Source organism: Gekko japonicus, unplaced genomic scaffold, assembly GCF_001447785.1.
Source record: "Gekko japonicus isolate JY-2015 unplaced genomic scaffold, Gekko_japonicus_V1.1 scaffold25, whole genome shotgun sequence".
In the NCBI taxonomy this organism is placed as follows: Eukaryota; Metazoa; Chordata; class Lepidosauria; order Squamata; family Gekkonidae; genus Gekko; species Gekko japonicus.
The window spans coordinates 2,327,349-2,398,490 of NW_015171502.1; the positions used below are offsets into that span (position 1 = coordinate 2,327,349).

Here is a 71,142-nt window from a genome sequence, read left to right on the forward strand (position 1 = left end):
AAATCACGCATCCACAGATTCGTGGCACCACAACAGCGCAAAAACATGATTCCAAAGCACGGATCCTCATGAATTCATATGATTTTTATGCTGAAATGAAATAAAACCAACATCATATTGTAGACCATGTCTTAGACTATAGGCAGCACTCCAAAAATCATGCCTGCAAGGGGCACCACAAAAATCACATATCCACAAATTCGTGGCACCACAAAACTGCAAAAACATGGTTCCAAAGCATGGATCCTCAGGCTTTTTCAATTGAGTAACCTGAAACACACCTCAAATCAGATAACATGTCCACGGCCACAGCTTGCACCAAAAAAATCACGGATCCACGGCTTCGTGGTGAATCCATTCTGCAAAAACGTGATTCTGAAGCACGGATCCTCATGGATGTTAGGGTTTTTTGTATTGGGACACCCCAAACATACCATGAAATCCCATATCATGTCCATGGCCACAGCCTGCACCACAGAAATCACAGTGCAACGGCTCTGTGGCAACACCATGCTGCAAAAATATGGTTCTTTTTTTCAGGGGTCATTTTGTAGAAAAAGAGCTAGGGGAACTCATTAGCATAACTCATTAGCATATGCCACACCCCCTGACATCAGGGGCCTGGCGGTGGACCTGCAAGGCCAGCGGGAGTGTGAGGAAGCCCCGCCAAGGCCCTCCCTGGCCCCAGGCAGGCAGGGGTGGGGAGAGGCGGGGAGGAAGCAACTTACCCTCCCTCTTCTCCTGCCTCCTCCTGGCTGAATGAGGGCTGGAAGCGGGGCGGCCAGAAGCAGGGGGCGGGGCTTCATCGTGTGCCCCCACACACACACCCCACCCGGGGGAACTGTGTTCCCCCGCGTTCCCCCCCCCGAAATGACCTCTGGGTTTGAATGAGGTAAATTTTCCATTGTCCATTTGTGCCTGTCCCTCCATCCCAATGCTATTACAGCCATCCCGGCTAGAACCATAATTTTATATAACTCCCGCTTATTTCTTTCCACTTTTTTGTTTCCCAATATTCCAGAAATGAGCAAATCCCTGTTGATCTCTACATTAACTTGAAATAGATCAAAGATAACCCTTACAATCTTTTGCCAAAATTCCTTAACCACTTTACATTCCCACCACATATGGGCGTATATACCCACTTCTTGGCCACAGTGCCAACACTTTGGATTCATTCCTTTAATCATGTACGCTATCTGAGCCGGAGTTCTATACCATTTCCACATAAATTTCCTCACCAATTCTTTATATCTATCTATTTTAATTTGATTTATACCGTTCATTATTTCTTGAATCACTTCCTGATGCATTAACCCTTCTCCCTCCCATTTATTCTGTATAATCCGTATCATTCTCTCCTTATCTCTTACCATCAATTTATATAATGCCCCCGCTATCCCTTTTTCTTTTACTTGTCTTCTGCTTAATATTTCATCAATTTCTGTTCTCTCCCTGCTTATCCCCTCTAATCTTTCAGATTTAACTAAATTGTATAGTCCTTGCACCTCTAACCAGTACTGCTTTCCGACTTTCTCTGAAAAATTGTTTTTTGCAATTAAAGTTCCTCCTTCAACAAACATATCTTTTAGCCAGTAAAAACCGCATTCTTGTAATTTCTTCCACCACCCCATATCGGTAAATTCCTTATTTATATATTTTAATGGCATCCATTTTGAATAGCCTGGCAACCATTTCCTTTTCCAACTTTTCCAGATACCTAGAGCTATTTTCCTTGGTCCAATCGCCTTCTTATACGCCATCTGCACCTCGCCACAAAAAATCCCCTCTCTTCCTATTCTATTATTTATCTCATTTTCCAGCCTCACCCATTTAACTCTATCACTATATCCAATCTCTATTAAATATTTCAATTGAAATGCCTCATAATACAGTTCCAAATTTGGTATCGCCCATCCCATCTCTTCTTTTGGTGCATAATTTACTATGTCTGGAGTTCTAGGCCTTTTACTTCCAAAAACCCAGTTTTTGAATACCTTATTCCATGTTTTAAACCACTTCCTCCTTATCGGGAGCGCAATTACTTGAAATAGATATAATAATTTTGGAATTAAAAACATCTTGACTGCCCTAACCTTACTTAGGATAGACAAGTTCTTATTTTTCCAAGCTCTCATATCTTTCTTAATCTTCCTCCATACCTCCTTATAATTCACATCTGGTATCTTATCCACATTTTTAATAATCTTCACCCCCAAGTATTTGATTTGTTTTCTCTTAGGGTCCATCCTTGTCATTTCCACTATTTCTTTCTTTTCCTCTCCACTTATGTTCCAGAACAAAATTTCCGACTTGTCCATATTAACTCCCAATCCAGATTCCTCTCTAAAGTCTCTCAAAATAATTGAAAGTTCTCTTACTCCCTCCAATGGTTCTACTAATACTAACAGAATGTCATCTGCATACATATTTATTTTAATTTCTTCCTTACCCTTTTTATATCCTTGTATCCTGACAGAGTTTCTTATCCTATCTGCCAAGTATTCCATTCCCAACACAAATAATAATGGTGATATTGGGCACCCTTGAAAACATGGTTCTGAAGCATGGATCCTCATGGATCCTTATGATTTTTGCATTGTGTCACCCCAACATCACCATCAAATAATACGCCTTGTCCATGGCCACAGAATGCACCACAGAAGTCATATGTCCACAGCTCCGTGGCGACACCATTCTACAAAAACATGGTCCCACCAGAAAAAAATTTGTCCCACAAGCCACAAAATCCTGGCTACGGACCAGCTCTCAAGGCATGCTCAAAAGGCAAAAATCAGACAAGAAGAGGGATATTTTAAAAAATTGTGCCATACTATTAGTTATAGTAGGACCAACTTGAATACTGCATTTGAAATGTGGTGTTGGATGAGAGTTTTATGGTTACCATGGACAGCCAGAAAGGCAAATCAATCAGTGGGTTCTAGATCAAATCAAGCCTGAATGCTCCCTCATAGGAGGCTATCGTACTTTGTTCACATCATGAGAAGACGAGAGTTGCTGAAAAAGACAATAATGCGAGGGAAAGTAGAACAAAGAGTCCAGTGGCACCCTTAAGACCAACAAAGTTTAATTTTGGGTATAAGCTTTCGGGTTCTATTGCTTTGTTCTAACTTTGTTCTGTTGCTTTAGGCCAGTGGTGGCGAACCTATGGCATGGGTGCCAGAGGTGGCACTCAGAGCCCTCTCTGTGGGCACGTGTGCCATCACCCCAGCCAGGCCCAGACCATCATTAAAGTGTCGAATTCTCTGCCAAACAATGGCCCCGGTCACACGGGCCGGATATCGCGGGAGGGAGGCGTGGCTGTTTGCCCCACAGTGAAAAAACGCGCGACTGCGCGATCAGGCGTCCCCTCACAGTCCCAGCGAGGTCCCGTGGTTAAGGGGGAGGTGCCAATCACACAGCGCGCCAAAGTAGCGGTGTGGCACGGCGAACAGGGTTGTGTTTTGTTTCTTTTAACCTAAAGTATGCGCATGCCCCATTGGGTGCTTGTGCGCATACCTGGAGAACTCGAAAAAAAACAAACCTTTTCGCAATGGGGCATGGGCGGGCGCCGGATGCCACCGGAAACACGATCAGACGCCCGCCCTTGCCCCGCGGTTTCCGGAATCTAGTACCTCCGAGGTACTAGTTTTTTGCCGCGCATCTTCTGCGGGAAGCCTCGGTTGAGCCACGGGAGCTCTACGCTTCCCAGATGCGGCGGTGAGATTGCGCCAGGAAAATCCGCCTATCTTCCATTGCAGTAGTGTGGCTACTGCTCCGTGTGACCGCAGCCAATTTTAAGTAAATGAAAGCATTTGGGATTGGTTTCCTTACTTTGTTTGGATCATCTTAAGTTAATGTATGAGTTGTTTTTTCTAAAGCAAATACCTCAGTATTCAGGTTAAATTGCCGTGTTGGGACTTTGCGATAAATAAGTGGGTTTTGGGTCACAGTTTGGGCACTCAGTCTCTAAAAGGTTCGCCATCACTGCTTTAGACCAATGCAGCTACCCACCTGAATCTGAAGAAGTGTGCATGCACACAAAAGCTTAAAGGTGCCACTGGACTCTAACCAACTCGGATCAACATGGCTACCCACCTGAATCTATGCTACAAAGAAGGAGGAGGAGGAGATTGGATTTATACCCCGCCCTTCTCTCAGAGTGGCTTACAATCTCCTTCCCTTCCTCTCCCCACAACAGACACCCTGTGAGGCAGGTGGGGCTGAGAGAGCTCTGAGACATCTGCTCTTGAGAGAACAGCTCTGAGAGAACTTGTGACTGACCCAAGGTCACCCAGCAGCTGCAGGTGGAGGTGTGGGAAATCGAACCCAGTTCTCCCAGATCAGAGTCCCCGTGCTCTTAACCACTACACCAAACTGGCTCCTTCCAAAAGTGGAAGGCAGCAGGAAAAGAGGAAGACCCAACATGAGATGGACTGACTCTGTGAAGAAAGCCCACAAAGGCCCTCGGTTTGCAAGACGTGAGCAAAGACTGTTCAATGGAGGTTTCGGAGGACACGGATTCATAGGGTTGCCATATTGTCGGAAGCCACTTGATGGCACTTAAAACACACACACAATCCGGCCTGTGTTTGCACCAGGCAAAAGGAGCGTCTCTTGCTGATTTTGCACTGCAGGCCTCAGGGTGTGGGACAGCAACGGGACAGGTCAGAATTTCCCCAGCCAGACAGGAACCTTCTTTTATCAACAGCCCACATAGTTCAGACTCCAAAGCCCCATTTCTATGTACCGGGGACAGCTGCTATCCCCTGCACCCTGGTCAGTTTGTAGGGCTGCCAACCTCCAGGTGGGAGCTGCAGCTCTCCTGGGATTACAACTGATCTCCAGGCGATAAAGATCTGTTCACCTTAAGGCTGCCAGGTCTTACTTCAATCCCAGCAGGGGGCTCCAGTTGAGGGGCACGTCCTTCAGGGGACGCTCTAGCATTCGGGTCAACACTCTATGATCACCATAGAGTTTTTACCTAAACGATAGAGCGTCCCCTGCACAACATGCCCAGGACGATGATGTCAGCTCTGGATGTTGTCATCATGGTGGGTATGTCGAGTGTGCCGGGACTCTTTGGGGGCGGAGCTCCCCCACCGGCCAGCCAGCTGGTGCAGATTTTGGGGCCCGAAATCAGGGGAAACGGGGGTGGGAAGTCTAGTTCACCTGGACAAAATGGCTGCCTTGGAAGGTGGCCTCCCTGAGGGGCCGCCTTCAAGGACAGTTGCCCTTAACATTTGCGTCTTGGTTTTTCAGTCTAAGTAAGGAGGATCAGTGGAACGGAGCAGGTTTCCCTTCTTAAGGAATAGCTGTCACTCAAGAAGAGCCAGCAATATGTACTTTTTGGATGAAGAAGCCGTTCTGAATGAGACGAGGGGATTTTGGGGTGAACGCACAGAGATGGCACCTCCTAGATGACCTGGATTTAACTTCTTTGTGGCCCGGGGAATGAGATGAAATATCACCGTTTGGGCTCGTAATAATCCTTCCTCCTTTGACGGGGCTGCCCCATTTCTGGGTGAGGTTGAAAGGAATGGAAAACCAGCTATTTCCTTACGGGGGGGGGGGGGGGGGGGGAGGCCAAATGCTTCTGTGTGTTTTAGACTGCGGGGTTGCTGGAACGTTTTGAATTCCAGAGACTTTTACCCACTTCGTAAGGAACACCCCTCTTCAATCAACAAGAATGTCCTTGCAAGTTAGTTGCAAGTTTACCCCCCCAAAAAAGAACACTTTCTGCCATGATCCTGGCCATAAGCAGGGTTGCCAGCCTCCAGGTGGGACCTGGAGAGCTTCCAGAATTACAACTGGATTCCAGGCAACAGAGATCAGTTCCTTTGGGGGAAATGGCTGCTTCGGAGGGTGGGCTCTATGGCATTGTATCCTGATGAAGTCCCTCCCCTCCGCAAACCCCGCCCTCCCCAAGGCTCCACCCACAAAATCTCCAGGTATTCCCAGCCCAGAGCTGTCAACCCCAAGGGTGGCAGCAATTTGGGAAAATCTGCCCAGAGCAAGGAAGAAGAGCGGAGCAGAGCTGGGTGGATTGAGTGGGTGGAGCCTGGCGCATTTCTGCTGGAATGGGGAGCCACCAGATCAGGGCCCTGCGGGCTCTTGTGCGGTTCCTCAGGGCCTGCAAGACAGAGCTCTTCCACCAAGCCTTCCACTAGGAGCCGCCCACCACTACCATCAGTGGCCACTATTAATATCTGTGGCGTAGGCCGGCCGCAGTTGAGATCGAGCCATTCCACCTTGAAGAACCAGAGACTGCTGAGTGGAGTGCTTTGAGCCCTGTACTATATGGCACGCCATCTTGTCTTAATAATTACTGTGTGCACTTTAATTGAAATTTGTTGATTGCTTTAAATGGTTTTAAATGTTTTATATGAATCTTGGGATCCCAGATCACCGCAGACTGTGACAGCAGCCATGGAATTAAAAGACGCCTGCTCCTTGGGAGGAAAGCGATGGCGAACCTAAACAGCATGATACAAAGTAGAGACATCACCCTGCCAACAAAAGTCCGCATGGTCAAAGCGATGGTATTCCCAGTAGTCATGTATGGCTGTGAGAGATGGACTATAAGGAAGGCTGAGCGCCGAAGAATAGATTCTTTTGAACTATGGTGCCGGAGAAGACTCTTGAGAGCCCCTTGGACTGCAAGAAGAACAAATCAATCAATCCTAAAAGAAATCGACCCTGACTGTTCCCTGGAAGGCCAGATAATGAAACTGAAGCTCAAATACTTTGGCCACCCAATGAGAAGGGAGCACTCACTGGAGAAGACCCTGATGCTGGGAAAGACTGAAGGTCAAAGAAGACGGGGACGGCAAAGGATGAAATTGAGCCAACTTCAGAGGACGGCGGAAGACAGGAGGACCTGGCGGTAGCTGGTCCATGGGGTCGCGAAGAGTCGGACTCGATTGTGCGACTGAACAACATCGACAACAAATGAATCTTGGCACATTGGGCCAAGCAATGTGAGCTGCCTTGAGCCCGCTCGCGGGGAGGGCGGGTTATAAATGTAACAAATAAATAAATAGCTTTTTAAAGAAGACATTTGGCTAAAAAACAGATCTAAGGAGGATTGCTGGACTCCAGGTGGGGCAAACGTAGAAAAACACCGTGTTAGAACAAAACACACAATACTATTATGTGACTATATCTTCAGATATTGATATAAATTATATACTTGAATACAATAGAGACCCTAGTGTATGTTACTCATTATAGTCCAAAAGCCTAAAAAAACATTATATATCTAGCAGAAAAGTCCACAGCTACGGAGACAGTAGACTATCTTACTCCTGATGGGAGACTGATGAGAGACGCAGCAGTCGTCGATGATGAAAGATGCGGCAGGCCTCTATAGAAATGCTGACTTGTGCATTGTAACGTTGTGAGCGTTGGTTTCAGGAAAAATAATTTTGCCTGAAGAAGACTCTCTCGAAACACGCCATTTTTGCCTGGGAGGCGTGTCACTTTGATGCTTGCTGTATCACTTTTTGGAAGGCGTAACAGCCCCCCCCCCCCGAGCACCAAGAATACAGTGCATCACTTGCCCCCAACGGAGAGTTCCTATCTATACCTTGTGGCTTATAGCCACTGATGGACCTCTGCTCCAACTGTTCATCTAATTCCCTCTTGAAGCCGTCCATGCTTCTAGCTGCCACCACCTCCTGTGGCAGTGAATTCCATGTGTGAATCACTCTTTGGGTGAAGAAGGACTTCCTTTCATCCGTTCTAACCCGACCGCTCAGCAATTTCATGGAGTGCCCACGAGTTCTTGTATTGTGAGAAAGGGAGAAAAGTACCTCTTTCTCTACCTTCTCTATCCCATGCATAATCTTATAAACCTTGATCATGTCACCCCTCAGCCATCGTTTCTCCAAGCTAAAGAGCCCCAAGTGCTTTAACCTTTCCTCATAGGGAAAGTGTTCCAACGGGTGAATTCTGTCGCTTTATATTCTGCTGGGGTCCCTTCTGTCTGGAAAAACCTGCCCTCCCCATGCTTATGGATGCCAACCTCCAGGTGGGGCCTGGAAATATCCTGGTGTTACAGCTGATCTCCAGACTCCAGACAATAGAGCTGGCTCACAGAGCTGGCTCACATTAACTCAGCTTAGAGGGAACACTGGCCGGTTGAAACGAATTTGTATTCCGGAAAACTTTGTCAACCTGCACCTTTTTGGACCTCCTTTCCTTCTCTGTATCACTGTCATTTACACATGGTTTGACATTAACACTATAAAGTTTCTTCCATGTGTTTTGAGCATGGATTCTGTATAGCGCTTGCACAGTTTGTTTTTCCTTTTGCATTTGGACCCTCCTGGACACCAGCAGGGGACAGGGTGGTAGGGTGGCCACATCCAGATTGGGAAGCTCCTGGAGGTTTGGGGATGGAGCCTGGGGAGTGGAGGGGTCTCAGCAGGGTACAATGCCATAGAGCCCACCCTCCAAAGCACCCATTTTCTCCCGAGGAACTGATCTTGGTCGTCCGGGGTTCAGCTGTAATAGCGGGATATCTCCAGGTGCCACCTGGAGGGTGGTAACCCCAATTGTATGTGTAGGGTGCCCCCAGTAGCACCACCCTGGTGATGGCCCTAAGGCCTCGTTTGTCTTGACACCCAAGGAAACATATTTGCATTTTCCTTTTGTGCAAGACGTGGTTACCCGAAACGGAGGTCCCTGCCCAGTAAATAGAGACTGCCGGAGCGTATCGGTAGGATTTAATTCTTAGCCGCTCTCCTTTTTTTCAGAGTCATTGCTCTGCTCCACCCTGATTTCCACCGTTCCCATTATAGCTCATCTTGCCTGGATGCCCATGACTTCAATTTGGCCATGTCAAGACTCTTGACGTTTCCTGCTTCACATACCTGGCCTGCAATCAATTCCACTGAGAACTAGAACGGGACACCAGTGGAGGGTGAATGAAAAGGGAGACGGGGCACCAACTCACTCAGGAATCTGGATTTGCAAGTGGCGGAAGGCTTTAGAGCAGGGGTGTCAAACATGCGGCCCCGGGGCCCGGATCGGGCCCCCGGAGGGCTTCTGTCAGGCCCGCAGTGGAACTGGCTGTCTTCTGCTTCTTCTTCCAGTTCTGCTGCTACTGCTGCGTCATCGTAGGTTTGCAGCTTACAGATACACACCTGAACTGCAGATTCAAGATTGCAACAGCACAGACATTTAGATGTAATAAATCAGAGCAAGAGGTGTCAGTTATCAGACATGGTTAAATAAACAAAATATTGCAAGAGTGCTAATGTTTTAAGCATGTTTTTATTTTAAGTAAAAAAACACACCTTGTCTGTGTCTTTTATAAAGTTTATATCTCCGCTACCTGGCATTAGATTTTGTGACACATGTGGCCCGGCCCGACAAGGTCTCATTTATGTCAGATCCGGCCCTTGTAACAAATGAGTCTGACACCCCTGCTTTAGAGTCATCTTGGGGCAGTGCTTGGCTCTAGAGAAAGTGAGAATAATAGCGATTCACGCTACGGTTGCCAGGTCCCCCTGGATACTGGAGGAGAATGGGGGGTAGGGGTACCACCAAGTGTTTTTAGAAAGTGGGCTGGGCTGGGTGGGGGTTTTTCCCAGCAAGGATTCTGATTGGCCAATGGAGTTTTGATTGGCTGTGCAGATTTTTTAAAATGTTGCTTTGGCAGCAGCTGCCAACACAGCACCAAGGATCCACACTGTACAGATGTGGCTTTCCCAGGAGGCACAGGCTGGGGTCCAGCAGGGCCGGTCACAGGGAAGGTTGCAGAGAGTCACCAAAGTCCAGTCCAAGACCAGGGGTTTCAGAAAAGCCAGTTGTCGGGTCCAGTTCAAGGTTGCAGAGGTCCAGTAGCAGCAAGGTTTGATGGCTCAGTAGCAAAAGTGGACTTCTTGCATCCACAAACTGCTGCTTCTCCCCAGCTGAATTTATAGCCAAGTCTTAATGAGCTTGAAATGTACTGGGTTCTAGATGCGTTAGTGATCAGCTCATGCTTTATTCAGTCATTTAACTCAACTATAAGACAAACCAAGCAGGACCGAAGCCCTGCTTAAATGCGTGCTCCACACCACACCCAACACACACACACTCCCCGTGGCTGGCTATTTACAAAAGAACTCATGTACAATAGGTTCCTTCTAGGATCTTGGTCCCCTATTGTTCTGTGAACCAAGCTAAGTCCTAGTTCAGGCGAACTACGAAATCAATACATAACAGAGCTAACCTCCCAGCTAATTCCTTGGTAGTCATCCTGAATCTACTCATACATCTCTTCCATTGACAGCTGACAACAGGCCATAAGTCTCGCACTTCTTCTCCTTTCTTGTAGCTCTAAGCGTCTCTGACAGCATCGGTGCTGCAAGGCTGTGGGTGAGCTAGGTGGGCTGGGAGTGGCTACTGAAGACTTGTTTACTGCTTCAGAGCTACGAGGCATTGGCTCGGTTTCAGCTGCAGGCTGTGACTCCAGATCAGCCAGTAGCTTCATGTTCTCCTTCTGGCTCAGAGCCAGCTGCAGCCAGATGTTCAATTACCAGCTCAGGGTTAGCAGGTGGCTCTTCGTCTGAGAAATCTGAGCCATCACTCAGCACAGACTGACTTCCGACATGCCCTGTGTTACTGCAGTTAAGCTGTGGCAATCACTTTGTGGCTGGCTCCGCCTCCTGTGGCAGCCATTTTGTGGCAGCTATTTTGTTGCTGCATCCAACATGTCATGTCAGACTTCCAAATGTGCCCACAGACGCAAATTGTTGGGGACCCTTGGGTTACCATCTCCAAGTTAGGTGGAGCCCGGGGAGGACAGGGACCTCATTGGGGCACAATGCTGTAGAATCCACCCTCCAAAGCATCCATTTTATCAAGGGAAACTGATCTTTGTCATCTGGAGGTGAGCTGGAATTCTAGGAGATTCCCAGGCCCCACCTGGAGGTTGGCATCCCTACCATGCTGCTAGTTGCCCCAGACAACAGTCTGGAGAAGTCTCCCATTTATATGGTCGGTTTTCTGGGACAGGGTGCTGGAGGCAAACAGAGGCTTCTTTTGTGGTGACCTCAGGAAGGCAGTGCAGGTCTGGAAAGCAGAAAGCAATCTCTCCAGAAACCAATATCATGTCTTCAGACACCCCCTGCCAGCTGGCTCCCCCCCCTTGCCAGCCTGGTGCCCAGGTTCAGTGGCTACATTCAAAGGCTCTCTTTCAGAGAAGCGCACCCACACACACAAACTAACGCACCTTCAATCCACTTCCAGTCCGCTTTGCAACTGGATCTTCCTGTGTGAAACTGGATCTTCACTTACAAATGGTTGCTGAACTGGGGCTCCAAACTCTGGGTTGGGAAATACTTGGAGATTTGGGGGGTGGAGTCCGCAGAAGGCAGGGTTTGGGGAGGGGAAAGGCAGTTTGGTGTAGTGATTAGGAGCGTAGACTCTGATCTGGGAGAACCGGGTTCGATTTCCCCACTCCTCCACATGCAGCTGCTGGTGTGACCTTGAGCCAGTCATAAGTTCTTTCAGAGCTGTTCTCTCAAGGTCAGTTCTCGGAAAGCTCTCTCAGCCCCACCTACCTCCCAGGGTGTCTTTTGTGGGGATGGGGAGGGAAAGGAGATTGTAAGCCACTCTGAGACTCCTTCAGGTAGTGGAGGGTGGGGTATACATCCAATCTCCTCCTCCTTTTTATAATGCCATTGAGCCCAGCCTGCCAAATCAGCCATTTTCTCCAGGGGAACTGATCTTGGTCGTCTGGAGATCAAGGCCCATTCTGCAGCTAGCATTCGCTCTGTTGTTTTACCAAACCCCAGGGGTCATTTCCTGCAGGAGCGCACAGGAGCGGAGCTCCGGCAGTAAGGAGCACAGGGGGCGGGCACATGCAACAAGCCCCACCCCCTGCTCCCAGCAGCCCTCAGTCAGAGCAAGAAGCAGCCACGCAAATTGCAGAGCCCACCCCTGGCCCCCTGATCCAAAACAGTCCAGTGGCACCTTTAAGACCAAGTTTTATTCAGGTACAAGCTCTCCCTCCTCTGCAAGGACAGATCTGCACATTCCTCCCCCCCTCCAATAGCTAGCAATCCAAAACAGTCCAGTGGAGCCTGAGTGCTGGGTGTTGCCTTCTGACACGCTTCCGGTGATGTCAGAGGGTGTGGCATTACGCTAATGAGTTATGTTAATGAGCTCCTGAACCTCTTTTTCTACGAAATGACCCCTGCCAAACCCACATTGGAACAGAAAAAGATGCGGCTCAAAACCACACTCAGAGTCACCCCTGAGCGGCCATGAAATGGACGGCCACCATAAAACCGAGAGATCAAAGGAAGTGAAACCAGCACGCAGTGTGGAGGTTAGCATAAAATCCGACAATCAAAGAAAGCGAAAGCGGCATGCAATGTTGTGGTGGCGAATTTATGTTCCAACGTGGGTTTGGTAGAACAGCGAAGCGAATGCTAGATGCAGAAGGGACCAAATTGTAATAGGGGGAGATCCCCAGCTGCTACTTGGAGGTTGGCAACCCTACAATGATTTCTGTTCCCATTTTGGTAGCTGCCAGCCATCAAAGCAAGCAACGCAGGTACACAAAAGCCACCTCCCTTTGTCTGGCAAGGTCATGATTAGGAAATCATAACATTGCATGCCACCAATGTTTACCCGACAAAAATTGGATTTGTAGCCAGCGATTAATTAACAAAACAAAACAATGTTAGTTCTTAGGCCTCTCTGGAAGTCCTTTCACTGTTGCTACCTGGCAGTTTGTGACAGTCCCTCTGAGCATGATCCAGAGACACCTTTGTGGTTATTTAGGGTTACCATATTTTGAAAAGCAGAAAAGAGGACATATCTCCCCACTGACGAACTTCAAACAAGTGATCACCATGACGACAGATCTAATTTTAAATACCCCGACTATTTAAGCGGTGATAATTGCTACGAATTGGGAGTCTCCCTAACCGATGCTCCCTCTAAGCTGTGGAGTCCTCTGAGCAAAAATTCTACTTTGTGAGCTCGTGGTATTCAAGTTGTGAGCGAGCGATTTGGCTACTGCATCAATGAGTTTGCTCTGGAGTCGTCCTTCCCGAGCTGAGAAAAAAATGTGTGAGCCACACATTTCGTCTCCCTCCTCCTCCTCCTCCTCCTCCTCCTCTTCTTCTAGGACAAGGCAGTTGTTGTTGTTCAGTCGCACAGTCGAGTCTGACTCTTCGCGACCCCGTGGACAAGCTCCTGCCAGGCCCTCCTGTCTTCCGCCGTCCTCTGAAGTTTGCTTAATTTCATGTTCGTTGCATCTATGACACTGTCTAACCACCTCATCCTTTGCCGTCCCCGTCTTCTTTGACCTTCAATCTTTCCCAGCATCAGGGTCTTCTCCAGTGAGTGCTCCCTTCTCATTGGGTGGCCAAAGTATTTGAGCTTCAGTTTCATTATCTGGCCACCGGAGCGAGGGGGAGCCTCAATTCCCCGGCATTCCGCCATGGAAGAGGCTACCCCCTCCAAGCTCCTTGGCCAGGTGCCCTCCCCCGGGCTCCTGGGGGGGCTTTTGAGCCTGCTCACCCCCTCCGTCTGCTGGAGCACGGAAACACCCCCGGGACACCCGGGAGGTGCGTCCGTGTTCGTGCCGCCATCAACCGGAAATCACCGTATTTGAGCTTCAGTTTCATTATCTGGCCTTCCAGGGAACAGTCAGGGTTGATTTCTTTTAGGACTGACTGGTTTGTGATGTGAAAGACCTGCATTCAGACCTTGGACAGCTGCTGCCAATCTGAGAAGATAATGCTGAGTTCCATGGAGCCCTGGTTTGATTCAGTATAAAGCAACTTCATGTGTAACTGCTGCAGAGCAAACCGCTGTTGAGGGCGCAGCTAAAGGGATCTGTTGAGAAGTTGGCAACTGTAACGGGAGACTGGGGAAATCGAAACTTTGAGATGCTGAAGGTTGCTAACCACATCTCACCCCCCTGCTAGGGTTGCCAGGTCTGGGCTGGAAAAGACCTGGAGACTTTGGGGGTGGATCCAGGAGAGGGCGGGGTTTGGGGAGGGGAGGAGCCTCAGCATGGCACAAGGCCACAGAGTCTGTCCTCCAAAGCAGCCATTTTCTCCAGGGGAGCTGGTCTCTGTCAGCTGGAGATCAGTCGTAAAAGCGGGAGCTCTCCAGGCCCCACCTGGAGGCTGGCAACCCTACAGGCCCTCTTTTTTACCTCAGGGTTTGCAGCTGTTTTCTCCAGTGGCCATATTTGGCCCTGGGGTGTGTGTGTATGTCTGAAGTAGTGTCATCAAGTTGCAGCTAGGGTTGCCAGGTCTGGGTTAGAAAACACCTGGAGACTTTAGGGGTGGATCCAGGAGAGGGTGGGGTTTGGGGAGGGGAGGAGCCTCAGCATGGTACAATGCCACAGAGTTCGTCCTCCAAAGCAGCCATTTTCTCCAGGGGAGCTGATCTCTGTCAGCTGGAGATCAGTCGTAAAAGCGGGAGCTCTCCAGGCCCCACCTGGAGGCTGGCAACCCTACAGGCCCTCTTTTTTACCTCAGGGTTTGCAGCTGTTTTCTCCAGTGGCCATATTTGGCCCTGGTGTGTGTGTGTGTGTGTGTCTGAAGTAGTGTCAATAAGGTGCAGCTAGGGTTGCCAGGTCTGGGTTAGAAAAGACCTGGAGACTTTGGGGGTGGATCCAGGAGAGGGCAGGGTTTGGGGAGGGGAGGGGGCCTCAGCAGGGTACAAGGACACAGAGCCCACCCTTCAAAGCAGCCATTTTCTCCGGGGGAGCTGATCCCTGCCAGCTGGAGATCAGTTGCAAAAGCGGGAGCTCTCCAGGCCCCACCTGGAGGCTGCCAGCCCTGCCCCCTGCTCTTTCACCAGCTCTCTTTGAGGGCGGAAGGGCACGTCACCTCTGTTCCCTTTTCGAAATGTCATCCCTTGCTTTTCTTGGGCTGTTCAAATATTCAGAATTGTTTCCTTGTCTTGGGTTCAGTGTTTATCCAACACGGTCTGGAGAGCTCTGCCGGGAAGAGTCGGGGCATGGCAGCCCCGCCTTGGCTTCAAGAAAAGAGCTCTTGAAACCATTTGCCAAAAAAAAAACCACAACAAAATATTTATGAAGTGTTTTCAGTCAGACCCCGTTGGCATAGATAGAGTTCCCAACCGGCTCCCGTACCCACCTGCCTGCCCCACCTGGCTCAAACGGAGGTTTGAGCTTCGAAATCAGCAGGTGAAGCATTTTGTGGCAAGCTACCAGACCGACTTTGTCTGCCGTAGATACACTGTCATTTTTTATGAAGTGGAAGACCCTCTGCTTTGCACGCACAGGGTCCCAGGTTCAATCCCCGGCATCTCCAGCTAAAAAGACCAGGCAGTAGGAGTTGTGAGGGCCTCTGCCTGAGACCCTGGAGAGGGGCCTTAGCTCAGTGGTAGAGCATCTGCTTTGCATGCAGGAGGTCCCAGGTTCAATCCCCGGCATCTCCAGCTAAAAGGACCAGGCAGTAGGTGATGTGGAAGACTTCCTCTGGAGACCCTGGAGAGGGGCCTTAGCTCAGTGGCAGAGCATCTGCTTGGCATGCAGAAGGTCCCAGGTTCAATCCCCGGCATCTCCAGCTAAAAGGACCAGGCAGTAGGTGATGTGGAAGACTTCCTCTGGAGACCCTGGAGAGGGGCCTCCTCTGGAGACCCTGGAAGACCTCCTCTGGAGACCCTTAGCTCAGTGGCAGAACATCTTGCTTTGCATGCAGGAGGTCCCAGGTTCAATGCCCGGCATCTCCAGCTAAAAGGACTAGGCAGTAGGTGATGTGGAAGACTTCCTCTGGAGACCCTGGAGAGGGGCCTTAGCTCAGTGGCAGAGCATCTGCTTGGCATGCAGAAGGTCCCAGGTTCAATCCCCGGCATCTCCAGCTAAAAGGACCAGGCAGTAGGTGATGTGGAAGACTTCCTCTGGAGACCCTGGAGAGGGGCCTCCTCTGGAGACCCTGGAAGACCTCCTCTGGAGACCCTTAGCTCAGTGGCAGAACATCTTGCTTTGCATGCAGGAGGTCCCAGGTTCAATCCCCAGCATCTCCAGCTAAAAGGACTAGGCAGTAGGTGATGTGGAAGACCTCTTCTGGAGAACCTGGAGGGGGGTCTTAGCTCAGTGGCAGAGCCTCTGCTTTGCATGCAGGAGGTCCCAGGTTCAATCCCCAGCATCTCCAGCTAAAAGGACTAGGCAGTAGGTGATGTGGAAGACCTCTTCTGGAGAACCTGGAGGGGGGTCTTAGCTCAGTGGCAGAGCCTCTGCTTTGCATGCAGGAGGTCCCAGGTTCAATCCCCAGCATCTCCAGCTAAAAGGACTAGGCAGTAGGTGATGTGGAAGACCTCTTCTGGAGAACCTGGAGGGGGGTCTTAGCTCAGTGGCAGAGCCTCTGCTTTGCATGCAGGAGGTCCCAGGTTCAATCCCCAGCATCTCCAGCTAAAAGGACTAGGCAGTAGGTGATGTGGAAGACCTCTTCTGGAGAACCTGGAGGGGGGTCTTAGCTCAGTGGCAGAGCCTCTGCTTTGCATGCAGGAGGTCCCAGGTTCAATCCCCAGCATCTCCAGCTAAAAGGACTAGGCAGTAGGTGATGTGGAAGACCTCTTCTGGAGAACCTGGAGGGGGGTCTTAGCTCAGTGGCAGAGCCTCTGCTTTGCATGCAGGAGGTCCCAGGTTCAATCCCCAGCATCTCCAGCTAAAAGGACTAGGCAGTAGGTGATGTGGAAGACCTCTTCTGGAGAACCTGGAGGGGGGTCTTAGCTCAGTGGCAGAGCCTCTGCTTTGCATGCAGGAGGTCCCAGGTTCAATCCCCAGCATCTCCAGCTAAAAGGACTAGGCAGTAGGTGATGTGGAAGACCTCTTCTGGAGAACCTGGAGGGGGGTCTTAGCTCAGTGGCAGAGCCTCTGCTTTGCATGCAGGAGGTCCCAGGTTCAATCCCCAGCATCTCCAGCTAAAAGGACTAGGCAGTAGGTGATGTGGAAGACCTCTTCTGGAGAACCTGGAGGGGGGTCTTAGCTCAGTGGTAGAGCATCTGCTTTGCATGCAGGAGGTCCCAGGTTCAATCCCCGGCATCTCCAGCTAAAAGGACCAGGCAGTAGGTGATGTGGAAGACTCCCTCTGTTGCGTGCAGGAGGTCCCAGGTTCAATCCCCGGCATCTCCAGCTAAAAGGACTAGGCAGTAGGTGAAGTGGAAGACTCCCTCTGGAGACCCTGGAGAAAGGCCTTAGCTCAGTGGTAGAGCATCTGCTTTGCATGCAGGAGGTCCCAGGTTCAATCCCCGGCATCTCCAGCTAAAAGGACTAGGCAGTAGGTGAAGTGGAAGACTCCCTCTGGAGACCCTGGAGAGGGGCCTTAGCTCAGTGGCAGAGCATCTGCTTTGCGTGCAGGAGGTCCCAGGTTCAATCCCCGGCATCTCCAGCTAAAAGGACCAGGCAGTAGGTGATGTGGAAGACCTCTTCTGGAGAACCTGGAGAGGGGTCTTAGCTCAGTGGTAGAGCATCTGCTTTGCATGCAGGAGGTCCCAGGTTCAATCCCCGGCATCTCCAGCTAAAAGGACCAGGCAGTAGGTGATGTGGAAGACCTTCCATACAAACATAAATACAACTTAAAATCATACAATTATTTAAAATGCAACAGATAAAACAGATACAAATACAAAGTGCTGGCGGCAATTAAAATTAACTTAGACGGCCCATTTCCAAGATGGATTTTCGCTTCCCAGATGTTCACAGATGTTCTTCCGCTCGTAAGTTCTTGTGGCATCAGCTTGATGTTAAAACCGCGGGCCAGGGCTCGATGGCTGGCATCCCTAAAGTCCACCCATGACACGGGAGATCTGAGATCAGGCCTCTGTCTGACTTTATTCTTATAACTGGGGGGGGGGGGGGAATCACCTGGGGGTTTTTGGTTTGGAAATTTAAACCCAGGTCCTCCCAGTTTTCTTGGAGCTGTTGAGAGCCAGTTTGGTGTAGTGGTTAAGTGTGGAGACTCTAATCTGGGAGAACCGGGTTTGTTCCCCCATTCCTCCACTTGCAGCTGCTGGATGACCTTGGGCAAGCCATAGTTCTGTCAGAGCTGTTCTTAAAAGGGCAGTCCTCGAAAGAGCTCTCTCAGCCTCACCTACCTCACAAGTTGTCTGTTGTGGGGAGAGGAAGGGAAAGGAGATTGTAAGCGCTCTGGGAAGGGCGGGGTATAAATCCAATCTCTTCTTCTTTTCTTCTAACTGTGACACAATCACTGAACTCCACCTGACCTGCTTCCCCACCCTGTTTGCACTGGGCGAGGGGGGACTGGTTGGGGGAAGTGGATACAGGTGTGTGTTCTTAAGGAAGGAAAAGAGGGCGGATGGGAAAGGAGCCGAAGGGTCTCTCGGTCATGCCCGCTGAAGAGCCTCTAGAAGGCAGTGCTGTGCAAGAGAAGCCAGTTTCTGAAAGCATTTTTTTAAAAAGAGGAAGAAAGACATGTTAAAAGGCAGACAGCTGGCAGGACCTAAGCTGTGTACTTATTTATTTATTACTATTTTCTCTATTTATTATGACACACAGGCGGCTTTTTCTCCCTTTCCCAAGATACTAGAACTTGAGGGCCTCCAAAGAAGGCTCAGGACGGACAAAAGAACACAAGAGCACCAGAAGAACCCTGCTGGATGAGACCAGGGGTCCATTTATTTCAGTATCCTGTCTCACACAGGGGGCGTTCAGACGGGAAGCTAATCCCGCCATTATTCCGGCTCAAATTTGATTCCGATCTTTTTAATCCGTCCTCGCACGACCAGACATCCCCTGGGGGAATCGCCGTACCGCACGCTGCTTCCGCTGTGGATTGTCTAGATGGCGTCCTTTGAAGGAGGCGCACGCAGTGGGTTTTTAAAAAACTTTTTGCACATGCACATAGGCATGATCACATGCCCTTGTAGATCTGCGCATGCGCGGAATCAAACGTTCAAAGCACCGCGTGAAGGACGCGTAGCCATAATTCCGACCAACAGGACAGCCCAAGCATGACCAAATTCTTCTTTCGTCTTTCGTTTTCCATTCTGACGTACGCTTGCAGGGCTGGACTAAACAAGTCCCAGCCATCCCCCTTGCCATTGAGATCATGCTCACTGGAGGGACTATTTTGCATGTCGAAAAACCCAGCCCCCCTCCAGCTCCCATCCCATTAACCGATCATCCTTAAACTCATGGGTCATTCAAAACATTGAAGTGTTCGTGGCGCTAGATCGGGGTTCCGCAGCCTTGTTTTTAAATGCGTTTAAACCCATATTGAGTAGTGATTTTTTAAAAATCGCGCCCGCTCGGGATGGTCTGACATCAGACCACCCCGATGGGAGGATTCCACGGTGGTGGAATGATTAGACAGGTGAAAGTCTGCGGTTGTCCCGTCTGGACCTGAAAACTCTAGATTTAAAGTGGTATCTTTTAAGTACGGCTCTGAAGCACGGCAAAACGGGATGCCCACGGAACAGGGACGTTTCCCAGATGTTTGTGTCTGGACATTACCGTTAAATCCGCCAGGCACTCGTGCCTGGTGCGGATCTAAAGAGCCATCTGAACGGACCCACAGTGGCCTCAACCAGTTCCTCTGAAGGGCTAACAACAGGGCAGAGAGGCCGAGGCCTTCCCCGCATAAGAATGTCAGAAGAGCCCTGCTGGGTCAGACCAGTGAGGGTCCCTCTAGCCCAGCATCCTGTCTCACACAGCGGACTCAACCAGTTCCTCCGGAGGGCCAACAACAGGGCAGAGAGGCCGAGGCCTTCCCCTCATAAGAACGTCAGAAGAGCCCTGCTGGATCAGACCAGTGAGGGTCCATCTAGTCCAGCATCCCGTCTCACACAGGGGCCTCAACCAGTTCCTCTGGAGGGCCAACAACAGGGCAGAGAGGCTGAGGCCTTCCCCACATAAGAACGCCAGAAGAGCCCTGCTGGGTCAGACCAGCCTCTCAGCCCTGTTGTTGGCTCTCCAGATGTGGTGTATTCAATCTGACATGTATGTGAACTCACTCATTGAATCACCATGTGAAGCTTTCATCCTGGGCTAGGATCCTTATCCTTCAAATGTAATTGGTAGCCCAGGAAGAGCCCACCAATCACCAACAGCCAGTTCCAAGAGCGGGAACTATTGTGATTGGACCTTATCTCTACAACCTCATTGGTTGGTATTTGTACAGTGGGCGTGGCTACATTAGCCGGGAGAGTTTAAAAGCAGAACAGCTGCAATGTAAAAGCTGTTCTGGCTATTCATGTTGATCTGTTTGGGGTTGAGTTACGAGTTGCTGAATAAAGCTGATCTTTTGCTGAAATCACTCTCTGACTCTTTGTTAAGTAACCGACTTAACATCAGAGGAACTGGCTGAGGCCACTGTATGAGACAGGATGCTGGACTAGATGGACCAGTGGTCTGATCCAGCATGCTCATCTTATGTTCTTATCAGGGGAAGGCCTCGGCCTCTCTGCCCTGTGGTTGTCTATCCAGAGGAACTGGTTGAGGCCACTGAGTGAGACAGGATGCTGGACTAGATGGACCCTCACTGGTCTGATCCAGCAGGGCTCTTCATGTGTTCTTATGAGGGGAAGGCCTCGGCCTCTCTGCCCTGTTGTTGGCCCTCCAGAGGAACTGGTTGAGGCCACTGTGGGTCCGTTCAGATGGCTCTTTAGATCCACACCAGGCACGAGTGGAATCCTCCCATCGGGGTGGTCTGATGTCAGACCATCCCGAGCGGGCGCAATATCTCTCCTTATTATAAAAGGGATTTGGGGTGGCCACCGGCCTAGAGGAAATGCGCTCCCTCAGCCATTGGCCTGCTGGCTGCCACTTGGGGCAACTGGCGTGCCATTGGCTGGGGGGGTGAGGGGGAGGGACGAGGCTAGCCGGCTTGGAAGTGACATCATCTGGCTGGAACTGACATCATTCATCTGGAAGTCATATTCATCCGGAAGTGACATCATCATGCTGGGCATGTTGTGCAGGGGATGCTCTAGCATTTGGGGAAAAAACTCTATGGTCACCATAGAGCTTTAACCCAAATGCCAGACCGTCCCTTGCACAATGTTTTCAGCGTGATGACGTAACCTTTGGGTGACGTCATCGCACCAGGCACGTTGGGTGTGATGGGGCTCTTCGAGGATGGGGCTCTCCCAACCAGCCAGCTGGCCGTCAGCAGATTGGGGCCTCCAAGAATGGGGGAACCTCCGCCCCCATCAGGGGGATGGCAACCCTATTGAGAAGTGAGGTTAATTAGTGTTTAAACAGGGTCTCCCGTTCATCTTCTCCATCTCTCTGTGTCAGGCTGCTGGGCCAGGGACGTTTGCGCCCAGAGACAAAGAGGGGCGAGGTCCTGTGTTCAAGATGTCACGGCCGTCCTCTGTCCTCCCACAAAGCAGAGCTGACGCACCTGGATACTAACACGGTTTTCTTTTATTGCGAAAGGGGATAAATACATCCTTTGTCAAGGCAAGTGTTATTCTCTCTCCTCACCCTTTCCTGTACTCCCCCCACCCTCCAAAAACATTAGCCCAATAATGTCCTGCTGATCAATAAATATGAGAGCCCCCCAGTTGCACAAAACTTCCCCCCATCTCCCAAACATTGGAAATACACTGGAAGATCCAACCCCAGCAGAAGGGGGAACAGACAGAGCGGATCGTGGTGGGCTGTGGGCTGGACTGCCAGCTAGCCTGAAGAGAAGTGGCCAGTTCCCATTGAGTTGCAGCTGACTTAACGGAGACCCTGTGGGGTGTTCAAGGCAGGAGACGTTCAGAGGTGGTTTGCCATTGCCTGTCTAGGCATACCTCCTCAGTGGGCTCCCATCCAATTACCAACCAGGGCTGACCCTGCCCAGCTTCTGTGATTGGGTCATACATGGGGCCAGAGGTCATTTCGGGGCAGGTCCCCCGGGTGAGGTACGGGGGCAGGGCACATGACAAAGCCCCGCCCCCTGCTTCCGGCTGCCCCGCTTCCGGCCCTCATTCAGCCAGGAGGAGGCAGGAGAAGAGGGAGGGTAAGTTGCTTCCTCCCTGCCTCTCCCCACCCCTGCCTGCCTGGGGCCAGGGAGGGCCTTCGCGGGGCTTCCTTGCACTCCCGCCGGCCTTGCAGGTCCACCGCTGGGCCCCTCATGGGGCTCGGCAGTGGAGCTGCAAGGCTGGCGGCGGCGGCTGGGACCGTTGCGGGCGGGTTGTGTGGCCTTATGCCACACTTCCGGTGATGTCAGGGGGTGTGGCCTTATGACACACTTCCGGTGATGTCAGGGGTGTGGCATAGGCTAATGAGTTATGCTAATGAGTTCCCCTAGCTCTTTTTCTACGAAACGACCCCTGCGTGGGGCCAAAGTGCCATCAAATCACATACTTGTGGCGACCCCGTAGGGTTTTCAAGGCAACAGACAGTGATTTGCCTGTTGCCTCCCTCTGCATAATGACCCCGGGGCTCCTTGGTAGCCTCCCGTACGAATACTAACCAGATCCGACCCTCCTTAGCTTCTGTTGAAATCAGGCCAGCCTGGGACATCCCGGATAGGACAAAACCGACAAGTCACAGCTGAAATATGGCAACCAATGTGCCCTCTAAGCTGTGGAGTCTTGTGAGCAAAAATTCTACTTTGTGAGCTACTGGCATTAAAGTGGTGAGCAAGCAATTTGGCTACTGCATCAATTAGTTTCCTCTGGATCTATCCTTCCGGAGCTAAGACAAAAAGGTGGGAGCTGGAGGCTAAAAAACTGTGAGGTAGCTCACACTAACTCAGCTTAGAGGGAACATGGATGGCAACCCATAGGGTTTTCAAGGCAGGAACTGAACAGAGGTAGTTTGCCCTCGCTTGCCTCTCTGTAGAGACCCCGGACTTCCTTGGTGGTCTCCCACCCAAGGGCTAACCAAGGCCGGCCCTGCTTAGCTTCTGAAATCCGATGAGATTGGCTCACCTGGGCTATCCAGGTTGAGGCAAGATCTGGCTAGCCTGGGTTATTACAAATACCTAGGGGAACAGCAATACAAAACTGTACTATAAACCCAAAGATTGCTGCAAGTGTGCACAAACAATAGATGAATTTACACAAAAGTAAGTCAATCTTATTAGTCCATTGGAGAGTTTTGTATGTTGCTGCATAGCTCATGGAAAAAACAGTTTGATTTAAAGACTTCATCGTCATCTTCAGTATATTTGGATGCGAAATTATTGAGAAAGACACTTCGAAACGGGCATTTACTCGAGAAGTTCGTCTGTCTTCTGTCCACCTGTTCATCGACTATAAAAGACACATCATGAATATCATCTTCAGTGAAGATTGACTTACTTTTGTGTAAATTCATTTATTGTTTGTGCACACTTGCAGCAATCTTTGGGTTTATAGTATAGCCTGGGTTATTAACAAAAAGTGTGGGAATGAGCAGCTGAAATTCTTAGGGGATGGAGGTAAAGGGCATTGCCTGGTCTTGGCTGCAGCTCACGCTGATATTAAAGGGACAGTGAAAGGGGCCCGGTTCCAAAGCTGGCCACTTGGGGCTGGGAGCCTGAGCTGCGGGTGGAGTCAGAGAGAGGTATGGGAGGAGCCTGGCCCAGACAGGAGTCCAGATCTCAGCTGCTTCTGTAGCACGGAGAAAGGGGCCTAAGCCCAAGCACAGACCACCAGATCAACAGAAGGAGAAGAACTTTATTGGCGCCGGTTCAGTCAGCGAAGCACGCTTTAAACAGACTGAACCCAGAGCAACGCAGGCTCCAGGCTTTTATACTGCAACAAGGCCACACGTCATCACCCACATCACCAGAGTGGAACCCTCCATTGACTAGGCCCACCCCTCCCGCCCAAACCAAACAAGCTCACTTCTGCCCCCTTATGACTGGAACATGAACAGCAACTATCCCCTTATATGGGCAAGGAATAATAAATGCCTACTTCACTTCATTGGTGGGCCAGTAAAGCGCTGCTTTAATTGACACCATCTGCCTTGGAAGTTTTGGACGTAGGTAAACAGGGCCGGGGCTAGTTTGCAAAGAGGGAAGTATTTGCCTCCATTCCACTTCCTCGTACATTGGATTGTTTTAATGATCATTCGGTTCCTTCATGCGTCCGACTTGGACTCTTCCAGAACTTCTGCTTCGTGTGGGGGCAGGCAACAGGCACCTTTTTTTGGTCTAGAACAGTGGTGGCGAACCTATGGCACGGGTGCCAGAGGTGGCACTCAGAGCCCTCTCTCTGGGCACGCGTGCCATCGCCCCAGCCAGGCCCAGACCATCATTAAAGTGTCGAATTCTCTGCCAAATAATTTTAAGTAAATGAAAGCATTTGGGATTGCTTTCCTTACTTTGTTTGGATCATCTTGAGTTAATGTATGAGTTGTTTTTTCTAAAGTAAAACCTCAGTATTCAGGTTAAATTGCCGTGTTGGGACTTTGCGATAAATAAGTGGGCTTTGGGTCTCAGTTTGGGCACTCGGTCTCTAAAAGGTTCGCCATCACTGGTCTAGAAGGAGCTTCCTTGTTGCAGGTGTGGAAAGGGGGGGGGGGGGGGGGGGGAGAAGAGCCATCTGCTGGCGATGCTCGAACTCTGGGTTTGCTGTATTGAGCTTGCAGCTGATGTTCCCGGAGGCCCCTCTGATCTCCGCAACTCTATGATCCTGACGCTCGGGAAGAATTTAAGCCACAGGGCACTCTCCTAGAGGATCAGGTCTGTGGACTAAGAACGTTCCTGTGCACAGTGAGGCTGTTGTGAAGAGAAAAGGATTTGAGCATTGCCGTCTTGAAGGGGGCATGTCTCCTTAAGTCACATAATATGTACATTTTATATTTTATGTTTAACATTAATAAGCATTGTTGATAGAAAATATCGGCTGTAACCAGTGTTCACGGGGAAAGTCCATGTTTGTGTTCGTGGCAGTGATGAGTGGCAGGGAAAAGTCCATGCTTGTGTTTGTGGCAGTGATGGGGGGAACTGTTCCAGACTCTTAAATATTAGAACTTCCTCATCCAGGGAAGTCACTCCAACGTTATGTCTCTCTCTTTTGCTTCTTCCTGGTTCAATCATTCTGTGCTGCAAATTTCCTTTTCGACCTTTTAGAAGCCAGTGAGGTAATCATCAGTGAATCCCACTCTCCAGTCACGTCCAAGCAACAAAGCCAGCCTCCCCAAAGTTACTAGTCCTCATAACTTTTGATTAGCTTGGCTGACCTCGACGTACAAATGTGAATCGCTGGCGAGGCATCGATAGCGCACAAAGAAAGAAACCAGTTCTTCCCACTGAGAACAACTTCGGTGTTTGCTCACCTGGAGGCCATTCTTTACTCGCTCTAGGCGAGCGGCCGTTTTGAAGCCTGGATGCAGCCGTTTTAAAGACAGGTCTTTTCTCATTGGAGCGCAGCAATTCCCCCATCAGTGCTTTCCCATTGGATCAGCCTAGCCCAGCCAGGTTCAGTTCGTCACCCCCAATCCCCCCAGAGTCCAACTGTTGAAAGTGCACCCCCTAAAGGTTGTCATTGGCCATTGCAGGGTTGGTGTAGGAGAAAGGGCTGGTGCCATTGGTAGGTTGTTTCTGTAGAATAACAGAGGAGATACAAATAGTTAGGGCAAGACTTAGAATAACAGAATCATAGAGTTGGAAGGGAACACCAGGGTCATCTAGTCCAACCACCTGCACGTTATTGGAAATTCACAACTACCTCCCCACCCAGTGACCCCTGCTCCATGCCCAGAAGATAAACAAAAATATATATCACTGTGTACAATAAATATATGCTTATGGTACAATAAATATATGTTCATGGCTTCAAGATGGGGAGTGTGGCTATCAGTTCTCCTGGAGAAAATGGCTGCTTTGGAGGGTGAGCTGTATGGCATTATACCTAGGGTTGGGAACTTCCAAGTGGGGCCTGGAGATCTCCTGGAATTACAGCTACTGGATTGCAACTGATAATGAAGCTCAAGACAATGCATCCACCAGGACTGAATCAAGACCTAGGTTTCCTGTCTCATTACCAGTGCTGATTTCTCCTCCCCCCCCCACTGCATATCACACCTCATCCAGTCACACCTGCTATTGTCATTGGCCTGCTAATGTCGTTCGGCCTCTGAAATCACTCCACTTTCCAAGATACAGGACAGATGGACTCACATTCTAGCTGTATCTGAAGAAGTGAGTAGTGACTCACGAAAGCTCCTCTCCTGCCACAAATTGTATTAGTTTTAAAGGCGCTGTGGACTCTTGCTCTTTTTTACTATGACAAACAGACTAACACAGCTGAGCTACCCATCTTGATCTCCAGACAACAGAGATCAGTTCTCCTGTAGAAAATAGCTGCTTTGGAGGATGGACTCTATGGCACTGTACCCCACTGAGGTCTCTCCCCTCCCCAAACCCTGCTCTCCCCAAGAATCCACCCTCCAAATCTCCAGGAATTTCCCAACCCACTTAGGCTGCGGTCACACACACTAAAGAATCCACTTTCAATCCACTTTCAGTGCACTTCCCAACTGGATTCTTACTGTGTGAACTGGCAGGATCCAGTTGGAAGGTGCACTGAAAGTGCATCGAAAGTGGATTCTTTAGTGTGCGTGACTGCAGACCGTATTTTCTCCCCCATACAATTTTTATTCTTTTTCAAAACGAATACAGAATTCAACATTATAATACACAAATATAGGTTGCTTCACTTAGAGAAGGGGGAAAAAAAGAATGCTATAAGATTTCTATCTCATAACAGCTTACATTCTTTCGGAATACAGAATACAGAGTGATAAACGTATAACTTGTCAACTGTAAATCATTAGTTTATATCTAGCTTTATTGATGCTTTCTCAATTAAAGTGATCAAAGGTTATATTTTCTATCACGGGGAACCATTTTCCTAAGGGATTATATATTTCGCATTCATTCTGGTCATTTGAGTTATATATAGATATCGTTTCAAGCATGAAAAAGTCCCATTTCTTGTGAAACCAAAATTCTATGCCAGGAGAATGATTGTCTTTCCAGCATTTGGCTATAGTAACCTTGGCAGCTGTTATCAATATGTTGATCAATTGTTTTCTAGTATTAGGTATATCATCATCTGGCCAGAGATTTAAAAGCCACTTTACCACCCAGCCAAGGTCCAAACTCTGTCTTCCACAGGTACCCCTCCCCCGATCTCCAGGTATTTCCCAACCTGGAGTTGGTAACCTTAATTATAACCCACTGAGGTCCCTCCACAGACTCTGCCCCCCAAATCTCCAGGAATTTCCCAACCCAGAGTTGGCAACCCCAGGCACTGCCTACAAGCATCCTGAGAACCCTGTTGACTTGTGGTAGGGTGAACCTCAAAAGCAGAGGTCCCTTCTAGGGGATAGGGGAAGCTCAACTTTAAGACGTTAACTGTTTTCAGCATTTTTTTACAGGGCGTGCCGGCACTGTAAAGGAGTTTTATGCCTCTTGTTCCCAAGGAAGCTGCTTGGTCATTAAAAGCAGGACTGTGTGTCTTCCCAGGCGGCAGCTGTTGTGTCTATTTCTCTTTGTTTTCCTCCTGGGGAGAGAAGGCGGTTGGGTGGGGGCTGTCTACTGGGAAACTGGAATTTGGAGGCACCCGGAGATCTCTTGCTCTTGGTCTCCAGAGGACCGAGACCAGTTTCCCTGGAGAAAATGGCTGCTTTGGAGTGTGGACTCCATGGCATTGTATTCTGCTGAGGTCCCTCCCTTCTTTAAACCCCCAGCCCATCCCCCAAATCTCTAGGAATTTCCCAATCTGGAATCTGGTAAATAGTGTGGGGGCAAAAGATGGCTCACTAAGGATTGCCTCTGGTTAAATGTGCCAACTCCCAGGTTCAGCTCGGAGGTCTGCCAGAATCACAACTGATCTCCGGACTGCAGAGATCAGTTCCCCTGGCAAAAATGGCTGCTAGGGATGGTGGACTCTATGGCACTGCGCCCTACTGAAGTATCCTCTCCCCAAACCATGCCCTAAGAACATAAGAACATAAGAGATGCCAATGTTGGATCAGGCCAAAGGCCCATCCAGTCCAACACTCTGTATCACACAGTGGCCAGAAATACCAGGTGCCATCACGAGGTCCACCAGTGGGGCCAGGACATTAGAAGCCCTCCCACTGTTGGCCCCCCCAAGCACCAAGAAGACAGAGCATCACTTGCCCCAGAGTCCCTATCTATACCTTGTGGCTAATAGCCACTGATGGACCTCTGCTCCATATGCTTATCTACGTAATTCCCTTTTGAAGCCGTCCATGCTTGTAGCCGCCACCACTTCCTGTGGCAGTGAATTCCATGTGTTAATCACTCTTTGGGTGAAGAAGTACTTCCTTTTATCCGTTCTAACCCGACCGCTCAGCAATTTCATGGAGTGCCCACGAGTTCTTGTATTGTGAGAAAGGGAGAAAAGTACCTCTTTCTCTACCTTCCCTGGGCTCCACCTGCAAAATCTCCAGGAATTTCCCAATCTGGAATTTGGCAAAATGTGTGTGTGTGTGTGGGGGGAAAGGTAGCTCCGACAAGATTTCCAGGGTATAAGCTTTTAAGAGAAGGATCCCAAGTGAGCTTTGATTCTGGAAAGCGTACACCCTGTTGGTGTCAAGGCACCACTGGACGCCTGTGTGGGCTAACGTTCAGCAGGTGCTCCGCCAATTGCACTGAGTTTTGGATCTGCTTCAAGGTGTCGGTAATAACATTTAAAGCCTTACATGGCCTGGGACCAATATACCAAGGGACCGCCGCTTCCCGTATACGCCCCAAAGAGCGTTACACTCCATGGATTAGCATCTCCTGGTAGTCCCTGATGCGAAAGACGCCTGTCTTGCCTCAACCAGGGCCAGGGCTTTTTCTGCATGGGCCCCTGCCTGGAGGAACATGCTCCCCATTGAGCTCAGGGCCCTGCGGTATCTTCTTCAATTCCACAGGGCCTGTAAGTTGGAGCTGTTTTGTCAGACCTTTGGCTGAGGCAGCAGACGTCCATGTATGGCCTCCCTGAGGTCCTTGTCACCAGGGGTCATTTCACAGAAAAAGAGGTGCAGGAGCTCATTAGCATCACTCATTAGCACATCTTATTTGCATATGCCACACCCCCTGACATCACCGGAAGTGTGTCAGAAGGCAATACCCACTGCTCAGGCTCCACTGGACTGTTTTGGATTGCTAGCTATGGGAGGGACGCGCAGATCCTCGTGGCCCGGGGCTGCTGGGAGCAGGGGGCGGGGCTTGTTGCATGTCCCCGTCCCTTGGGCTCTTTACTGCCGGAGCTCCGCTCCTGTGCGCTCCTGCAGGAAACGGCCCCTGCTTGTCACCCATCTAACAACTGTTGGCCATTATAAGTCACCAGCGGGCCAGGGAACCTCTCGCAACTGATAATTTTCTGCTCTCGGGTTGTGACCACCATTTTAATGCATGGGACGGTGTTTTAATATTTTAGCTATTTATTGTACTGCCAAAATGTTGTTACCCGCTCTAAGCAGGCTATAAATATGAATGGATGAATTAACTAAAAGTAAGTAGATGGAGAGTCACAAAGGACTGGCAGGGTTTCCAAATTCCCACTTGCAACAATGAGGGCTAGAAACTTGTTTCTTTCCTTTTTTGTGTTTTCCCTCAAGGCAAAGATGAGAGAGAGAGAGAGAGAGAGAGAGAGAGAGAGAGCGAGAGGAGACACTAAAGAGAGAGAGAGAGAGAGAGAGAGCAGACAATCACAGCATTCTGGATTTTGCACCAGCTAACCCGACGGCGCTGGTTGCACAGCTCACCCGCGGAGCGCCCAGATCTCGTGGGTGAAATGCTAGGAACAGCCAGCTGCTCTCTGCAGACGCCTGGGCGCTTGCCAGCCAGATCACAAGCTGTTCAATGTCATGTGTAAACACTGCCTGGTCATGAGGGAGGGAGCGGCCAGAAAGCGGCCCCCACGAAGGGCAAACGAGTTCGACCCCCAAACGGGGAACCCCCGGTCTGCTGCAGGGACGCAAGGACTTCTTTGGCAAGAAGAGGAAAGGATGCCGCAAAGCAGGGGTTCGCGATGCCAGTCCGAAGCCCCCTTCCTTTCTCCTTTCCCCCAGATTTCTGAATCCCACAGGTGGTTGAGAAGATGTCTATTTGCTCAAGGGGCCGTGGTGTTTGCTCAGCAGTAACGCGTCCCCAATGGGAGGGATGAGGCCAGAGCGCCTACGTGACATTTACGGGGCCTCGCCCTGCTGTGAGCCCAGCATGGAATGAGACCCCCCCCTCCCCTCCCCACAACACAAACACACACAAATATAGAACAGGCCTCAAGCAGGGCTGGGCCCCAGGTTGCCTAGGCAACCGGCCTGGTCAGCCATAACTGTAACCCTGACCCCGTGTCAGCTCGGAGACCTGGGAGGACCCATTCCTTTGCCATGAAGTATAATGGGGAGGGGAAACCAGCATTTTAAGAGCTTGGGCGGGGGCAGAGGGCCCAAACTGACATGGCCCCCAAACCTAGGGCTGCCAGCCTCCAGGTGGACATACAAAAATATATATCACTGTGTACAATAAATGTATGTTTATGGCAAACCAATTTTATGCTTTATTTTTTTTATATTTTTTCAATGTTGTTCTCTAAATATTGCTATCAACTATTATCAAAAATATATTATTATTATTATTATTATTAATAATAATAATAATAATAATATACTTTATTGTCATTGTACATAGTACAACGAAATTAAGGTGCAATCATTCGGTGATCTACAAGCATACTCATATACACTCACACAACCATACTCATATACACTCACACAACCATACTCATATACACTCACACAACCATTAGGGTTCACATTGCAACTTAACCACCAATGTCACCCAAATTCCAATTCATACAGCATTTAAAGCAATAATAGCTCTCGAATAAAAACTGTTTTTTAATCTGTTTGTCCTTGTTTTGATTGTCCTATATCTTCTACCCGAAGGCAGCAGTTCAAACAGGGAGTGTTCAGGGTGTGACAAATCCTGCAAAATGTTCTTTGCTTTTTTCAAGCATCGAGAACTATACAATTCCTCCATGAGTGGGAGAGGACAGCCAATAATCTTCTGGGCTGTGATGATAACTCCCTGTGATGATATTCCACCCAATAGGGATCCTAAGTCCCCCCGGGGGGCGGGAAAAACCCCGCCCCAGAGGCCCGTTCCCCGGCGCCGCCGGATCGGGCCCTGGGGGGAACTCCACCCCGATGTGCGCATCACCCGGAAGTGACACGGGCACGCCGGGCACGCTGGGGGCGGGACCATGGCCATACAAGGGAAAACTCTATGGTTTTCCCTTGTATGGCTGTGGTCCGGCCCCCAGCATGCCTGGCGTCCTCCCGTCACTTCCGGGTGACGTGCGTGCGATGTGCGCGCGCATAAGACACCGGCCGGGAGCCCCCCGCTCCCGGCGAAGATAGCCTTGGCAACCCTACCACCCAAACAATACATAGAGAAAAATATGTTTCACCCAAACAATACATCGAGTGCAGGTTTACATTCAGATAGCACCTTGTCAGTAATTGTCAATAACACTATCACTATTTCCACGGGACTCTAGTAATTTACCCGTTTCGAATGAATGGGACCCTAGACAATGCTGATATCTTAAGAGCTTTTGTGCTCACAAAGAAAAGTTATTGCGCCTTATCTCCTTTATATAAACATCACGGTCCTTGAAAAAGATTCATTCCAAACCAGTAAATTACTAGAGTCCCGTGGGACTAGTGATAGTGTTACTGACAATTACTGACAAGGTGCTATCTGAATGTAAACCTGCTCCCGATGTATTGTTTGGGTGAAACATATTTTTCTCTTTGTATTGCTTGGGTGGAATACATTTTTTATAATATTTGATAGCAGTATTTTGACAACGGTATTGAAAAAGATAGAAAAAGAATAAAGCGTAAAGTTGTTTTACTATAAACATATCCTTATTGTACACAGTGATATATATTTTTGTATGTCTTCCTAACACTGTGACCCTCAGTTTTTGTATTAGTCTCGCAGGGCTCTTTTTGTAGCAGGAACTCCTTTGCATATTAGGCGACACACCCCTAATGTAGCCAATCCTCCAAGAGCTTACAGAGCTCTTCTTACAGGGGCTACTGTAAGCTCTTGGAGGATTGGCTACATTAGGGGTGTGTCGCCTAATATGCAAAGGAGTTCCTGCTACAAAAAGAGCCCTGGGTGGACTCTGTGGCCTTGTACCCTGCTGAGGCCCCCTCCCCTCCCCATACCCTGCCCTCTCCCGGATCGACTCCCAAAGTCTCCGGGTATTTTCCAACCCGGACTTGGCAACCCTACTCAAACCAGAAAGAGGCAGCTGGTCTTAGCGGCAGTTTTCACTCCTGGTTACAGATTAACTCTGTGGTGGGGAAGGAACTGGCGAGGTCAAGGGCACAGGCCGTGTGGGCCTAATGAAACTATCGGCACATGGGGGGGTGGGGGATGGGGACGTCAGAGACTGCAGCTTTGTGCTTTCTGCTGCCCGGGAAAGCAGCTTGGCTGGCAGGGACTTAGTTAGGTCCCCCCTGTCCACCAGCGGGCGACGGGGAGGCCCCACAGGGTTTTAATTTATTTAATTTTCTTATTTATATGACTTCTGAGATTTTTATTCCGCCCTCCCCAAAGCGGGCTCAGGGCGGATCACACGAAAATGAGCCCGAGACGTGTTACAATAAAAATCACACTGACATCAGGTTAAACAATAAAAATGCATACGGGCAGCAAGAATCTCATATCTGCTAGGGCCACAGGTGGAATCAGATGGGCCCTTTGAGCAGATTGGGAACCAGAGGAGGGAGCCCAAGTAGGAATAGATGCCGGCCGCGGAACAGCTCTGTTTTGCAGGCCCTGCGGAACGATTGAAGGTCCCAGAGGGTTGCCAGCTCCAGGTTGGAAAACTCCTGGAGATTTGGGAGTTTCGGAGTGGAGCCTGGTGAGGACAGGGAGCCAGGGATGCCAGCCTCCAGGTGGGACCTGGGGGTCCCCTGGAATTACAGTTCATCTCCAGAGATCAGTTTCCCTGCAGAAAATGGATGTTTTGGAGGGTGGACTCTATGGCATTATACCCTCTGAGGTCCCTGTAAACCCCCCCCCCCCAGGTTCCATCCCCACAGCTCCAAGAGTTTCCCAGTCTGGAGCTGGCAACCCTACTCCCCCATCCCCCCCCAGTGGACGGGGAGGGGGGCCCTGGCAACCCTACGAGGGAACTCAGTGGGATAAAGAGAGCCAGTTTGGTGTAGTGTTTAAGTGCGCGGACTCTAATCTGGGAGAACCGGGTTTGATTCCCCACTCCTCCACCTGCAGCTGCTGGATGACCTTGGGCAAGCCATAGTTCTGATAAGAGCTGTTCTGTCAGAGCTCTCTCAGCCCCACCTACCTCACAGGGTGTCTGTCGTGGGGAGGGGAAGGGAAAGGAGTTTGTAAGCCACTCTGAGACTCCAAGTGAAGGGCGGGGTATAAATCCAATCCCCACCCCCTCCTCCTCCTTCTACAATGCCATAAAACCCACCCTCCAAAGCTGCCACTTCCTCCAGGGGGAACTGATCTCTGTAGTCTGGAGATGAGCAGTAATACTGGGAGATCTCCAGGCTCCACCTGGAAGCTGGCATCCCTAACTTAGGTCCAGGAAAATCTCTTACCCTCAAAATGTAGTTTAGTGTAGGGTTGTTTAGGGTCGCCAGCCTCCAGGTGGGGCCTGGAGATCTCCCGGAACTTACAAATGATCTCCAGAAAACAGAGATCCCAATGGAGAAAATGGCGTCTTTGGAAGGTGGACTCTATGGCATTCTATCCCCCTGAGGTATCCCCCCTCCAATGCTCCCCCTAAGCTGTGGAGTCTTGTGAACAAAAATTCTACTTTGTGAGCTACTGGCATTGAAGTTGTGAGCAAGCAATTTGGCTGCTGCATCCATTAGTTCGCTCTGGAGCCGTCCTTCCTGAGCGGAGACAAAAATCTGTGAGCCGGAGGCTAAAAAATGGTGAGCTATCTCACACTAAACTCAGCTTAGAGGGAACACTGCCTCCACTCCCCAAACCGTGACCTCGCCAGGATTTACCCCCCCCCCCCAAATCTCCAGGAATCCCCCAATTCCCCAATAGGCTGGCAACTCTATTTCCCCTGTCCCCTTATCAGGAATTTTCGGAGAAAAAAAGGCTGCATTGGAGGCTGCAGACCGTGGTATTATACCCTGCTGAAGTCCCTCTTGTCCCCTACCCAAACCCTGCCTTCCCCAGGTCCCACTCCCAAATCTCCAGGAATGGCTCAACCTAGAGTTGGCAGCCAGAGCACCTGGCCTTTTCCATGCAGAACTTTCCATGTTCCGTTCCAGGCATCCTGGACTCTAGATGTTGGGAAGGAACCCTGCCTGCCTGAGACTCCAGCGTAGGCATTACCAGTCACAGTAGACAATACTGGTCTAGACGAATGGTTTCTTACTCACTGGATAATTAAAGACGATATATTTTCCCCTAAACACGACTTTGTTATCGTATCATGGTTGTTTTCCTACGAAGTTCAGCCACAGGGTGTTGTCTGGAGGTCTCCTGCTACGACAACTGATCTCCAGGAAGCAGAGATCAGTTCCCCTGGAGAAAATGGCTGCTTCGGAAGGTGGAATCTATGGTATTATGCCCCGTTGAAGTCCCCCTCCCCAAACCCCGCCCTCCTCAGACTCCACCCCCTAAATCTCCAGCTTTCCCCAATCCGGAGCTGGCAACCCTAGGCTAGACGTCCGGGTGGCCTGCCTTGGTTTCAAGAGCATGGGTTTACCCAGGGGTCATTTCGTAGAAAAAGAGCTGCAGGCGCTCATTAGCATAACTCATTAGCATAACTTATTAGCATATGCCACACCCCCTGACATCACCGGAAGTGTGTCAGAAGGCAACACCCACCGCTCAGGCTCCACTGGACTGTTTTGGATTGCTAGCTATTGGGGGGGGGGGAATGTGCAGATCTGTCCTCACAGAGGAGGGAGAGCTTGTACCTGAATAAAACTTCGTCTTAAAGGTGCCACTGGACTGTTTTGGATTGCTAGCTATTGGGGGGAGGGAACGTGCAGATCTGTCCTCGCAGAGGAGGGGGAGCTTGTACCTGAATAAAACTTGGTCTTAAAGGTGCCACTGGACTGTTTTGGGCTGGGGGGCTGGGGGGGGGGGCTCTGTAGCTTACCTGGCTGCTTCTTGCTCTGTCTGAGGGCTGCTGGGAGCAGGGGGTGGGGCTTGTTGCATGTGCCCGCCCCCTGGGCTCTTTACTGCCGGAGCTCCGCTCCTGTGCGCTCCTGCAGGAAATGGCCCCTGGGTTTACCATCCACCCTCCCCATTAATTCAAAGCCGTTTGGCATGAAAGGTTTTCATTTCACCCTGTCCTGCAGGGAGCGGTCCCAGGCTACATAGGGATTTAACTTACGTCGTAAGGATTCGGTTTGGTGAACGGCGCAGCGTATCTCCCATGCGTGTGGTACGTCGGATACTCGCTCATGGGATGGTAGGAGTCCTGGCTGTTGAGCATATCAAGGTGGCCGCGGTGGCTTCGTCGGCAACGGTAGATGATCTGGGAGGGATTGAAGAAATGCGAAAGGAACGTCAAGGTTGTTTGGGGCCTGGAGAGGCAAGGCTAGGGTTGCCACGTTCCCTCTAAGCTGAGTGAGTGTGAGCGAGGCTCACAGGTTTTTAGCCTCCGGCTCACACATTTTTGTCTCCGCTCAGGAAGGAGGGCTCCAGAGCAAACTAATTTATGCAGCAGCCCAATCGCTCGCTCACAACTTCAATGCCGGTAGCTCACAGAGCAGAATTTTTGCTCACAAGACTCCACAGCTTAGAGGGAGCATCGGTTGCCAGGTCTGGGTTGGGAAATACCTGGAGACTTTGGGGGTGGATCCGGGAGAGGGCGGGGTTTGGGGAGGGGAGGGGCCTCACCACCCTTCAAAGCAACCATTTTCTCCAGGGGAGCTGATCTCTAGCTGGAGATCAGTGGTAAAAGCAGAGGTCATTTCGGGGGGGAATGCGGGGGAACACAGTTCCCCCAGGTGAGTACGGGGGCGCGGGGCACATGACGAAGCCCCGCCCCCTGCTTCCGGCTGCCCCGCTTCCGGCCCTCATTTAGCCAGGAGGAGGCAGGAGAAGAGGGAGGGTAAGTTGCTTCCTCCCTGCCTCTCCCCACCCCTGCCTGCTTGGGGCCAGGGAGGGCCTTCGCGGGGCTTCCTTGCACTCCCGCCGGCCTTGCAGGTCCACCGCCGGGCCTCTCATGGGGCTCGGCAGTAGAGCTGCAAGGCCGCCGGCGGCAGCCTGGACCGTTGGGGGTGGGGTGTGTGGCCTTATGACACACTTCCGGTGATGTCAGGGGGTGTGGCCTTATGACACGCTTCCGGAGATGTCAGGGGGTGTGGCATATGCTAATGAGTTATGCTAATGAGTTCCCCTAGCTCTTTTTCTAAGAAATGACCCCTGGGTAAAAGCGAGAGATCCCCAGGCCCCACCTGGAGGCTGGCAGCCCTAGGCGAGGCAAGGAGGAGAATTCTTAAAAGGGTAGGGTCTGCTGCTACCCGCTGGCCAGCTCCTCCCCCCTCCCAGTTGCCAACCTGAGGACAAAAGATAGGTTGGCCAAGTATAGTCTGTAGTAAACGACCAGCAGACTATTTTAGGTGGATGGGAATGAAAGGTTGATGTACAGGCCCGGTATCCTGCTGTCGATTCTGGTTGCTGACTAGGACTGTAGATGTAGGGTTGCCAGCCTCCAGGTGGGGCCTGGAGATCTCCTGGAATTACAACTGATCTCCAGATGACAGAGACCAGTTCCCCTGGACAAAATGGCGGCTATGGAGGGCGGATTCTATGGCATTATACTGCGCTGAGGCACCCCCCCCTTCCCAAAGCCTCTCCTCCCAGGGGACCACCCCCATCTAGGGTTCCCTGGTCCTCCCAGCAACTAGTGGGGGTGGAGATTTACCAGGTGGTGGGGTCCCTCACCAGTGACGTTTTGCCCCAATACCAGAGTGTCCCTCATCATGCTGCCATCATTTCCTGGTCCCAGATATGCAAATTCCACTAGTAGAAAAACACCACCAGAAATTGCCAAAATATAAACTGTATTTAACGAATATAAAGTTGGTGGTGTCACCACAACAAAATTGAGTGCATACTATAACTCTGATAAGGCATAAGATACAATGTTTCCTCCTTAGAAGATAAGACGTAAAGTCCATGTAATCAGTAACTTTATTAGGAGGAGTCCACATAGTCATAACATTTTCCAAACAGCCTTTGCAAAGGCGCCTGGTTCTAGATACTTAAAAGATGCGTTTCCTTCGAATTCTTCAGTTTGCGGGCTGTGTAGGTGGAACCTGATTTCAACAATTTCAACAGACCACAGGGTTCATAGTGTAAGGAGCAAACCATATGATATGATCACATGCTCGCTACCTTGAATAGTAGTGAGAATGGTGAGCATTCAGGGATGTTCATGAAAACGCTCAAAGGCCTTGCTCACATGAACCTTGGCTCATGTTGGGTTGGGGGGGGAAGTGCTATGGAGATAGAGGGAAGCCTGCAATTGGCACCCACAGCAACACCAGGACTCCTGCAAGAGAGTGTGGCCATGTGTAAAAGGCCCAACCCTCTTTTTTGCCATGAATGTCGCTGGATGATCTTGGGCTGGTCACATGCGAAGAAGAAGAAGAAGAAGAAGAAGAAGAAGAAGAAGAAGAAGAAGAAGAAGAAGAAGAGGAGGAGGAGGAGGAGGAGGAGGAGGAGGAGATTGGATTTATACCACACCCTTCACTCGGAGTCTCAGAGGGGCTTACAAACTCCTTTCCCTTCCCCTCCCCACAACAGGCACCCTATGAGGTAGGCGGGGCTGAGAGAGCTCTCACAGAAACTGCCCTTGAGAGAACAGCTCTGAGAGAACTTGTGACTGACCCAAGGTCACACCAGCAGCTGCATGTGGAGGAGTGGAGGATCAAACCTGGTTCTTCCAGAGTAGAGTCCGCACTCCTAACCACTACACCAAACTGGCTCTTAGTCTAACCTACCTCGTAGGGTTGTTGTGAGGAAACAGTGGGGCAGAGACAGCCAGGCACGTGACTGGGACGAAGGAGGAGGTATAAATGTTTTGGAAAGAGAGGAAAGAGGAGATACTCACCACTATGAGGTAGGCAATAATGGCTAGTAGCAGAAGGATGCAGACCAAGACGAGGAGTGCGATGCCCCAGCCCGGCACAGGTGTGGGGGGCTCGGGTATAGGAATTGGGGTGGAGCCTCCTGTAAGGGGAAGAGATTTATTGATTACTGATTGATAGTTTCCATTTATTTATTTATTTATTTATTTGCTCTTCTCTGAATTTGCTCTTCTCTGAATCCATTTATTTGCTCTTCTCTGAATTCACAGAGCTCAGGGTGGTCAACAGTATTATACGATTTGGGCTCTTTTTGTAGCAGGTACTCATTTGCATATTAAGCGACACACCCCTAATGTAGCCAATCCTCCAAGAGCTTACAGTAGCTCCTGTAAGAAGAGCTCTGTAAGCTCTTGGAGGATTGGCTACATTAGGGGGTGTGGCCTAATATGCAAAGGAGTTCCTGCTACAAAAAGATCCCAATAGCTATAAACAACATTAGATGGCGTCAAAAACAAATTTACAGACTGCATCACTGTCTCGAAACAAGTGGAGTCACACTAACTCAGCCCAGAGGGAACACTGCCCGTCACTGTCCTCGACCAAAAGCCTGGCGGAACTTCTGCCTCGCACGCACTGCGAAACTACAGAGAGTTCCCCCAGGTCGGAGCCAGGGCTGAAGAAGACCTCTCGCTCTGGTTGAGGACAGCCGGATGCCTCTGGGGGCTAGTGTTCCCTCTAAGCTGAGCGAGCGTGAGCCAGCTCGCAGCTTTTTAGCCTCCGGCTCACACATTTTTTGCCTCAGCCCAGGAAGGAGGGCTCCAGAGCAGACTTAATTCATGCAGCAGCCAAATCGCCGGCTCACGACTTTCGTGCCAGGAGCTCACCAAGTAGAATTTTTGCTCACCAGACTCCACAGCTTAGAGGGAGCTTTGCGGGACCACCGGTAAGCTGTTCTCAGAAGAGCGTAAAGATGATGTCAGCGGCCCAAAATGAGCAGGAGCTGGGGCCGAGGGGATGGACATGCAGCACCGCCAGAGGTAGGATTCCCCAAGGTCATGTTCCTGGGTCCCCACATTCAAAGTACAGCCAAAGTGCCAAGGTGAGCCTATTCCCTCTGTCTATCAGCACTGTGAACACATGAAGCCACCTTATACGGAATCAGACTCTTGGTCCGTCAAAGTCAGTATGGTCTACGCAGACCGGCAGCAGCTCTCCAGGGTTTCAGGCGGAGGTTTTCCACATCACCTACTGCCAGATCCCCTAACTGGAGATGCTGGGGATTGAACCTGCTCTACCACTCAGCCACGGCCCTCCTGGTACAGAAGTAGGAATGTGTGACAGACGTTATTATTTTAGTGGGAGGGGCCTACAGCGATGTCATGTAGGCTGCACGTGCTTCACACTAAAAAATTCTGCATCCGAACCATCGGAATTCTGAGAAAAGGAACTGTGAATCCTGCGACCAATAGAAATGACTTAGGCATATGGGCGACTGGGTTTCTTTTGCATAAGACATTCCGCCACGTTTGCTGATTTCGCAGGGCTCTTTTTGTAGAAAAAGCCCAGCAGGAACTCATTAGCATAATAAGCCACACCCAACAGCAGGAACTCATTAGCATATTGGACCACACCCCTGACAGCACAGCTCATTAGCATATTAGGCTGCACCCCCATGTTACCAGAAGTGTGGTTATCCAGCCACACCCACCTTTTGCTTGTTATTCTGTTTACCTTGTTTGTTGTCAAAACCCAAGGCCTTTTTTTGTAGCAGGAACTCCTTTGCATGTTAGGCCACACACCCCTAATGTAGCCAATCCTAATGAGTTCCTGCTGTTGGGTGTGGCCTATTATGCTAATGAGTTCCTGCTGGGCGTGGCCAACTTGGGAGCCAGCCGGAACTCCGTTCCTCTGCGTTCCTGCCCCAAAATAGCCCTGCTGATTTGCATAGTTTATTCTGACTCTGTGATTCATGGGGAAGGATGGAGAAATGTACTGGGCAATGAAGTCCCATCCCTGCTACCTCAAACCGCTGGATTTGTGATGGTGGAAGATCAGCCACTGCTCTGGTTTCTGAGATTTCAGGAGGGATCAGTCCACACCTTTTCAAACATACCTTTCCGCTTATGAAGACTAAAAACAAGCTTCTTTAAACTGATTCCCCCCCCCAAAAAAAACCCCCACCATAAGCAATGTTCCCGCTGCTCACTGGAGTCTTGTGAGCAAAAATTCTACTTTGTGAGCTGCCGGCATTAAAGCTGTGAGCGAGCGATTCGGCGACTGCATAAATTAGTTTGCTCTGGAGCCCCATCCTTCCTGAGCGAAGACAAAAATCTGTGAGCCAGAGGCTAAAAAATTGTGAGCTAGCTCACGCTAACTCAGCTTAGAGGGAACCCTGACCGTAAGATAGTTTCAGCATGTAGCCAATGCTCCCTCTAAGCTGTGGAGTCTTGTGAGCAAAAATTCTACTTTGTGAGCTGCCGGCATTAAAGCTGTGAGCGAGCGATTCGGCGACTGCATAAATTAGTTCACTCTGGAGCCCATCCTTCCTGAGCTGAGGCAAAAATGTGTGAGCCAGAGGCTAAAAAAACTGTGAGCTAGCTCACACTAACTCAGCTTAGAGGGAACACTGCGTAGCCATCTTGGTCTGCGATAGAACCGCCAGATTTCATGGCCAGTGGCGCCTTAGAGATCAAACAGCTTTCCAGGGTATGAGCTTTTGAGAGTCAGAGCTCCCGTCGCCAGATAGGCCTGCTTGTATCTGACAAAGGGAGCTTCCTCGAAAGTTTGTACCCTGGAAATTGTTTGGGTTTATAAGGTGCTACTGGATTAGAGGGAGCTGCGGTGGCTCAAGTGGTTAAGACGCTGAACTGCAGGCTGTGGAAGGTCGGTAGTTCAGCAGTTCGAGACCCGAGTGTGCCGCATAACGGAGTGAGCTCCCGTCTCTAGTTCCAGCTCCTGCCAACCTAGCAGTTCGAAAGCAAGAAATTGCAAGTAGATAAATAGGTACCGCTTCGGTGGGAAAGAAAATGAGTTCCGTGCGCTTCGGCATTTAGTGATGCCAGCCACATGACCACGGAAACGTCTTCGGACAGTGCTGGCTCTTCGGCTTGGAAACGGAGATGAGCACCGCATCCCTAGAGTCGGATTCGACTGGCTTTCGAGCAAGGGAAACCTTTACCTTTTACCTTGACTGGATTAGAATTTTACTCACGTCCAGACGATGGATCTCATACAGGTGCCCCAAAAGATTCATGTACTTATATGTAGCATTCGCCCTGGGCCCTGTCGAATAGACATCTACTGGGAGGTCCCTGTTGAAACCGAGATTCCCAGGCATGGGGGGGCTGATTTGGAGTGGGACCGCTACGGACAGGAAGGGGGGGGGTTCTTGCCATCATGTGGTTTATCTGAAAAGGCCCAGGGAACCGTTGCTTGCCCAATTGTACATGTAGCTCATTAGTACACATTAAACTTCCCCAATAGCTCTGCTGTGGCTATTTCAGATGAAGAACAAGGGAACCTTGACTTTTGAAAGCTCATATCCCAAAAATCCTGTTGGTTTCCTAAGGTGCTACTGGATTCAGATCTGGGTTTTAATGCCTAATGCCACATCCTGGGCTGCCCTGCAGTGTATATACACAGTCCTAAAATGGCTATACCTGCTTACCTTGGATCGAAATCAGTATCAATTGCTCCCTCTGTGCTGGGCTTGAGCTTTCAAAGATCTGCCGCAATGCCTCTGCAAGCTGCGCAGGGGGTTCAGTTGTGTTGAAAAACAACACTGTCCATGTTGCAACGGATCCCGGCCTGCAAAGGAGAGAGAAAAAAGAATTCAACCATCTGTGGTAAGAAATATTGAAAGATGGAAGTATTTGGGTTTAAAATGAACCAACTAAGTTATGAATTCCATATACAATATCTGGCTCTGCCCTGGCTAGAAAAAGAAAAAAAAACAGGCTTGACCTTTCTTTCACTGAATATGTACTCAACATTACATTCCCAGGCCCAGGGGCGTGTGAGACTTTACAATAAGCAGCTGGCTTGGGAAGTGGCAGAACCCCAATAAAGATGTGTGGCCATTTGGACACCTGGCAAGATAACACTAGCTTCCTGAGAGACAGAGAGTTCACACACATACCCCGCTTTTCATCTCTCTAAACATCAAAGCACAGTTTATTTCCCTGATTGGGGGACACCTGGATGACACTGTATTGATCCCTTTGGACTTTTATTGTGTAAGACCAAGGAAACAATATTTTCTGTAATACAATCGCAACTTCCAGGAAACAATTTCAGATAGGCAATTTCCACTTCCATGCTAATCAACACCTGATATGATCATCAAAAAGAACTCCTCCTTTGATGTTGGGTTTAAATACTGGTCCAGAGCCCACAGACTTTAGCTGACTCCAAAGGAGACAGCCAGGGAGATCTCTCGATGCGCTTGCATGGGGTGGGGAAACTTTGCTGCATGTTTTACTTTTCTGTGTGTTTTATATCAAATGTTTAGGAACTAGGGCTCTGAATGTTTTGCTATAATAAAGATAAGTTTTATTTTAAGAAGAGACTAGTGAATTCCAAGCTTGCACTTCTGCCTATGGTAAGGGGCAACACAGGAGACACACGAACTGAGGGAAGGAGGGGGGAGTGTGGGTGACAGGGTTAAACACACACCCACACATCCAAAATTCTTACAACACCATCGAGGAAGCTGGATACGCCCGCCTCGGGTTGCCAGCCTCTAAGAGGGGCCTGGAGATCTCTTGGGATTACACCTGAGCTCCAGGTGACAGAGAACACTTCCCTTGGAGAAAATGGCTGCTTTGGAGGGTGGACTCCATGGCATTATGTGCCACTGAGATCCTGCCCCTCCTCAAACCCCTCCCCGGGCAAAGTAGACATGACTTGGGTATCCGGGTCTTAGACTCCACCTTGCCCAGGCTACCGTTACTCATGACAACCCAGTTGCTCCCATCCCCCGGACATCCGGCGTTCCCAGTCTTCAGGTAGTGGCGGGAAATCTCCCGGGATTACAACTGGTCTCCAGGTTGAAGAGATCAGTTGCCCTGGAGAAATGGCCGCTTTGGAAGGTGAACTCTGTGGCTTCATACTCCACCGAGGCCCTTCCTTTCTGCAAACTCCGTCCTCCCCAGGATCCACCCCTGAAATCTCCGGGCATTTCATAACCCGCACCTGGCAACCCTCCGACCTATCAGAGGTGTGTACAGATAGCTCGCACTCCCTACCCAAATTTAAGTATGCTGTATCCTCGGTATTCATCTCTGTGTACGCATCCAGGACAGTGGTAGATGTTCTCATACTGTAGAGAGAAAGGGCAAAGAAGGTGCGTTAGATTCTAATAGCCGGGATGCACTAAAACCCAAAACACGGGATGGTGGATTTTGAGGTCTCCTCCTTAGCGCCCCCCCCCCTGCTCCTAGGTGATTTCCTGGCCCCCACCCCTACTTGTTACACAAGGCAACAAAAACTCGTGGGCACTCCATGAAATTGCTGAGCGGTCAGGTTAGAACGGATAAAGGGAAGTACTTCTTCACCCAAAGAGTGTTTAACACATGGAATTCACTGCCACAGGAAGTGGTGGCGGCTACAAGCATGGACGGCTTCAAGAGGGAATTAGATAAGCATATGGAGCAGAGGTCCATCAGTGGCTATTAGCCACAAGGTATAGATAGGAACTCTCGGTCTGGGGCAAGTGATGCTCTGTCTTCTTGGTGCTGGGGGGGGCAACAGTGGGAGGGCTTCTAATGTCCTGGCCCCACTGGTGGACCTCCTGATGGCACTGGTATTTCTGGCCACTGTGTGATACAGAGTGTTGGATGGGATGGGCCTTTGGCCTGATCCAACATTGGCATCTCTTATGTTCTTATGTTCAACAGGCTATATGTGTAGGAACTCTACTGCCCGGGGTGGGGTGGGGGCTGGCAAACTCAGATGGCACGAGGCTCTGCCAAGCGGCACTTGTTCCATCCCTGAGCATGGGTGGACATCACTGTGCCCCAGCTCTGCCCTGAAGAGAACGAGTGACAGATGTTGCACTCTGCATATGCTCAGAGACATTCGTCTGCATGCTCCAGGGATGTGTCCAGGCCTCGAAAATAAGTCCTGGGGCTGAGGCCCTGGGCAGAAGTCGACTGAGCAGTGCCTTATTAGTGCCTGACCAGTCCCGCCCCCCATGCAGACTTTTGGAAGGGGCGTATGTCGACGTGCCCTTCCTCCCCTGCAGCACTTACCATCTTCCCAATCGTCTCATTCATCTGCTTGTAGTACAGAGTGGTGGGATCCAACAAGGTGTTGTCGAATTCCCGGTTCTTGATGTGATACGCGAGATAGAAAGGCACAGGGTTCTGTGCGGTGGTGGAGGTCACACTGGATGGGGGTGGCGCTGTCGTCCTGCTACTCGTTGTTGTTGCGTGGCTGCCCTCGGTGGTGCTGGCGGTGGAGGGTCCCCGGGTGGTTGTCTCAGGGCTGGCAGGGGTGGGTTCCGGGGTGGTTGTGCCACTGATGGGTTCGCTAGACCCTGGAGAGATGAGAAAGAATCTGGTTAGCAACCTCATCCAGGGATGCCTGATAGGCTACTGGCTGGCAAGAGAGGCCTCTGCACCCAATTCAGTTCTTAGTTGTGGGGCTATAGCATACCTGGAATTAGGTTTCAATCGCAATTATCTGATTTAATCCCGAGCTACAGAAAGTGTGACATAATCATAAATATAGCAGAGAAATCATCCTTTCAGGAAGGCATTATATTTGAGAAGCAGAGCGCTTGTTTAGCAGACATGCGAGGTGCTGCGTTTTGGCTCGCTCCCCGCGTGCCTGGCCAAGCACAGCCCTCGCCCTCCCTTTGTCTGCCACACCAAAACCTTCAGAGTGGTCACTCCAGTTTGAAGGGAGGCACTTGTTAGGGTACACCCCTAAGGTCTGGGGAAACTCTGCGATACAGAGGTAAGCAAACCACATAAGCATCCTGAATTTGCGGGACGAGGGATCAGCGTACAGATATCACTCCTGTCCGTCAGTCACAGCGTCGTGCCCGATTGTCAACTTGGGGGATTTGCACGTAGAGTTGTCCCTGCTCGCCCCCCCCCTATTTATTCCCCACTGCACCCTACTTTTGCACACTGCACTAGAGGCTCTGGGTGGAAAGAGTCCCGTGACCTTGGGGGAAATCGTTTATTGGCCAGATCGGGTTTGGGTGGGAGGTTTGAAAGAGCGCCCCACTTTCGGAATTTGCCAAGAGAAACTCCCAATTTCTGGGGGGGACCCCTTGGCATATGAGCTAGCAAAGTGCAGAGCTTTCTAACTCTTTCCTCGCACTCTCTTCTAGGGTGCCGGCTGCGGGAAAGGGGATCCAGGTCTGGGGTAGGGTGAGACATCCCCAGACAGGAGTCTCTGATTTTTTAATTTGTACCTATGTAGAAGAAACCTTTTCCTTTCGACTTGGTCTTCGATTCTGAGAGATCCTCTGGATTATTCTCCCTCCGAAGCCTGCCACAAAGTTGGGGACTGGATCTTTCCCCCTTTGTCACCCACTCACACTGGCTAAATGCAGGAGGAGATCCACTGGCTGGCCTGGAGGGAAGGCGGCACTGGAAAAGCCCGATCTCATCAGAACTCAGAAGCTAAGCAGAGTTGGTACTTGGAAGGGAGACCACCAAGGAAGGCTCCGCAGGGGAAGGTCGTGGCCAACCACCTCTGCCTCTCACTTGCCTTGAAAGCCCCTTGCTGTGGTTGCTGTAAGTTGACAGCATTTCTGTACAGATCTCATCAGATCTCAGAAGCTAAATGGAATCAGTACTTGGAGGGGAGACCACCAAGGAAGACTCTGCAGAGGAAGGCCATAGCCAGCCACCTCTGCTTTTCACTTGCCTTGAAAGCCAATTGCTGGGGTTTCCATAATTTGACAGCATTTATGTACAGGTCTCACCAGATCTTAGAAACTAAGCAGGGACTGTGCTTGGAAGGGAGACCACCAAGGAAGACTCTGCAGAGGAAGACAGTGGCCAACCACCTCTGCTTCTCACTTGCCTTGAAAGCCCCTCGCTGTGGTTGCCGTAAGTTTGCGGCATTTATGCACAGGTCTCATTAGATCTCGGAAGCTAAGCAGAGTCAGTACGTGGAAGGGAGACCACCAAGGAAGGCTCTGCAGAGGAAGGCTGTGGCCAACCACCTCTGCTTCTCACTTGTCTTCCTGGGGGTCGCCATAATTCGGCTACAACTTGACGGCACTTCACTCACACACTAGAGCTGCCCATTAATATTCTTTAGATCTCTGGGCCAGAATGTGCTGAAAGGAATTTGGGTCCAGGCTTGCCCTCGTAGCGCCAAATATGCACAGCCAGAAAAGGTTGCCTCTCCTCCTTGCTTAAACCGAGACTTGGGATTCCTTCCTCACGATAATGACCAAGAACTCAACTGGACTTACTCTTTACATGGAATTTATTGTTTTTTCCCTGTGATACGATTCTCATGTTGTAACCCTTTACAGTTTCAGAGGGTAACCTTGTTGGTTTGCAGTAGAACAGCTATCGTTTGAGTCCGGCAGGCCCTCATAGCCAAACGAGATCAGAGGGGGATGACCATTCCACCGTCAAATCTCTCTTTTTTGTCAGACGGGGAGGATCTCCATTCGTACTTCTATCTGACGAAGGGAGCGAAGACTCTCAAAAGCTTATGCCCTGGAAATTGTTTGGGTTTTTAAGGTGCTACTGGATTAGAATCTTGTTCATGTCCAGGTAAGGGATCTCAAACTGTATGGGGGGGTACGTTTCTGGGGAGTAGTGTATGCGGAAGAGATCTTGGGGTAAGAGTGGACTGTAAACTAAAGATGAGCAGTCAGTGTGATGCGGTGGCAAAAAAGGCAAATTCAGTCTTGGGTTGTATTAAAAGGCATCGAAATCGCAGGAGGTTATAGCCCCTCTGTATACTGCCTTGGTCAGGCCGCACCTGGAGTATTGTGTGCAGTTCTGGAGGCCTCACTTCAAAAAGGATGTGGGCAAAATCGAGAGGGTGCAGAAGAGAGTGACGAGGATGATCAGGGGTCTGGAGACTGAGCCCTACGAGGAAAATGTTTAGTTTGGAGAAGAGGAGATTGCGGGGGGGCTCACCTTGGGTCGAATTCAGCTCCAATCCCTGCCGTTCGGTTGTGCTTGCATTGTTAAAAGTGTCCGTCGCTGTCTGTGCAAGCTGTTCAGGGGTTTGTCTCGTCATGAAAAACAACTCTGTGTCTGCTGCAACAGAGCCCGGCCTGTAAAGGAGAGAGATTAGGAAATAATCCAAGCACTGAAGAAGCTGGACACGCCCACCTAGGACTGCCGGTCTATAATAGGTGCCTGGAGATCCATTGGGATGACACCTCAGCTCCAGGCGACAGAGATCAGTTCCCTTGGAGAAAATGGCTGCTTTGGAGGGTGGACTGCTCCTCCCGAAATGTTGCCCTCCCCAGGCAAAGGAGAAGTGACTTGGGTGTCCAAATCTCTGACTTCACCTTGTCCGCCATCCCTTTACTCATGACAGCTCAGTCATTCCCGTCCCCCGGACATCCAGCGTTGCCAGTCTCCAGGCAGTGGCTGGAAATCTACCGGGATTACAACTGCTCTCCAGGTTAAAGGGATCAGTCGCCCTGGAGAAATGGCTGCCTTGGAAGGTGAACTCTGTGGCTGTATACTCCACTGAGGTTCTTCCACAAACCCCATCCTCCCCAGGTTCCGCCCCCCAAAATCCACAGGGATTTCATAACCCACAGCTGGCAACCTATCAGATCTGTGTATAGATAGACCGCATTCCCTACCGAAATCTAGTTATGTTGTATCCTTGGTACTCCTCTTTGAGTACGCACGATTCACAGCCGTAGATGCTCCGATACTGTAGAGGGAAAGGGCAAGGAACGTGCGTTAGATCCTACTAGCCGGGATTCACTAAATCCAAAAACGTGGGCTGGGGGGATGAAGCCATGTTTTGAGACTTCCCTACTTACCCCGCTGCTCCCAGGTGATTTCCTGGCCCCCGCCCCCACAGGAGACTGGGGGCTGGATCCCACCGTTAGTTTTCAGGCTAGCCCGATCTCGTCAGATCTCGGAAGCCAAGCAGGGCTGGCCCTGGCTAGTATTTGGATGGGAGACCTCCAAGGAATGCCAGGGTCGTGACGCAGAGGAAGGCCATGGCAAACCACCTCTGAGCGTCCCTTGTCTTGAAAACCCTGTGAGGTCAGCTGTGACTTGAGGACACTTTCCTCCACCAACGGGAAGGGGAGGAGACTCCCAGACTCCTCCCTCCCATTGCAGGCCCTCAATTGGCCCCTCCTGCTCTTCCTGGGAGGATCCCCATTCCACAGGAGCAGCATTTTGGAGTCCATTTTGGGATGCAGCAGGAAAGGGGGAGGCAAAAGACTCCGGTTCTGCTGCTGGAAATGCGTCCCATTAACGGAGGTTCACCAAGGGAGCCGAGCCTGGGGGAGTGTGTGAAACGTCTCCACGTTACTGAATGTTCTGACATTACTTCTTGTGCTCCCAGGGTACCTTCCTACCGCCCTAATCAGCATGTCTGTGTGGCCCACTGCTTAGAGCAGAGTTCTCCAATGTGGTGCTCATGGGCGACATTGCACTGGATGACGCCTTTTTGGGAGCCCACCAATTATCTTTAGAAAGTGGGCTCTTGCCCAGCAGGGCTCCTGATTGGCCGTTGGAGATTTGATTGGCTGTGCAGATGTTTTAAAAACATTGCTACGGGAGCAGCTGCCACCACAGCACAAGGATCTTCATTGTGTGACTAGAGTTAAGCCACGGCAGTAGGCTTGCCAAGTCCCCCCGGGGGGTGGGGAAACCCACACCCCAGAGGCCTGTTCCCCGCCGCTAGCGGATCGGGCCCCGGGGGGAACCCCACCACCAAAGCACATGATGTGCACGTCACCTGGAAGTGACGCGACCACGCCAGGCACACTCGGGGCGAGGCCACTGTCATCCGAGGGAAAACTCTATGGTTTTCCCTCGGATGGTCGTGGCCTCGCCCCCAGCGTGCCCGGCGTGTGGTCACGTCACTTCCGGGTAACGTGGTTGTGGCGCGCACTCCCGGCAGCCATTTTGTGATTGGCTCCGCCTCCTGCCACCAGCAGCCATTTTGTGACTATGCCAACCACGCTGTGCCAGACTTCTCAAGGTGCCTGCAAGCTCAAAAAGGTTGGGGATAACTGGCTGAGAGGATCAGACTGGAACTGGAGAGACCTAAGCTCAAATCCCTACCTTGCCACAAAACTTTTGGGGGTGGGGGTTTCTGTGTGAGAGAAAGCTTGTTTTACCTCACACGGGTCACTAGTCTCAGCATAACCCACTTTGGAGAGTTGTTGGCAAAAGCAGCAATCTAATAGAGTAGTCAAACTGAATTTGTCAGAATCCATAAAACACAAGCATAAAAGAAACGTATAAAATAAAAATATAAAATAGCACGTACAAGTAAAACATGTTAAATCCTGTCTCAAATTACATCTATTCTCTTTTCACTAGCAGCTTTCTAGTCCTTACAGCTAACAAGCCAAATTTGGCACGTTTAGCTGTATCCTCAGAGCGCTTACTTTCTAAGAGGTTCTTCAGTAATTGCATCTTTTGACTAGTTGACAATAATCCCTCTAAACTGTGGAGTCTTGTGAGCAAAAATTCCACTTTGTGAGCTCCTGCTATTAAAGTTGTGAGTGAGCAATTTGGCTACTGCATCAATTTGCTCTGGAGCCATCCCTCCTGAGCGAAGACAAAAATGCGTGGGCCGGAGGCTAAAAAACTGTGGGCTAGCTGGCGTGATCTGGTCCATGGGGTCGCGAAGAGTCGGACTCGACTGTGCGACTGAACAACAAGCTTACACTAACTCAGCTTAGAGGGAACATTGAGTGGGAGAATATCACGAAAGTGGCTATATGCCCTGCAGTTTGACACTAAATATTCCCTTTCCAGATCTTGGGAGGGGATAGATATAAAGGGTGAAAGGTTGGGTTTTGTAGTCCAGCCTTTGAAAGGGGTGGAGGGAGGTGGGGGAGAGACATGATCCAGGGTGTGAATTTCAGCAGGTACACACCAAAGAAATGTAATCTTGACCAAACTGTATTGTGGTGTTGCGTGGCCTCAGACCAGGGGATTCCACCAGGATTACTTCAGCTGGAGTTGCGCAAGGCTCTTGCCTGCTATCTGGGTCCTGTGAGGCCCCAATCCCAGCCACAAATAGCTCCTATAAATTTCGTCTCTGGTAAAAGCCGGGCTGGTGTTTGGGGTGCTTAGCTGTCCCATGCTCAAAGGCTGGGAACAGGGTCTCCAGCCTACTTTTCTTCTAGCAGGTTTCCTATGCCTTGAGTATGGGTGTGACAAGCAGGCGATGTTTTCCCTCACATGTTGATGGAGTGATGGGGGGGGGGGGAGAAGGTTTTTCCATGCTCCTTGTTACACAAATCAACAGGCTATATGTGTAGGAACTCTACAGCCCGGGGTGAGGGCTGGCGAACTTAAATGGAACGAGGCTCTGCCAAGCGGCATTTCCTCCATCCCTGAGAATGGGTGGACATCACTGTGCCCCATCTCTGCCCTGAAGAGAATGAGTAACAGATGTTGCACTCTGCATATGCTCAGAGACATTCGTCTGCATGCTCCAGGGATGTGTCCAGGCCTCGAAAATAAGTCCTGGGGCTGAGGCCCTGGGCAGAAGTCGACTGAGCAGTGCCTTATTAGTGCCTGACCAGTCCCGCCCCCCATGCAGACTTTTGGAAGGGGCGTATGTCGACGTGCCCTTCCTCCCCTGCAGCACTTACCATCTGCCCAATGGTCTCATTCAACTGCTGGAAGTACGCAGAGCTGCGATCCGTCAAGCTGTCGTTGAATTCCTTGTTTATGATGTGATACGAGAGATAGAAAGGCACAGGTGTCTGTGTGGTGGTGGGGGTCACATTGGATGGTGTTTGCGCTGTTGTGTTGCTACTCATTGTTGTTGTTGTGTGGTTGCCCTCGGTGGTGCTGACGGTGGAGGGTCCCCGGGTGGTTGCGTCCGTGGTGGGTGACTCGGTGCTGGCGGTGGAGGGTCCCCGGGTGGTTGTGTCAGTGGTGGGTGACTCGGTGCTGGCGGTGGAGGGTCCCCGGGTGGTTGTGTCAGTGGTGGGTGACTCGGTGCTGGCGGTGGAGGGTCCCCGGGTGGTTGTGTCAGTGGTGGGTGACTCGGTGCTGGCGGTGGAGGGTCCCCGGGTGGTTGTGTCAGTGGTGGGTGACTCGGTGCTGGCGGTGGAGGGTCCCCGGGTGGTTGTGTCAGTGGTGGGTGACTCGGTGCTGGCGGTGGAGGGTCCCCGGGTGGTTGTGTCAGTGGTGGGTGACTCGGTGCTGGCGGTGGAGGGTCCCCGGGTGGTTGTGTCAGTGGTGGGTGACTCGGTGCTGGCGGTGGAGGGTCCCCGGGTGGTTGTGTCAGTGGTGGGTGACTCGGTGCTGGCGGTGGAGGGTCCCCGGGTGGTTGTGTCAGTGGTGGGTGACTCGGTGCTGGCGGTGGAGGGTCCCCGGGTGGTTGTGTCAGTGGTGGGTGACTCGGTGCTGGCGGTGGAGGGTCCCCGGGTGGTTGTGTCAGTGGTGGGTGACTCGGTGCTGGCGGTGGAGGGTCCCCGGGTGGTTGTGTCAGTGGTGGGTGACTCGGTGCTGGCGGTGGAGGGTCCCCGGGTGGTTGTGTCAGTGGTGGGTGACTCGGTGCTGGCGGTGGAGGGTCCCCGGGTGGTTGTGTCAGTGGTGGGTGACTCGGTGCTGGCGGTGGAGGGTCCCCGGGTGGTTGTGTCAGTGGTGGGTGACTCGGTGCTGGCGGTGGAGGGTCCCCGGGTGGTTGTGTCAGTGGTGGGTGACTCGGTGCTGGCGGTGGAGGGTCCCCGGGTGGTTGTGTCAGTGGTGGGTGACTCGGTGCTGGCGGTGGAGGGTCCCCGGGTGGTTGTGTCAGTGGTGGGTGACTCGGTGCTGGCGGTGGAGGGTCCCCGGGTGGTTGTGTCAGTGGTGGGTGACTCGGTGCTGGTGGTGGATGGCTTGGGGGTGGTGGTGGGATTGCTAGACCCTGGAGAGATGAGAAAGAATCTGGTTAGCAACATAATCCAGGGATGACTGATAGGATACTGACTGGCAAGAGAGGCCTCTGCTCCCAATTCAGTTCCTAGTTGTGGAGCTGTAGCATACCTGGAATTAGGTTTCAGTTGCAATTATCTGATTTAGTGCTGATTTGCGGAATGTGGGAAATAATTATAAATATGACAGAGAAATGAGCGATTTAGAAAGATATTATATTTGAGAAGTAGAGCGCTTGTTTAGCAGACATCCAAGGTGCTGGGTTTTGGCTCGCTCCCCAAATGCCTACCCAAGTACAGCCCTCGCCCTCCCTTGTCTAGCAAACCAAAACCTTCAGAGTGGTCACTCAAGTTTGAAGGGAGGCATTCATTAGGATACACCCCTAAGGTTTGACTAAACTCCATGATACAGAGATAACCCCACTTTTCGAACTGACCAAGAGAAACTCCCCACTTCTAGGGGGACCCCTTGGAATATGGGCTAGCAAAGAACAGAGCTTTCTAACTCTTTTGCCGCACTCTCTTCTAGAATGCCAGTCACGGGAAAGGGGATCCAGGTCTGGGGTAGGATGAGACATCCCCAGACAGGTTCTCCGATTTTTTTTTTAAATCCCCTGAAGTCAGGGTAGCTTTATTAATTTTTTGTTACACCTACAGACTAACAGAAAAAGAAAAGGGGGAGGGAAAAAGTACCTCGAGATGAAAGGACAGTAAATTAAACCCACACTATGACTAAAAGCCCAAGAGGGAAGATCTTTAACAGTTAGTATTCAGTTAGTTTTAAAATTTAAACTTTCCATTTAAATCAATGAATCAGAGATTTAGTCAGTTCATGTTAGTATTCACTCCAGCTCTTCAGGTGTGCATCGAGTCTCTTTCATCATCTTCTTCATTTGCGAGATCTAATGATATAAAGAGTTACTTTGGTCCTCTAAGCCGCAAGTCATATGTTTCTCTGACTGGAACACCGCCCGCTGCACCTTGGTCTTCGTCCGTGTCTTTCTCTGTAGTGCCTGCTCCGCCATCTCTTTCCTGTTGTTCCTCTTCTGTCGGTCCAAAGTGCTGTCTCATCCATTCTTCAGCTTTTAAAACCGAGTCGATTTTCTCCCTTTTATCTCTATATTTAAACATGACACCTTCAGGAAAGTTCCATGAGTACGGAATTTGGTTGATCTGTAGGATTGAAATCAGTTCTTTATACGCTTTCCTTTTCTGGCGAACCTCAAACGGAGTGTCCTTTAGGACCCTTATGGCCGTTTCTCCCAGCTTTAGGGGGTTTGTTGCTGCCGCTTTAAGGATTTAATCCCTAGTCTGTCTTCGGAGAAACTTGACGACAATTTCACCTGGCAGGTTATTTCGCTTTATATATTTTGAGTATGACCGATAAGTCACCTCAATTTCCGGTTCTGCTTCTGCCGTTGACACCACCACCGCCGATGCGATAAGCTCTGCCATCATCTTTTTCAAGTTTTCTCCTTGCGATTCAGCAACACCCTGAAACCTGAGTGTCTTATTCGCTTTCTCCATTTGCAAGTTCAGCAGTCTTCTTTCCTGAAAGTCTTGTCTCTGTTCCAACAGACCCATTTCCTTTTTAACTTTCTTGGTATCGTGTACAGTCTCTTTTAGTTTCTCTTCTGTTTGTATCGATTTCTTGGTTAGCTCGGCAATCTGCTGTTGCTGCTTTGCCAGGCTTTGGTTTGAAGCGGTCATCTGTTAGTTAATACCATTGAGCCTCTCGTTGATCGGCTTGAGCAGTTCCGATAACATGGAGAACACGTCACCCATCTCTTCCGGTCTCGGACTCTGACCGCCTTGCCCTGTCGTTCTGCCCCCCCTTCCTCGCGTGCCGGCCATTTTCAACTTTGTTTACACTAGAAGTACCATTTTCACCCTTCTTCAAAAACGCCTGTTTTTCCTCGTCGACGCAGCTAAGTCTCTTACACACTTTAACGTTTCTTCTCTCCCCCCCTCCATTTATACAACACAGTTCGTTTGTTTACATCTGGGGTTTCCTCCCGACACCGCTTTCCTTTGGGGGGGGGGGGAACTCACTTTTAAAACTTTTCCGCTTGGTTCTTTCTCTGGATCATTGGCGGTCTATTGCTAGACCTCTCGTAGCTTCGCAAATTCGCTGATCTTCCCTGCTTGTCCCGGTTGGCCTCAGCTATGCTCAGTTTAAAACTGAGCCACACAGTGGACGGACCGATTGGGGCAAAAAGGAGCGCCTCAATTCTCCGGCATTACGCCATCGAAGAGGTCGCCCCCCCCAGTGCCCCCGGCCTGGAGCCTACCCTAAGGCTCACCTGGGGGTGTCACTTGAGGTGGCACCCCTCCAATCCACTGGAGCACGAATCGCCTCCCCAGAGGTAGGGGAGAGCGTCCGCCATCACCGAGCCACAGACCGGAAGTCTTCTCCGATTTGTTAATTCAAGGGTCTGGATGTGATAGATAGAGTGCCTGAAGAACTATGGACAGAGGTTCGTGACATTGTCCAGGAGGCAGCAATCACCACCATCCCAAAGAAAAAGAAATGCAAGAAAGCAAAGTGGCTTTCTAATGAGGCTTTACAAATAGCAGAGGAAAGAAGGAAAGCGAAAGGCAAAGGCGAAAAGGAAAGATTTGCCCAACTGAATGCAGATTTCCAGAGAACAGCAAGGAGAGATAAGGAGGCCTTCCTGAATGAACAGTGCAAAGTAATAGAAGAAAACAATAGAATGGGAAGGACTAGAGATCTCTTCAAGAAAATTGGAGAAATCAAGGGAGCGTTCCATGCAAAGATGGCCATGATAAAGGACAAAAACGGTAGGGACCTAACAGAAGCAGAAGAGATTAGGAAAAGATGGCAAGAATACACAGAAGAACTATACAAGAAAGACCTCAATGTCCTTGACAAACACGACGGTATAATCACTGACCTTGAGCCAGACACGGAAAGTGACGCTCTAGAATTTAAGTCCCCCAAGTCTCTATGGTTCTAGAGCGTCAGTTTCCATTTCCCCCTGGTCACGAGGACATCTGGTGCTTTCGGTTTTGTCCTCGGCGTGGCTGGCCGGCAGTCTGTGACTGAGCTCCACTGCCTGTGCCTGGCCTGTTGCAGCAGTTCCTGAGCTCGTCCCCCCGCCCCACTGTGAGAAGAGATGTATCAGTTTGCTCTGGAGCTCCCTCTAAGTTGTGGAGCCTTGCGAGCAAAAACTCTACTTTATGAGCGACTGGCATTAAAGAGGTGAGGTAGCGATTTGGCTGCCGCATCGATCAGTCTACTCTGGAGTCGTCCTTCCTGAGTCGAGCCCAAAAAATGTGCGAACCGGAGGCTCAGAAACCGTCAGGTAGAGTAGCTCACACAACCTCAGCTTAGAGGGAACACTCTCTGCTCTTCGTCCCAACCTCCAGCTCATCATACCCGCAGAGAGAGAAAGAGCGCAAGTAGAAAGCCTGGGCATGGAGCGGAGCAGAGTCGCATCCCAGACACCCAGCTTTTAAACCCCCCCCCCCCCCGTGTATTGTGAGCACGTCGAGACGCACCCCCTTTCCAATGAGAGCTAGTGAGGGAAGCAGCTCTGGGGCTTTTTAAGAAAACTCGAGGATAGAGGCAACAACGAGGGAGGAAGCTGGGTATAACGGCAATAGCACACACTGGTGCGAGCATAGAGCAGTAGCTGGCGTTTCTGTATTGCTTTCCAAGGGCTCCAAACCCTTCCTATACTGAGCCAATAATGAAAACAGCTCCACGAGGCTGGGCATGAAGGGGAGGGAGGTCAGTGCATAAACCTGCGGAGGGGGAAATTTCAAGCACACAAAATGACATGCTCCCCCGGACCCTCATATGGGGGGCGGGGGAATCGCCCAAACAGTTTGAATGGATAGAAACCAGGCCACGGCATACCAGCAGCTTCTCCCGCTCCGTCGTTGCTGATGGTGCATTAGCTTCCCCCCTTTAAATTGCAACCCCCTTTGCTTACATCATGGTTAAAAAAGAACTGCTGGGGAAAATAGTCATGGAAGTACAGGAGGTAGGAGGTCATTTGGGGGGGGGGGGAAACGCGGGGGAACGCTATTCCCCGGGTGAGGTGCAGGGGGGCGAGGCACATGACGAAGCCCCGCCCCCTGCTTCCGGCCGCCCCGCTTCCGGCCCTCATTCAGCCAGGAGGAGGCAGGAGAAGAGGGAGGGTAAGTTGCTTCCTCCCTGCCTCTCCCCACCCCTGCCTGCCTGGGGCCAGGGAGGGCCTTGGCGGGGCTTCCTCGCACCCCCGCTGGCCTTGCAGGTCCACCGCCGGGCCACTGATATCAGGGGGTGTGGCATATGCTAATGAGTTATGCTAATGAGTTCCCCTAGCTCTTTTTCTACGAAACGACCCCTGAGGAGGTGTCAAAGCTCCTGATCTGCAGCATGAAGCAGCATTTAAGAACAGCAATCTAAAGATCCGTTTGATGGCCTTTGTCTTTGGAAGGAGCAATTATCTCCTTCTGTTTACCTTTCCTTGCCCTGAGGCTAAGTCACAGGCACAGAGAACTTAGCTGCTTGTGCTTGCTAATACAGGCATAAGAGAAAATAACCGGGGAAATGTTTTATGTAGGAAGAGGCTGTACGGAGCTGCGTTAGCCCAAAGCAAAATCTAAGAGCGGCTCCATGGAAGTGTCTCGGAGCATGTCAGCATCCAGTGGAGCTTCAGGAGCCGGCAGCTGCGCTGTCTCCACCCACAGACTCAGTGCAGGAGGAGAAAGGGGAGCCCACGCTGCTACCCCAAGTCCCACTGAGCAAACAAAGGTGAGGCCCGATAGCTCCATCGTTTCTAACTCTCTCAAATCAGATTTGTCCCGAACTTCCTCTTTACCACTCTTTTGTCAGAGTCCTTTAAGTTCTGATGCTGTTTTCTTTTTCAAGAATCTACTCCTTCCACTATCTACTCCTTCCACTATCTTTAAAGCACCCCCCCCCGCTTCTGATATAAACCAATATGGGCAGGTACAGAAAGCGACTGAAGTGGAACTTCACATCTACTCTGGGCACCCCTCCCCCACCCCGATGGTACTGCTATTAAATTTAAATTTCCCGCACCCCCCCCCAAAAAAAAACCCCAATTGTTTCAGAAATCTCTTTCAAAGCCTCCATGTTTTCCTCCAAAAACTACATGGTGCTGAGAGGGATGGATTTATAGAGGGGTCTCCCAGCAAGGTGCGTATCTGCGTTCATGTATATTACATAGTACCCACTACCACAGTACATTCCATCTGCTTACCTGCGTAACAAAAGTTGTTAGGTATCCTGATGTAAGCCCTACTCTTTTAGCCTCCATATTTGCAATGGGAGCTGCTTGTGCATAAGAGCCAATCCTCATATTCAAAGACTGAAACTTAAAAAAAAAAAAAGTGGGGAAAAATTCTTGGAAAGATGAGTTCTGTACTATTTGGCAGGGCTTCAGTAAGCACATGGAAGCACAGACTACACATAAAACAGCAAGTGATCAGAGAACCATTGACCATAGTGGAAATCAATTTACTGGAGATGAGGAATTCAGAAAACATTATAGCTCATAGAATTATTGAGTCAAAAAGACCAAAACCTTCCTGACAAATCCTCCAGCGCAAGACAGGAATGTTGGAATGTTGTCAGACCGCCACAAGTCATGATGTATGGTCCAGAAGATATGCTTTAGAGCATCAGTCTGGCCTTTTCTTAATATTAATATTGTGTGCTCACCGTCATTACGGTAGTAATAAGCTGGAGTGGTTTATGCCAATTTTGAAAGTTGTAATCCCAGTTCATTTACAGATGGGGTCTCCAGTTATGCATAAAAATAGGATTTAATAAATTAAAGAAAAGGAACCCCCTACACACTCCGAAAATATCTTAATGAGGCCTAAATAGTGTTCCAGAGAAATAGATTACCAGAAGTTGGAGGAAAGGGAATTAACCTGATCATTGAGAGTTTAAATATTCCAGGCGGGGGAGATTGGTGGGTGTACCAAATTGTTTCCCTTTCCGACAATTCCTGTTGTGTGTTATTTTGTAATCCTTACAACAGACAAGAAAAGTAAATGCTGTTGCCCCTGATATTTCATATAGAGAGTGGTGGTGAGAGAGTAACATGTTCACAAGAGAGGGAAGATTTGAAATGGGGACCAGCCTCTTGGCTCCTGTGTTGTGCCAGAGGCAGTGAGGTGGAGTGGGGAATGGAACTTCAGTTTGTTTGGGGTTACCAGATGATGGTAAAACTGATACCTTAACTGCAGTACAGTATTTTCCATGAAGAAAAATTTAGGTGGGTAGCCATGTTGGTCTGAAGCAGCAGAATAAAGTTTGAGTCCAGTGGCACCTTAAAGACAAATAAAGTTTGCACACTAAAACTTACACTTGGAATAAAACTTTGTTGGTCTTCAAATTGCCACTGGACTCAAACTTTGTTCTGCAGTACAGTATGTTTGTGTATCCATTTCCTCATACACCTGTTCACCCTCTCTTGTCCCTCACATTTGTCTTTAGAGAGAAAGGAGACTGGATGTATTCCTCCCATAAGAGAGGAGGTGCAAGGAAACCAGCTTGCTGAGGGTTGCTGAAGGTGATGGGGATTTACGGAAGAGAATGATTGTCTCTTGGAAGTGTCTGCAGTTAATCCCAGTCCTTGGGAAGGACTAGAGATCTCTTCAAGAAAGTTGGAGAAATCAAGGGAGCGTTCCATGCAAAGCTGGCCATGATAAAGGACAAAAACGGTAGGGACCTAACAGAAGCAGAAGAGATTAGGAAAAGATGGCAAGAATACACAGAAGAACTATACAAGAAAGACCTCGATGTCCTTGACAACCACGACGGTATAATCACTGACCTCGAGCCAGACATCCTGGAATGTGAAGTTAAATGGGCCTTAGAAAGCATTGCTAACAACAAAGCTAGTGGAGGTGATGGTATTCCAGCTGAGCTATTCAAAGTCTTAGAAGATGATGCTGTTAAAGTGCTGCACTCCATTTGCCAGCAAATTTGGAAAACGCAACAGTGGCCACAGGATTGGAAAAGGTCAGTATACATTCCAATCCCAAAGAAGGGCAATGCCAAGGAATGTTCAAACTATCGCACAATTGCACTCATATCACACGCTAGCAAGGTCATGCTCAAGATCCTACAAGCTAGGCTTCAACAGTACGTGGATAGAGAACTGCCAGAAGTACAAGCTGGGTTTCGAAGAGGTAGAGGAACTAGAGATCAAATTGCCAACATTCGCTGGATTATGGAGAAAGCAAGAGAGTACCAGAAAAATATCTACTTCTGCTTCATTGACTATGCTAAAGCTTTTGACTGTGTGGATCACAACAAACTATGGCAGGTCCTTAAAGAGATGGGAGTACCAGACCACCTCACATGTCTCTTGAGAAACCTGTATAAGGGCCAAGAAGCGACAGTTAGAACCGGATATGGAACAACTGATTGGTTTAGCATAGGAAAAGGAGTACGACAAGGATGTATATTGTCACCTTGCTTATTTAATATATATGCAGAGTACATCATGCGAAATGCTGGCCTGGATGAATCACAAGCGGGAATTAAGATTGCTGGGGAAAAGATCAACAACCTCAGATATGCAGACGATACCACTCTAATGGCAGAAAGTGAAGAGGACCTAAAGAGCCTCTTGCTCAGGGTAAAAGAGGAGAGCGCAAAAGTGGGCTTGAAGCTCAACATCAAAAAAACTAAGATCATGGCATCCGGTCCCATCACTCCTTGGCAAATAGAAGGGGAAGTCGTGGAAGTAGTGACAGACTTCACGTTCCTGGGATCCCAGATCACCGCAGACTGTGACTGCAGCCATGAAATTAAAAGACGCCTGCTCCTTGGGAGGAAAGCGATGGCGAACCTCAACAGCATGATAAAAAGTAGAGACATCACCCTGCCAACAAAAATACGCATGGTCCAAGCAATGGTATTCCCAGTAGTCATGTATGGCTGTGAGAGTTGGACTATAAGGAAGGCCGAGTGCCGAAGAATAGATTCTTTTGAACTATGGTGCTGGAGGAGACTCTTGAGAGTCCCTTGGACTGCAAGAAGATCAAATCAGTCAATCCTAAAAGAAATCAACCCTGACTGTTCCCTGGAAGGCCAGATAATGAAACTGAAGCTCAAATACTTTGGCCACCCAATGAGAAGGGAGCACTCACTGGAGAAGACCCTGATGCTGGGAAAGATTGAAGGTCAAAGAAGACGGGGACGGCAAAGGATGAGATGGTGAGACAGTGTCACAGATGCAAAGAACATGAAATTGAGCCAACTTCAGAGGACAGCGGAAGACAGGAGGACCTGGCGGGATCTGGTCCATGGGGTCGCGAAGAGTCGGACTCGACTGTGCGACTGAACAACAACAACAAGCTATGTGGAAGAAACTTTTTGCTTTCCAATTGTCCTTTGATTCTGAGAGGTCCTCTGGATTATTCTCCCTCCCAAGTCTGCCACTCAGGCAGCCAAGAGAGAAAAGTTGGGAACCGGACATTTCCCCCTTTGTCACCCCCTCACACCAGGAGGAGATCCACTGGCTGACCTGGAGGGAAGGTGGCATTGAAAAAGCCCACCCATTTGTACTCTTAAAATCTCTTGGCCAAACTCTGCTAAAGGGAATTTGGGGGCAGGCTTGTCCTTGCTTGCAGGGCCAGCCTGAGCACTAGGCAAATCGAGGCAATTGCCTAGGCCAGTGATGGCGAACCTTTTAGAGACCGAGTGCCCAAACTGCGACCCAAAACCCACTTATTTATCGCAAAGTGCCAACACGGCAATTTAACCTGAATACTGAGGCTTTACTTTAGAAAAAACAACCCATACATTAACTTAAGATTATCCAAACAAAATAAGGAAAGCAATCCCAAGTGCTTTCATTAACTTAAAATTATTTGGCAGAGAATTCGACACTTTAATGATGGTCTGGGCCTGGCTGGGGCGATGGCACGTGTGCCCACAGAGAGGGCTCTGAGTGCCACCTCTGGCACCCGTGCCATAGGTTCGCCACCACTGGCCTAGGTCAACAGAGTTGCAGGGCCACCAAAAAGGTGAGAGGAGCCCCCTCTACTGGCTTGAAAGGAAGCTCGCTATGACCTGGCTTTTCGAATCTCCTTATCTGCTGACTCCGTTCTTCCATATCTGCCGTGATGGAACACGGAGGGTTTTGGGGCATATCTATGTTTATTTCTACATTAGGACAAAGTTTGAGTCCAACTTTAAGACCAACAAAGTTTTATTCAAGGGATGAGCTTTTGTGTGCACAGAACTTGGTTGGTCTTAAAGGTGTTGCTGGACTCAAACTTTGTTCTGTTGCTTCAGACCAACACGGCGACCCCACCTGGATCTATTTTTAAATTGTTCACTTGGAACGCCTGGGAAGCAAAACATTCATTCTAGACTTCTCATTTTTCTCTCTGTTAAAAGGGGGGGGGGGAACGGCACAAAATCATAGTTTGCCTAGAGCACCAAATAAACTCAAATCGGCCCTGCTTTCTTGGATTTCGTGGACCTGTATGTACCCTTTGAGCGGCTGGACCCTCTGACTTCTTGCCTTCATTATGTGTAACAACCGCATCCGTTCCGGTCCCTTACACAGGGACTCCCACTTGAATGATTTACAATAGGTACCTTTCTGCCTCTCTCTCTGCTACAACTCCTCCCCCCCTTTCTGTGATTCCAGCTATAAACATCCCCCAAAATGGTTTTCCAGCTCTGACAACGTGAACTCTGACTCCTTAAAGCCTGTGCTGGAATAAATATAGATCCAGGTGGGCAGCCCTAGGGTGCCCACTCTGGGTTGGGAAATTCCTGGGGATTTGGGGGTAGGGCCTTGGGGAGGGCAGGATTTGGAGAAGGGTACCATGCCATAGAGCCTCCCACCCCTCCAAAGCAGCCATTTTCTCCAGGGGAAACTGATCTCTGTAATCTGGAGATCAGTTGTAACACTGGGAGAACTCCAGGACTCACCTGGAGGTTGGCAGCTTTAGCTGGCACAACCGTCAGATCGTTCAGTTAACTGGTCAGCTGTTAGTTGACTGAAGTCAAATATAGTCAAATATGCAACAGATCCAAGAATGCAGGCCACTTCCCCTTTTCTATGGGCAGGAGAATCAGTCAGCGGCTTGTCCCCAAGCTCTCCCGCAGTTGGGGGCAAAGTTTTGGGGGTACACCCAGCTGTGTGGCACAGCACCCCCTATTGACCACTTGCTGGAACTGCAGGCATCACCTAGGAGGAATGGTCTTCTCGCCTCTTAGCATGACAGCCTCGAAAAGCAAACGTTTACTTTTTTTAAAAAACATCGCTTTGCTTTAGTTTTATACCATCTCCCACCCCCCCCCCCCCCCCCCCAAAAAAATTTGAGATTCTATGCTGGAATTCCAACACAAAAAGTCAAAGAAAAGTATTTTTCGTGGCTTATTCATATTAATAGAAACCAAACCAGACACTGTTAAAAATAAAAGTCATTCATCGCTTTTTGAAAAATAAAAACGTTTCTTTTTGTCCAAATTTTTGGTTGAGTTTTCAAAAACGTTTTTAATGCTCGAGTTTCTAGCTTTTGTTTCTGTACCTGGATCAGTTATTATGCTGATGTTACTTGAAATCACCATACTTTTGGGCTTGTTTTACTGGGTTTTACTAGTCTGGTTTCACTTTTGGCTTGCTTTTAAAGTAGCACTGTCTCTCCATTAGTTTTTCTGCCCTCACGATGATTATTTTGTTTAAAGTTTTGGAAGATGGCTTTTAGGCTGAGAGTCACCGCATAGAAATTTTTCAAACAGATACAAAATAAATAAAGCAGAGGAGGGATTCTTGTGGTTGTTGTTGTTCTAAAGTGCTTTCTATCTATCCAGTGCATTTTTTATCCCATTCTTGTTCCAGGGAGCTCAGGGTACTGTTCATGGGTCTCCTTTCCTCCTTTCCTCCTCACAACAACCCTGTGAGGTAGGTTAGGCTGAGAGAAAGAGTGACTGCCCCAAGTCATGATCGAGGGCTTGAGTCTGGCTCTCCCAGAGCCTAATCTAACCACTACACCACTCCCACTCTTAAAAATGCTGGACCAACTTTTTAAAGGCTAAGTGAGCAAATCCTTTGTTAACCAGGCAAATCCTGGTTGCTGACTCCGAAGCCTCATAACTAGCTGTTCTGGATCAAGGAAACAGAAGTTACTGAAATAAGTTAGTTCTAGAATCAAATCAAGCCTAAACTCTTCCTAGAAGCTAAAATGACTCAACTGAGGCTATCGTACTTTGGTCACGTTATGAGAAGACAAGAATCACTGGAGAAGACAATGATGCTGAAGGCAGCCGGAAAAGAGAAAGACCCAACATGAAACGGGTCGACTCAGTCAAGGAAGCCACGGCCCTCATGTTGGAAGAGAAGGCCTACATGCTGTCTCAAGCCTCAGCCTCCAAAGGGGGGAGGGTTTTTTTGCAAACAAATTAGTGAGATAGACATAGCAAACTGCGGGTTTTCTTCCTGTTTACTCTCCTGCCTCTGTCCCTTTGAAATAAACTGATAGAGTACAGGGAAATTGCTTTCCCTCCTTCCATTCTCCTCTCACACTCTCACTCTTACCTTGCACACATCCACAATAGAGGCTGGATGCCTCTTTGCATCCGGACCCACCCAAGGTATTTTAGATTAGTTCTGTCTCTGGGTGATTTCCCATAAGCGCTGCTCCGCGCTCACTCCTCCCTTTTGCCCCGATGGTACGTGTCGATTTCACACAAGCTGCTGCACAGCTGCATTTTGCCCCGCAGCTTCGTGCGATTTCCCCCGCGTCTACTCAATCCTCAAAAACCAGGATTGAGTAGATGCGGGGGAAATCGCACGAAGCTGCGGGGCAAAATGCGGCCGCGCAGCAGCTTGTGTGAAATTCACACGTACCATCGGGCCAAAAAGAAGAGTGAGCACGGAGCAGCGCTTGTGGGAAATCACCCTCTGTCTCTTAAGCTTCACTATCTAGAATGTAGTTCCTAAATAAAAAGACTATTATTAGTCTTGCAACTGAAAAAGTGGCTCTGTGTAACTTCGTAACTCTGCCAGCACACTGAGAACAAAGGGCTTCTACTGCGTGTAGCCAAGGTGCACTCTGCTAAGTTGAGAAGGGATACTGGAATAATTACCCAGTTACTCCCAACAGGTTATGGGCCCAGCACCTGCAAGACCTGAGCAAGGCTGTTAATGACAGGACGTTTTGGAGGACATTAATTCATAGGGTCACCATATGTTGTAAGTGACTTGATGGCTCTTAACACACATAAGCAACTCCCAGTTGGGCACTTCCTGGAGATTTGGGGACGGAGACTGGGAGGGGGAGGGAACTCAGCAGGGATGTGATGTCATAGACTCTACCCTCCAAAAATTCCATTTTCTCCAGTAGTCTCTGTGGTCTAGAGATCAGTTGTAATCCTGGTAAAATGCCAGCCTCTCCTTGAAGGATGCCCCTGGGGGTGTTTAAGGACTTATGAGAGAAGCAGAGAGTTGGGTTGTATTGGGAGATCTTGGCCCTTGCTTGAAAATCGTCTTTTGGAAGAAGAATGAAAAGCTTCACGGCTTGTCACTTTCCTTAGAAGACGGAAGACTTTTCCTTTTTAACATGGCATCTAGCTGACAGGGTTTCTTCAATCGGAAGGGGTTCTTGATAACTGAGACCATCCATTCGGATTGTTTTACAGAAAACAATTTAAAACATTCTCTCTCTTTTTTGTAAACTTTGAGTGTGGAATAAAATAGCATAATTTTTTTAAAAATGGAGCTGCCAACTTGATTCAACTCACTGGCCTCTTTTACCCCCTCTGTGCCCACAAACAATATTCAGTGGGCTCCATCTCCCACCCAGCAAGAGAAGGTCTGTCCTCCTCCATCAATGAGCGGTGTCCCTATTAGGCAGGATAAACATTGAGGCTAAATACTCCATAGAACAGGGGTCCCCAACCTTTTTGAGCTTGCAGGTGCCTTTGCAGACAGCTTTGGAATTCTGACACCGTGTGGCGGGCGCAGCCACAAGATGGCTGCCACAGAAGGCAGAGCCAGCTGCAAAACGATGGCTGCAGCTTGACTTCAGTCATACAGTGAAGATTTTTGTGCTGTGGTGGCAGCTGCTGCCAAAGCAATGCTTTAAAACATCCTGTTTGGTCCTTGAATCTGTTAAACATCTTCATCATGCTGTATGCTAATTTACTCCTCACCCTCTACCTCTATGTATGGACTGGTAATTTCCATTTCATTGTAGCTGACGAAGCGTGCATGTACACAAAAGCTGATAGCTTGAATAAAACTTTGTTGGTCTTTAAGTGCCGCTGGACTCAACTTTGTTCTAAAATCTGCAGTCATTTAGCTCTCCAATAGCCAATCAGAAGCCTTGCTGGGCTAAAGCCCTACCCGGCCCCACCCACTATCTTAAAAACACACACCCTGTTGGGCACCATAAAAGGTGTTGGCAGGTGCTGAGGCCACCACAGGCACCAGGTTGGGGACCCCCGGAAGGGTGCTGGTAAACCGAGCCTCCTTCAAACCTCAGGGAGGTTCTCAATTGCCGAGGCCACTATTTCCAGTGATCTGAAACATGCAGCACTGGGCTGTCTAGAAAGGCCCCGAGAGACCAGCAGCTGTTCCTCTGTCAACAAGAGGGGGGGCGGCAGCTCAGGAAAGTGTCAAAGGCTAACAGACGACTTAGCAGGCTGGAGCCAAAGCCAGCTCCGTATTGCAACAACACTTACTTCAAGGGCATTGACGCGGGTGGCGTAGCATAGAGGAAGGAGGATAGCCATTGCCTAGAGGGGCCCGCGCCTGCTTTTGCCACAAGGAACCTGGGATGGTAAAAGCGGAGCCACCTCCAAAAGGGGGTGCGAGATGGCGCCCGAAAAGTGGCCTGGAGAGGGCGCCACCCCAGAGCAATTAACAAACCTATGTCCGACGGTGTGCTCGCACCGTCTTGGGAGCGTTCGCCCACAGCCGTGGGAGATTCAAATTGTGAGGTTAGGGCGCAGGGATGGCCTCGTTAATCCAAAACTGTCCGCCCTTGAATGACAGAGGAGGTCCTTCCGCTGGTCTAGTGACTGGGTCCATCTTAGGATGTTGTCCAGATGACCCTTGTTCCCCATAGGGTCACCAGGTTTGGGTCAGGAAAGACCTGGAGATTTGGGGAGTGGAGTCTTTGGAGTTTGGGGAGGGGAGGGACCTCAATCAGGACCACGTTATGATTTTCGTGGGCCTTAGGCACTTTCGCCTTCACGGGTCCTTCGCACCATAATAATATCAATATTTAAAATTATTTTCTATATGACTTCAAGCATTTCAATGTTTTAATTCTTTTTTCCGCTTTAAGCAAAAATTAAGAGCTTTTCACAGGCCCTAAACATTTCTTCTTCTTCTTCTTCTTTTCGGATGCAAGGGAAAAAAAAATCAAAACGTTTTCTTGGACCGTAAAAGTTTATTTTTGTTTCTTCCGATTTTCAAAGAAATTAAAACATTTTCGTGGGCTCCTAAAAGCACCGTGGGCCTTAGGCACTGTGCCTAGGTAAAGGTTTCCCTTGCTCGGAAGCCAGTCGAATCTGACCCCAGGGTTGCGGTGCTCATCTCCGTTTCAAAGCCGTAGAGCCAGCGCTGTCTGAAGACATTTCCGTGGTCATGTGGCCGGCATGACTAAACACCAAGGCGCACGGGACACTGTTACCTTCCCACCGAAGTGGTACCTATTTATCTACTTGCGATTTCTTGCTTTCGAACTGCTAGATTGGCAGGAGCTGGGGCCAGCGACAGGAGCTCACTCCATCATGCGGCACTCGGGGCTCAAACTGCCGAACTACTGACCTTCTAGTCTGCAGCTCAGCGTCTTAACCTCTCAGCCACCACGGCCCTTCCAGGCACTATGCCTACTCTGCCTCTAGTAGAGAAGTCGACCCTGATCCTGAGTGACCAATCAGAGGCACAGGTGCCATACATTCTATTCTCCAAAGCTGCCATTTCCTCCAGGGGACCTGATCCGTGGTCTGGAGGTCAGCCGTCATTCCTGGAGAACACCAGGCCCTACCGGGAAACTGGGAACCTCACAACACCTCACACAAGCTCTAAAATCCGTGCACCCCATACTTTCTCCAACAACTTGTTCCAGAAGACGGGAGACACTGTAGAGAAGGAACAAGGAACGGGCTTCTAGCAGACACCAGCCAGGCCATTAGCAGAGGAGCAACCAGAAGGTGGCAACCAGAAGACCATGGCGGGCACACAGGGGTAGGATGGAGAGAGGCAGACTGGGTGCAGTCACACCCTGGCGGCAGTGTTCCCTCTAAGCTGAGTTAGTGTGAGCCAGCTCACGTATTTTGAGCCTCCAGCTCACAGATTTTTGTCTCCGCTCAGGAAGGGAGGGCTCCAGAGCAAGCTAATTGATGCAGTACCCAAATGGCTCGCTCACAACTCTAATGCCAGCAGCTCACAAAGTAGAATATTTGCTCACAAGACTCCACAGCTTAGAGGGAACATTGCCTGGCAGCCTTTCCCCCTTTTCTCCTAAAAGCATACGAGGCTTGCTGTGCTTGGATTAGACCACCTAGTTCTCCAGCCAAATGCCTCTGCTATAGAGTTGCCAACTCCAGGACTGAAACTACCTGGAGATTTGAGGGGGGAGCCTGGGGGAAGGTGGGGTTGAGGGAGGGGTTGCCACTCAATAGGGTACAATTGCCATAAAGTCCACCTTCCAAAGCAGCCCTTTCCTCCAGGAGAAGTGGAGGAAAGGTTTTAAATAAATAAATAATGTTGTCTCTGTAATCTGGAGATCAGTTGCAATTCCAGATCTACAGCCCCCACCTGGGAGTTGGCAACCCTGCTCTACAAATACAACAGGCAGTGTGTGAAAACAGCAGTCCCCTCCCAACAACTGGTATTGGAAGATAAACTGCCCCTGAACATGGAGGTTTCGTTGAGCTAGCAGGGCTGAGAGCTATTGATAGATTTTGGCAACGGTAAAAAATCAAGGCCGTCCACCATTTCGTCTCCAGCCCCATAGCGCTGCCCCAATGCCATGAGTCCCTAGGGCAGGGACGTCTTGCGTGGCCTTGGGCGGTGCCCACTCTTATCACGATGGGCGACAGCATCACCGATTCCACCCCGTTTAGTGGCATGTCAGATTGAAGCATTCGGGAAGGAAATGCCGCCGATTAGTCACCCAGGACATAGGAGGGACTCTGGTCTAGCTTTCCCAGCCAAGTACCCCCCCACCTCCTCCCCAGGGAGAAAGCGTCCTTGCCTTGTAGGAATCAGCTTTCATCTCCCCGCTGATTTGTTATCACTCTGTCCCGGATCCTGGAATCCAGATGAAAGGGAGACAATCAAGAAACCGAATCCGTGGGTGCCAAGTGGGCAGCGTGATTGTAAGTGAAACTGAGCCAGACGGTGAAAACATGGGGAAAGGGGGGGGGGAGGCGCCCAAGATGGATCCCTCCCCCCGAAAACAGGTAGACACACCGCACGCAACGGAGACCTGACTCCTGTCCTTGAAGCAACCACCTGCGAAATCTCACCCTAACGGGGAACACAACCAGCTGCTGCATAAGAAGCCCAGCAAAGACAAAGAGTCTCCCACCCCACCCCCCGTCTCTGCCCCTTGGAGACAGGCCTCCCCGTCTGAAAAGCAGGTGAACCGGAAAGTTCTGAAGAAGAACGGATTTCGGTAGACCTGGCTTCTCCCGCAGGGGTGAGAGAAATTTCCTGAAATCCCTCCTTTGCCACAGCTGTGGCAGAAACATCTGTGCCTCCCTTTGCCTCCCCCAGCAGGAGAGATTGGGCGCTCGATCCACTCCCTCCCCGCATTGTCCCGATTTCAATCAAACGGTTCCCCCCCTCCCTCCACCTCCAAGAAGCACCCCCCTCCAGCCCCGTAGCTAGGGAATTCTTTGGGAGGGGGCCTTGGGGGGCCCCGCCAGCTAATTAAATGGAAGTACACTGCAGGTGGTAAGTTGGAGCACTTTGGGGGCAGCCCCGGAGGGAGGGGGCCCAGAAGAAACACAAGGGGGCCGGGCCCCGTGGGCCCCATGTTAGCTACGGGCCTGCCCCCCTCCCATACCCTTCTCCCACCTCCTCACCTGGGAGTAATGCCAGGAGGACGCACGCCAGGGCCACCTTTCGTAGGATCTTCGGCTCCATGCCAAGGACTTGGGAGGGGCAAGTGCCCAATATTCCGTCTTCGTTCTTTGTAAACTGTCTGGGTATGCTCACAGTTCCAGGGATCGAGGACTGGCAGCGGTCCCTGCCGAGGTCTGGCTTTTATCTGAAACACCTGAGTTACAGGTAAGGGGGGAGGGAGGCCACACCTCATAGGGCTGGCCAGGAGGAGAGCATCAGGAAATATACACCCTGAAGGGGATGGTTTGCTGGAGAGAGGCATTTCACCTTTGACCGGCCTTCTACCCACACCAGGGCTTTGCTTTCGATTTGGGGTGCCCCAGGGAGGCTCAGATACGAGAAATCAAACAGGGGAGTCCACTCAGAATTTGGGGAAGGGGGGAAACGCTGGCTTCAGTCTCAGAAAAGATGCTTTTATTTTATTTTTTTTAATTTTTTGCCATCAGGTCACGAGGACGCAAGAGCCCTGCTGGATCAGACTAAGAGTCCTAGTCCGGCATCCTGCCTCACACGGTTTCTCTGGATGGCCGACGGCAGGGCTTAGAGGCCGAGTCCTTCCCTTGACGTCGCCTCCTCCCTTCAGAAGTTTAGGGCCTTTCAATGCTCCCTCTAAGCTGTGGAGTCTTGTGAGCAAAGGTTCTACTTTGTGAGCTTCTGGCATTAAAAGTTGTGAGCGAGCGATTGGGCTAAGCTAAAGACGTGTGAGCGGAAGGCTGAAAAAAACGGTGAGCTAGCTCACGCTAACTCAGCTTAGGGGAAACACTGGTGCCTCTGAATGTGGAGGTTCCCTCTCAGTAGCCATTGGTAGACCTCTCCTCCAGGAATCTATCTAATCCCCTTTGAAAGCTTTTTATTCCTGCGGCCATCGCTACATCCTCTGTCAATGAATTCCACATTTTAATCACTCTCTGTGTGAAGTAACATTTCCTTTGGTCACAGCTGACTTAACGGCTACCCTGTGGGGTTTTCAAGGCAAGAGACGTTCAGAGATGGTTTGACGTTGTCTGCCTTTGCGTTGCAACCCTGGACTTCCTTGGTAGTTTCCTATCCAAATAGTAAGCAGGGCTGAACCTGCTTCCGAGAACTGAAGAAATCAGGCTATCCTGGGCTATCCAGGTCAGGGCAGGAAAGATGCTAGAAGCCCTCCGGTCTCTGGAGATTGGTTGTCATTTCAGGAGATCCCCAAACCTGACCTGGAGGTTGGCAGCCCAGAAGAAGAGGAGGAAGAGGAAGAGGAAGAGGAGGAGGAGTTTATACACCCTTCACTCAGAGTCTCAGAGTGGCTTTCAATCTCCTTTCACTCTCCCCTCCCCACACAGACACCCTGTGAGGTAAGTGGGGCTGAGAGAGCTCTCTCTCGAACTGCTTGTGACAGAACAGCTCTGAGAGAACTTGTGACTGACCCAAGGTCACACCAGCAGCTGCATGTGGAGAAGTGGGGAATCAAACCCATTTTTCCCAGATTAGAGTCCGCACTCCTAACCGCTACACCAAACTGGCTCTCGCGCAGAGAGCCACACACAGAGGAGACGGAGATAAAAATGTACAGGACTGAAACAGAATATAGACAGCCAACTCTATTAAGAATAGATTTTTAGCCCCAAAGATTGTGGAAGTCAGCTTGATAAAAACGCTCTAGAGAGAGATAGGGTACAGAAAGCCAGGCGCCATTTTAAAAGGACATTTCTAGTCCCTGTGGGATTGAAAGCTAGCAAGTGGGGACGGATGTCTTTGTCTTGGGGTGCTCGGAACCTTCCCAGGATTCTGGGCGCTCTATAAGACAACAGTTGGTTTAGCTGCTCTTTCTCTTTAAGAGGCATTGTGGTGCAGTAGACAGAGCACTGGATTAGTATCTGGGAGACTGAGGTTTGAATCCCCACTCTGCCATGGAAGCTGGCTGGGAGACCGTGGGCCAGTTGCATGCTCTTAGCCTAACCTACCATGCAGGGCTG

At 50.1% G+C, this 71,142-nt stretch overlaps 1 protein-coding gene across 1 annotated transcript; it reads right to left on the bottom strand.

The window, feature by feature from the left end:
• Positions 1-24,455: 24,455 nt before the first annotated feature.
• MUC1 (mucin 1, cell surface associated) lies at positions 24,456-51,029 on the bottom strand. Its single transcript, XM_015419123.1, has 9 exons — positions 50,820-51,029; positions 47,826-47,899; positions 47,143-47,282; positions 44,272-44,558; positions 43,267-43,340; positions 41,688-41,827; positions 38,044-38,162; positions 35,314-35,457; positions 24,456-25,478 (listed from the first exon to the last, which is right to left on the bottom strand). The coding sequence occupies exons 1-9, from the start codon at positions 50,988-50,990 to the stop codon at positions 25,410-25,412; spliced, it is 1,218 nt and encodes a 405-aa protein (XP_015274609.1). The 5' UTR covers positions 50,991-51,029; the 3' UTR covers positions 24,456-25,409.
• Positions 51,030-71,142: the final 20,113 nt, after the last annotated feature.

Excerpts from the sequence above, each read along its gene's own strand:
- MUC1 (XM_015419123.1), bottom strand. The coding sequence starts at position 50,990 with ATGAGTAGCAACACAACAGCGCAAACACCATCCAATGTGACCCCCACC. Across the intron at positions 47,283-47,825 it reads TACAACATAACTAGATTTCG|GCCGGGCTCTGTTGCAGCAG; the intron begins GTAGGGAATGCG and ends TCTCCTTTACAG. Across the intron at positions 25,479-35,313 it reads CCAAACCGAATCCTTACGAC|AAACAACCTACCAATGGCAC; the intron begins GTAAGTTAAATC and ends GTTATTCTACAG.